This window comes from Leptidea sinapis, chromosome 4 (assembly GCF_905404315.1).
Source record: "Leptidea sinapis chromosome 4, ilLepSina1.1, whole genome shotgun sequence".
Classification (NCBI taxonomy): domain Eukaryota; kingdom Metazoa; phylum Arthropoda; class Insecta; order Lepidoptera; family Pieridae; genus Leptidea; species Leptidea sinapis.
In genome coordinates, this window is record NC_066268.1 from 11180314 (window position 1) to 11252402 (window position 72089).

The 72089-nt window shown below is 35.8% G+C and overlaps 2 protein-coding genes and 1 long non-coding RNA gene across 3 annotated transcripts in view; 1 reads left to right on the forward strand and 2 right to left on the reverse strand.

The window, feature by feature from the left end:
• LOC126980039 (uncharacterized) overlaps positions 1-6859 on the forward strand; it is an 8492-nt gene extending 1633 nt beyond the window's left edge. Inside the window, exon 2 of the long non-coding RNA XR_007732947.1 lies at positions 6564-6859. This is a non-coding gene — a long non-coding RNA (uncharacterized LOC126980039). The remainder of the gene's footprint in view (positions 1-6563) is intronic.
• A 6980-nt stretch (positions 6860-13839) lies between these two features.
• LOC126980035 (uncharacterized) lies at positions 13840-16747 on the reverse strand. The gene is made up of 3 exons (XM_050829665.1): positions 16461-16747; positions 15378-15505; positions 13840-14923 (listed from the first exon to the last, which is right to left on the reverse strand). Exons 2-3 carry the CDS (start codon positions 15501-15503, stop codon positions 13955-13957), a joined length of 1095 nt encoding a protein of 364 aa, XP_050685622.1. The 5' UTR covers positions 15504-15505; positions 16461-16747; the 3' UTR covers positions 13840-13954.
• An 11907-nt stretch (positions 16748-28654) lies between these two features.
• Positions 28655-49332, reverse strand: LOC126980064 (uncharacterized). The gene is made up of 14 exons (XM_050829684.1): positions 49269-49332; positions 39830-39946; positions 39411-39542; positions 38484-38562; positions 37532-37662; positions 36701-36858; positions 35445-35627; positions 34017-34174; positions 33419-33542; positions 31861-32024; positions 31324-31470; positions 30692-30833; positions 29415-29475; positions 28655-28669 (listed from the first exon to the last, which is right to left on the reverse strand). Exons 2-14 carry the CDS (start codon positions 39833-39835, stop codon positions 28655-28657), a joined length of 1500 nt encoding a protein of 499 aa, XP_050685641.1. The 5' UTR covers positions 39836-39946; positions 49269-49332.
• Between the last annotated feature and the right edge of the window lie 22757 nt (positions 49333-72089).

Sequence of the window (72089 nt, forward strand, 5' to 3'; positions counted from 1 at the left end):
TAATAACATGATGTCCTCTTTTCGTAACAAAATTATATTTTGCAAGCGACATTGTTGGACGATCGTTTTTCAATTTCTCTTTACATTCATTACGTTTTTAATCATCTCCACAGTGTTAAGTATCCGAGGATACAGAGGTTCATTAGATATCATGGAAACAGTATTAGGCTTAGCATCTTTTTTTTTAATATTCTTGCAATTACGTTGATAATTTTACTTCTTCTCATTTTTTACATAAGAGTTTAAGACTCGTAACATATGTCTCGATAAACCATCATAACTATAAATATATAAGAACTATAAAAATCCAACACATTTTTCATAGATAATAAAGCCTCGATAACAATATTAAGGAATATATTCAATAGATAACCACCGGCAACATAAGTTGTAGAGCTATGCAGAGTCCTAGTTTTCTTACGGCCGTTTTCAATAACCTATCCACATAAGGCATTGAACTATAAACTATATTGGATATAAGTATGGATAGAGAAGATCTTGTCACTAATCGGTGACAGCAATGTATCCGTAACTAGAGATATTTTATTGGAAACGGCCGTTAGTCTTTGTACTGTCTGTCTGAGTTGCACGTTACCGGAAGGTATATTTCATACTTAATCCCTTTTTGTACTTTATGAGATTAGAAAGTTCATATTTCCTGTAGGTTGAAAGAATAAGATAACTACGCAAATATTGAAAAACTTTAATTCTCTCTCTTTCTAATCGTGTGCGTAATAGTTTCAACCACTATTGAGTTCAGACAATTTGCCGCCACTTAAACCACTTCAAACATTAATCCAAAAAGTACTGGAAGAAAAACTAAGATGTAACTAGGGCGACTTTACACCGAATCTATTTTCTTTAATATAATTTATGGGTGGCAAGGAGTGCGAAAAAGTTTGGGTAATAATAGAATGAATTCCAGCAACCGAATAATCGTTGGCAACAAGCGCAGCTGTAAATTTAAATGACGACGTCATCAAACCGTTTTTCTTGTTATTTATTATTGCAATGTCTTTTGATCCATGACTGCCGCCGTGAGTGTAACCAAACGGTTTAGGCGAATGCTTGGCGACTGTAGTTCATTGTAATTTTGTAATGATATCAGATATAGACCTAATGATTTTAAAACTTCTTCCACGTACTACCAAGCTATGGAACGAACTTACTTGTGCGGTGTTACCAGGTAGATAGGATAGGTTAGAAACCTTCAAAGAAAAGAGCGTACCACCACATAAAAGGCCGGTAACGTTTGATTCTCTTTCTCCCTCTGGTGTTGCTAGAAAATGTGGTAAGCGGTTATAACTTTCCATCTGTCTACTCATTTGTCCACTTTTTTGAGTATTGCCAACAGCTTAAGCTAATCCTAAGTAGGAATGCGAATATGACTTTGTTTGTTACGCTTTCACGCTTAAAGTACTTAACTGTTGATTATTGTGCACATACTGTTTGAGGTACAGAAAAGGACACGACACAATTAAAAAGTATTAGCTCGATCCATTTGACCGCGTACAACGCAGAGCAGCTCGAATTTTGGGGGACCCAGTGCTCTGTGAATGGCTGGATCACTGGCGTTGCGTAGAGACATCGCTTCATTGTGTGTCTTCTAACGCATTTATCACGGGGAGTGTACCAAAGAGCTGTTTCATCTGATTCCGCCGAATTCCGCCGAATTCCAACTTCGCACGACACGCCACAAGTTAGGATATCATCCCCACCATCTGGATGTGTGGCGGTCCTCCACAGTGCGGTTTTCAAAGAGCTTTTTTCCACGTACTACAAAGCTGTGGAATGAATTTCCTCGTGGGGTATTTCCGGGACTGTACGACATGGGTACCATCAAAAAAAGCGCGTTCACCTTCCTTAAATGCCGGCAACGCTCTTGTGATTCCTCTGGTGTTGCAGGAGAATGTGGGCGCCGGTGATCATTATACACCAGGTGACCCGAGCCTACGCTCGTTTTTCCTCCTTTTCCATAAAAAAAAAACAAGAAAATAATCTTTCCGAGTGGCAAAACATTAGTTTGTATGATCGTCTGACATATCATTTCTCGGTTAACATGTTTGGGCAGTTTCACTTAACTTAGTTAGTAACATTTCTTAATTACGAACTACTGAACACTTTTAATATACACAAATTTAATTCAAAACTAAAATTGTAAGTACGTTACAAAGAAATTGAAGACAGAAAAAGTCTGGTTGCGATGAAGTTAGGATAGTCATTGAATGATACATTTTTATGAAAATAAGGGACAGGGCGAGCAGGTCGTTCAGCTTATGGTAATTGATACGCCCAACCCATTATAATGCAGTGCCGCTCAGGATTCTTGAAAAACCCAACAATTCTGAGCGGCACTAAGTTAAGTCTTATTTGCCCAGTAATTTCACTAGCTACGGCGCCCTTCAGACCAAAATAAAGTAATGTTTACACATTACTGCTTCACGGCAGAAATAGGCGCTGTTGTGGTACCCATAATCTAGCCAACTTCCTGTGCAAAGGAGCCTCCCACTGGTAAATCCTCCACTGGACTATAATACCATAGAATATTGGAATATAATATAATAATAATAAGTATAAATGCTGATAAGAATAAATACTGGAATATAATATAATACCAAAGAATATCCACTCCCAGTGGACATTCTTTGGTATTAATTTTTGAAGCTAAGTAAGACGTAACTACACCTTGATTCAGCTATGAACAAAACATTTATTATGAACAAAGCATAACAGTTTTCAAATAAAAAAATATATACGAAGATGTTCTATGAAAGTGTTTGAATTCTATTGTGCCGATACAATGAAGCTGAAATGGTTCGAGTAGACACTGGGGCGCACTTCATCTTAAATTTAGAACATAATACAGACAGTACAGATACCTTTTGTTTCATCCATGGTTCATTGAAGTCAATTTTTAGTTTTTCTTACCGTTAAGATAACCGTGGTTCCGGCAATAATTTGAGCTTTCAAAAACTCAGTACTCTAACACTTGGCTCACCGACAATTATTCTCAATATAATATACAGTTTCCAGCACATCCATTAATTTCCTTTAGCACCTTGCATGTCAAGTGTATACCTCCATTTTTCCCGCGCTTATATATGCAAGGCTGCTTTACATTCGGAAAACTTCAGAATTATCATTATAATGACACTGTTGTCAGCGATACTGTCAAATTTTTCTTATTCTTGGTTTATTCTCAAGTTCAAATTTATATCATGTTTATTTGCCAAGGGCCAAAGACTTTTAATAAATCTATCCACATTAGGCCACTATAGTGCCCATGGCCTCTAATGTGCGGGCACTGTTTATAGGAAAAAAAATACTGAAGTAGTTCACAAAGCGTTATAATAATACTTGACGCTGTAAGACAAAACTTAATTATATTGATATATCTTCTTCTCAGTCGTTTCCCTCACTGCTGAGGATCTTGACTCCTGATCTTGTCCACTAGCTATCGTCATTGGTTGCGTTCCGTTGCCTGATGTATTGCAACATTCATTGGCACCTCCAGCTCTTTGGAATTTTGGTCAGATATATAAGTAAATTTTAAAGAAATAGTTGTATTGGTCATCTGGTGCGGATGTCAGCCTCACTTTGAGAATATTTTCAGTAATTGATATTAAAATAAATTCAAAGGAAATCACCTCCACAACGACATACCGTCTTTCCGCCGTAGATGTGATAGACTACAATTAATTGAGCCATATCTGCTTATCGATACAAAGTCTTATTAAAGCAAGTTCAAATGGAATGGCGACATAAAATGAATTTATTTAAATTACTACGTAACTCTGAAATAACATATGCCCGAGCAAATATTATAAATCTCAAAATAATAGTTTCCCCGAAATTCTATTAATGCGTCCAGCAAATCGTGATATCATTACATTCTTCGTCTAAAATAACATCGTAGTGTCGCTCCTACCTACAGAACACGATATTTTAAACGTTATAAAAAAACAAAAACGGAAATATAATTTTCACTAGAATATTTGTAATTCTGCCAACATTCGACAGAAGCGATCTAAATGCATTAAGATGTGGACTTTATTTATAACTTCACATTACAATAATGTTCGTTATGAAATATATAATATACGCTTCTAGTTATAACTGTTGCTTTTTGATCTACAAAAACAGGTCAAGAGCTTGTCGGAGTTCGTGAGCCTGTTTTGATGCGTTCCAGATTACCTTTTTTTACTGCCCGTATGTGCCGCTCAGGATTATTCACTGAATTACGTTCATTAGCCCAATAATTGCTTGCACATCACCCTTCCGAAATCGGCAAGTGACTCCACGCAGCGATCTGTGCGTATTAAGAATGTGTGATGATGATGCAGACTATGAAAAATAAATTCACACAAAATGATTAAATGAATTTATCAAAGCCCAGTGTATGAAATGTTCAGCAAACTCCTATAGAATGGCTATGGAAAGTTGATTCATTGTCCTGTGAAAAAAAAAGAATTTCATTCATCCATTTCAGGTCGCAAGTAAAGGCTTTAGTGACAGCGTAAATATGTTACTTTTGCTTCCAAGTTAAGTTAGCCGACAATACAATGGGAATCAAATTACTTTTGTTTATTTATTTTTTGCATCACATCAAAGAACCATAGAAAACAATAAAATGACGGATTTTCCGGCTTTGAATGTACAAATATATGACCACAACTGACTAAAATATAGCTTTCAATTTAATTACCTATGCTTTGCTACAATCAGAAGAATTGTTGATGTTGTGGAAACACGAAGTGACCGCAGAAATATCTCACAGCCGATTTTTCATTATCACAATAATTTAAGATCAAGATTTTTTGTCAGACAAAGTTTCAATATGTCTCCGCTGTGCTCCAACTATACCGATACCGCAGGTGTAGTCGCAAAGTGTGGCAACTAATACTACGCCCAAGTGGGCGTACTCGAGCCCGTCTTGAACAATGTGTGACGTTGACGTGCCCCTTGTCTAATAAACTTTGCTAGTAATTGACACTAAAATGCCAGGTTGCGTAGTAACTTTGTAAAAATAATACCTACTACAAAAAATAAGAAAAACGCTGGGATCACATATCATCAGTTAGTATTTTGTATTTTATTAATTTCAATGTAAAATAACTCTGAGTCTACAAAATTTGAAAGATGCCGCCTTCGAGTGTCAAAATGCCACGCACACAAACATCTAATAGTTGCCGTAATAAAAAAGCTATTGTTCTCAGGTAGTGCGGTATCTACATAGTTGGAGTGCAGCGGAGACCAATCCATTTTAGATGTCAATCTTAATATAAATTAATTTAATAGGTGACGTTTGTTTCATACACGTGATTGCGATGGTTTGAAAAAAAGAGCTAAAAACATTCCAGAGATCGAATATTAAAATGCCAAATGAAGGAAGTTGATTAGAATTCATGATTGCGATTGAACATATAGTTCCTAATAATCCTTAATCTAAGGCAGCGTTATATCATATTTAGTGTAAGACAATTTTAATTACGAGATGTATCATATTAAAGGTCTACCCATGCCCTGTACAAAAATATTATTTTGTTGTTATTCAACTCATTGAGCACCAAATACTTGTTGAAAATGTTTCCAACGAGATGGGACATCAATTTAGTCTCTGTGACATTTTCTTAATAAATCATTTGAGGCACTCGCATTGAATCCGACATTCATCGTAGTCGATGTTAAAATAGCCGTGAACACAGAGACAAATGATGACAAGCTGTCAACTGGGCTGACATCTGTTTAATTAAACGAGACAATACATCAACACACCATTAAAGTAATTGTTTGTAACTTGTATTGAAGTTCCCAAACTTTTACAATACATTTACATACTTTCTTCTAATTATTCAGACTGATGTGATTTATAATAATATTAATAATAAATACTTTACACGCGCACACAAATTATCTAGATTCTAGTCCCAAATTAGGCATATTATGCATAATGTACCATAGTTGTTGGATAACGATATATTGTTTTCAATAATCGATCTTAAACATTTTTTGTTACCTTTTCTACGCCGGAGCTATTGAACCGATTTTGATGAAATTATCAAAAATCTGTGGTTCCCGCGGGATTTGTGTAAAACTGAAATTCATGTCGATGAGCTGTAGACATAGCTATTCCAATATGAGGTTTAGTTTGCCATAGCAAGCTTCCTCCAAATAAGATTAATATAATATGTTGGAAACGGAAGGGATAACGGGAACCGGAACTGGAATAGGACATGGATAATCTTCAATGCCAAACTTGCTTATTATTTTTAAAAACCCTATATCTACGCGGACGAAGTCGCGGGCATCATCCAGTAAATACATATAAACATCCATGACTCGGATGACCTGGAGTCGAAACCGGGATTTATTAAGTCAGGTCGCTAGTCACTGTATATACACAGTTTGTTTCATTTATGTATGGTAGTAAGTAGCAGAACGAGATGTTACAACAGATCTATTTTAGAAATTTTGCTTATCTACTCGAAAGACAACCCAAGTAAGCTTATCCCTAGTTTAATGATCAAAATTATCCAACTAATGACGTTTTGTAATTGTTACAGATTGCAAATGGGAACAAAATGAAGAGACCAAAAGGAATGGCTGATAATAATTAAGTTTAATTTAAGAAACTGTAGGCTTAAGATTAACATACCCAAGCATTTAAGAGATTACAATGCAATGCAATTAAAACCCATAAACATGTGACGGATCTGTAGCCGTGCTGGGCATTCCAATAATCCAACATACACAAATAATTTTAAAACGATGAAGACATCAACTGGACACAACCGCAGCGATGGTACATATTATTATAGTAATTCTTAAGAGCTTTTAATAAATCATTGTTTTGATTAAAGTCTTTTAATTTAATCTCTGATATCCCTCTTCTTACTAATATCTTCCCTTTTTTGGCGTGCGTCTGTGCAGAATGGGATGTCGCTATGCCAACTTAATGGCTGACAGGCAGTATTGAGATAAAACTTTAATTTGCGAATGCATCTACTAGTAAAATTAATAAAGCTACTAATTGAATTTAAAATTTTCCATGCTTTCAGCATTGCAATCAATAGAAGGTTCAGTTTAATATACGAAATTGTATAGTTTGTTTTCAAACAATATTTATATCCATTATTATTACGGACGCAACTTGTAGTGGCAGGATGATCCTTGATGATTTTTTTTTATAATCGTTTATAATATGCTCGCATTACATTTACTTTTTTGACTTACTCATGTAAAGCATTGATAATTTGACGTTTGAGTATTTTTGTCGCATTACTTTATATATATTGTAATTGAAATTATTTGTAAAACGATGAAAATGTAAATGTTGATTTATAAGAGGTGCAAAGAGTTTCTTGCCAGTTCTTCTCATTAGCTCAACCCTTTACGAAGTGGCGGTAAATTCAATAAGAAAAATAAGTTTTTGACATTTCTAGGTGTCATTCCGTGAATAAAGTGATTATCTTATCGGATAGATTTGAAAATATAAATACCGTCATATTTGCATACAAACGAGTTAGAAAACTTTCCAGAAGGCACTCTAGCCTTCAGGAGAATAAAAATACATTTTATTTTGTCAGACAAGACTAATGTGCGACTTTAATGAGATTTGTTGGCATTCGTCGCAATGATAAATTGGAAGTTTGTTTGATTTTCAGTTTGAAGTCGAGATTGGTATTCGAGAGATTAAACTTGGGTTATGCGAGGCCACGACGGCCGGCGCTAAACGCGAACAGAATTAGAAACAAACGTTGGCTCTTGTCCAAGCCAACTAGTAATTGATAATCACGCTTGGATTGAGAACGGAGTTGAATGAACATTGTTAGCAACTCGACGACACATTGAAAAGGTCAAAAATTTACGTTAATTGTAAGCAGGGCTATCCCAGAGACATTCTACGTTTAGTGCGTCATTCCTTACGGCCGTTCCTAATATACTATCTACAGATAGAGATAAATTCTTACCTTCTACTATCATTAGTAATTAGCTGTCAATAATCTGAAGCTGTCCCAATATACCCGATAAGTCATTCTTATCGCCTTATATTGGGACGCGTGAATTGCAATTTCCATACAAACTTCTATCGCTGGTAAGCTATACGTCGTCCCATTGACAGGAAGCGTGTACGGATAAGGTGAGTTACCTTTGATAAGTTTATTGGGATAGAAAAGTTAACGATAGTTACGATTGTTATCTCAAGTAAGAGACAGACTTAATATTGGGAACGGCCGTTAGAGTGTGTGTGTTAATTATCTATACTACTTTGTCCAAAATATAATTGGCGTATTTTATGTTAAAAAAATTAAAAAAAAAAGTTAAAAAATTAAATTGACTCCTAGTCTACTGAGTAAGGAGAGACAGCCTCGTAGTTCATTCCATCTGACCGCATACAAAGAGAGCGGCACGAATCGTCGACGATCAAGTCATCTCCGATAGGCTTGATTAGTGTGGCGTAGAGGTATGGGGCCTCTCAGAGAGGTGATTCAGGTAAATACCACATCACAACAAAATGCGAAATTCCACCCAAATTCAACACCTGCTCGTGTCGCAGGAAGATTTTGCCCCGCACTCACAACCTGTTGCCAGGGGCATTCATACCATATAGGCAATTAGCCAGTGTCTACGGTGCCTACGTAGATAAGAACCTAAATAAATGTAGCACTAGAAAACATTTTTAAAGATTTTTTTTATTTGGTTCCGTTATTCTTTGACAAAACTTTTATTATTATTAAAGAATTGTATTCAATAGTACCTATTGAGCATCCACTCATTAAACTAAAGTACCCAAAAAACTTCAAAATTTAGACCTCAAACCCGGTACTGTTTGTACAGTTATATCTACAGTACTTACCTTCTAGAAAACCAATGCACGCCCTTGCCTGTTGCAGTATTTCCGAATTGATAGGTTCTCCCAAGCGTAGAACATTCTCCCACCTTAGATTAAGGCAACATCAACGCATCTCTTGACCTCTGGTGTGATTTTTTTTAATTATTATTATTGAACCAACAGCACACAAAAATTAAACTAATAACAAAAATATTATGTGATGGCCGACTGCCAATTACAGGTTCACACTATTTATGGTATAACATTTAACGCTCTAATTAAACTATGATTAAAACAAAATAAAAAAATTAACTATTAAATATAAAGGTGTGTATGAGTGTATGTGTGTATGAGTGTATGTGCGTATGAGTGTACGTGCGTATGTCTTATGTCGTTTTCAACTCCTCGATTACAGTATACTTAAAATGATTACAAATTCAAAAAATTCAAATAGTTTATTTCTCAAAATAGGATAACCGCATCACTTTTTGAAGTCAAGAAAATATACAAATAATAGAATAATACAGTCCTACTGCTAAATTATTTTTACATTGCTTTAATCCCATGCACTTTTATCTGTTATATAATCTTTAATTGTATAATAAGCTTTTTTTAAAAGTTTCTGTTTAACAAATATTTTAAACTTTTTTAATTGTAGTTTGCAAATTTCTTCAGGGATTTTATTATAAAAACTGACACATTGTCCTCTGAATGATTTGTCTATTTTCGTTAGCCTTGTGTGAATCAGAGCAAGATTATGTTTATTTCTAGTGTTGCAGTTATAAATGTCACTGTTTTTTTTAAAACGATCTATATTTTTATGCACAAATATTAGGTTTTCAAATATGTATTGACATGGTACGGTTAATATGTTGATCTCCTTAAATTTATCTCTCAACAAATGTCTACTGGACAGATTGTAGATTGCTCGAACAGCTCTTTTCTGCAGCACAATCGTTTGAATATCACTAACGTGTCCCCACAGTAATATACCGTAATACATAACAGTATGGAAATAACTAAAATATACGACACGTGCCGTGTCTTCGTTTGTGAGCTGGCGAATTTTCCTTACAGCAAATGCTGCAGAACTAAGTCTATTCGCCAAACCAGCTATATGTGGACGCCATTGGAGTTTTGCGTCTAAAGTAATACCCAAAAAAACTGTGGTGTCTACAAGTTCCAAGTACTCCCCATTCACAAGTATATTTGAATTCACCTGACTGACATTTGGGGTTATGAATTTAATACATTTAGTTTTCTTACTATTCAAAAGCAAATTATTAGCATTGAACCAATGAACAATTTTGGACAAAGCATTGTTTACATCATCCAAGACTGATTCACGTCTTTTAATCTTAAATAAAAGGGATGTGTCATCAGCGAATAGAACAATTTCATGATTATCCTTAACAACATATGGCAAATCATTTATATAGATCAAGAATAGAAATGGACCAAGAATTGAACCCCTGTGGGACACCCATTTTTATGGTTGATCCAGGGGCGCGCTTTCCATTTATTTCAACAGTCTGAATTCTATTTTCTAAATAAGAACTAATAAGTGTCAGCGCATTGTTCCTGATGCCATAGTGTTGTAATTTCCTGATAAGAGTCTCGTGTTGGTCGCAATCGAATGCCTTAGATAGATAACAAAGAACACCAAGCGCATCCATTGAATCCTCCCAGGCATCATAGATATGATGAATGAAGCTCAACACCCGCATCAGTTGTTGAGCGACGTTTTCCTTTTTGAAAGAGCTTTTAGTATGGACGAATATATCTTGTTATCCTTATCTATCGTGTGGGTAGGAAATGTTTATTATAGCAGCTAAGGATACGGCAGACCACCGAATTCTGGGCATAAATAGAGTTAATTGGGACATTAAAAAGGGTGGTATGCCTTGTACGCTTATTCGGGATTCTAAATTGCATGAATGAAGATGTAAGTTCGATTCTAAAGATGTCGATTGTCGACAAGTTTTTCACGTGAGTCTCTTGTGAAGTAGATATAGCATATTATTATTACCTTTTACATCGTTAACGTCTATAAAATACTGCAATACTGAAGCATCAACAACAGTCACGTAGATTATATTCGATCGCAATTAGTACATTCGGTACAAGTTGACGAAGAAGAATCGGTACCGGATCTGTATATATCTGTAAATCAATATACGGGTTGTCCCAAAGTCATGAGACATGAAGGGAAAGTACCTTAAATATCGTAGATAGGGTATTTTACTGAAAGAAGACTTTATGTTATTTTTAAAGTTAGTAATTCTGCATTCAAAGATTTTCTAAAAATTACTTGCCTCGTCTGGGAATCGAACCGACTTAAATGTAAAAAAAACAACCCTACTTTTATGATATGTAGATATGAGAAAGTAGTTAATTAAGTGAATATTTTTTTAAATTAATTAATTAAATGCTCAAAATGTGATCCCTCCTGTCTTACACAAATCGCCAATCTTTTAATGAGTCCGCTGCCTTTTGATTTTCTTATTTCTTATATGGTGAATACTTGATATGATATGGCACAATTCTGTTTGTAACTCGCCCACATTCTCGAATCGCTTTTAAACTTAAAAAACTATGCTATAAAGTATTTTAATTATGAAGTGTGTACTTATTTACGAATAATCAATGCTATCTACGGGATGATAATATCTCTACTTTTCGAACGTCGTCAACGGCAATAAATAACTTTCTTCAAATTTGACTCTAACATTTTACGTTGCTCCTTTCTTTTAAAATACTATGTTACTCAAGAAGAGTTATTAGTTTTTAGCCATTCTTTCGATTGGCATCATAAAAGTAGGGGTATTTTTTTACATTTAAGTCGGTTCGAGTCCCAGACGAGGCAAGTATTTTTTTGAAAATCTTTAAATGCAGAATTACTAACTTTTAAAAATAACATAAAGTCTTCTTTCATTAAAATACGCTAACTACGATATTTAAGGTACTTTCCCATCATGTCCCATAACTTTGGGACATCCTGTATATACTAGTTGACCCAGCAAACGTTGATTTGCCACATAAAGTAATAAAAAAAATTTTGGGGTGTGAAAAATAGATGAAAACTGATGAGACGTACCAAATTTATCGTACTACAATAATCATTATATTATTAAATTGCCATCTTGCAACACTATTGCGTATCTGTGGATGGAATAGAATAATATTAAAATCGCTATAAAAAAATAGGTGTTGATCGTAGACCGTTAGACGTGTAGTAAAAGCATAGTAGTAGAGAGTGGAAACTTGAAGTTGTATGTATTTTTTAATGCTGAATCATAATAAAATAAAAATGAAAAAATTGTCTGTAAAATTTGGTGACCCTCATTATTTAGGAGTATGAAAAGTAGATGATGGCCGATTCTCAGACCTACTCGATATACGCACAAATTATCAAACATATTGGTTTAGCCGTTTCGGAGGAGTTTGTTAACAAACACCGGGACACGAAAATTTTATATAAAAGATATCATACACTTTTTTTAGTTAAGTTATTAAGTTAGGTAAGGTTCCGAATGATTATTACGTCTTTCAGCGTCAGGGCTTTAAGCCCTTGTTATTTCAGACCAGTTGTGATTTTCAAAAATTCACAAAAATTTTCATGCTATCTATAAATATATTTAAATGTTTTATTAAAAAATGGCTTTGTCGTAAAACCTATTATTCCACAGCTGAATATCAGTTGATCGGACAGACTGGGACTAGATTATGATTATCTTATAATAGCAATATCAATAACAATGACATTACAATATTGTATATTTTATTAAAAGAGCGCAATACAAGAATGCTGGGAGAGTTTCTTGCGCCGCTTCTTCTCTCTTAGAGAGCGCCATTTGTTTCCGAAGCGGTAGTAGTATCAAGTATATTAGAAATGACATCAAAAAGAAATCTAAAGGAATCAATTTTGAGACAATAAATGCCTTTTATCCAATAATTATTTGTTAAATTTGTGCCACAGTCACAATTATCAAATTTTTAATTAAATTTTCTTACACGGCCAAATTTTACGAAGGGCCTTATGACGCAAAGAGCAGATAAAGCTCTGAGATGCACCATAAAACAGTCAAACACGTATCCTAATGCGATGCGACTATTTATCACGACCCCGTCATTATGAGACAAAATTAATGGAATGGTTTATAATGTGTATACTGTAGACACCGTCATTCACTCCTTTCAAACTGAAACAAAGTAGACCATACAAATGCGCCACTATTTTGCGACAGAAATACATAGATATGTTTGTTTATAATCTAAGTCACTAGAGACAATAACTTCATTATTTTTAGTTTTTAATTTTGTTTTGCAAAGAGCGATTCTCTCCTAAGACAGATTATCTAAATCTACCAGGACGGTTTCATATGTGATTGTAAATGACTGTGTACTAATAAAGAAATTTTGATTTTTGTTTTGATGTAATGTATGGTGGCAGTCATAAACTTAGAATATACTAACGTATTGACGAACTGACAGCCTGTAATAAATGACAAATTCTGATTTGTTAATGTTTACGATTACAAGAGGCTGTAAACATTCAGTAAACGACTTGTCGGTAAAATCGGTTACAGTTACAATAAATTCGCGTATCTTTTCCATCTTGCTGTGTCTCTGTTAGAGACGTTCTTCTCTCTCTCGCACGCTTTGTTTGTCTTTATGCTAGTATATTGTAAATATATGGTGGCAATACTTCTCAAGTCACCCATTGAACCTAGATTGATTGATTTACAACTATAAAACTATTAGATTGGCAATATACAATTTTGAAGACTAAAAACATGAAATATGCATTCATGACTTTTATGACATAAAATCACTGCAGCTTTTCTTACTATATTATAATTACAACAAAAATTATGTAATTATCAAAAAAAATTTAATCTAAGCGAAAAAACGGCCAGCAACAAATATTCAAAAAGTTGGGTTTTAAATGAAATTAGAATTTATGTGTTATTAAAAAATGTTAATAATGATAAATTGAACAGGAAACATAACAATATCATTATGTTAATTTTACTTGATGTATCATTATTGGTTGTACCTACATTGTAATAATTATCCTAAACATCGGACTATTAGTGAGAAAGTAGAAGAAGTACTTAATCAGTCTTCTTTTAATTTCTTTTTTATGATTTTATCTTTCTCTTGGTCAGTTTGGCTCTCGCTTACATAGGTGTCGTTTGAAGCTATACTCAAAATATCAATATCCGTGTTTTTATTTGGATACACATCACTGTCTAAAGTCTTATCGTCTCTTGATTCCGTTGAGTGAATGCGTATCGGTTTTAGCTCGTGGTATTCATCAGATGATTTTCTTACTGTCTCGTCTGTTTCTCCATACCGTACATGGAAACCTTGCTTCATCCTCATCGTGGATGTTGGTTCATTCGATAATTCCTCTGATGCGATGTCATCAGCTTGTGAGCTCGTATGAGGAAGTTCATATCTCTCCATAAAATATTCATCCACACTATGCAAATGAACTGAATAATCGAGATCTTGTTTATTCAAATCGTTTTCTGGAGGTTCAGTGCTATTGATATTGTTCTCCAGTACGTTATTTTCAGGGCTTTCAATTTTAGCCAAAAGAGCCTCAGTCGCTTCTTCTTCTTCATTGAGGAGCAGCGCATAATTGAATGCTTCGGGGGTTTCAGATGATCTTCTACGACCAGTATCAAGTTTATTTATTAGTTGATCGTCATTCAAACCAACTACATTTAGCGATTCGGGTGCATTTAATAGCTCTTTTGCATTAAAAGCTTGTGTAACTTCATGTTCATGTTTAATTGTGGGATCAGTGATATTCAATGTAGCATTATTAGGCTCTGGCATATCTGTACCATTATCATACGATTGTCTATCATTCACAATAGTTACCCTGCGTCTATGATGGCCTGATGTGTCATCAGGCTTGTCATCGTGCCTTATAAATGATTTTTCAATGACATCTCTACTGTTAGGAAAATGATCTAGCAGATGTTCCCAATCTTTGAGACAGAGTGTCAAAATTTGAGACTGAAGCACAGTTACGTAGGTGTGAGAGTAAGGTAAGTTGTGTTCGAAGCCATTTATCTGAAATTCACATATTGTGTGTACAAACGAGCGTATGGGTCACCTCATTTTAGGTCTTCAAAGCCTATATCTCTTAAAGCTATGCTGGCCATTTAGATCGTCGAAAGTACTTTTTTTGATGGGACCCATGCCTTATCGATCAGTCCACACCGCCAAAAACAATTCATTCCAGTACGGATGTGCGCGAAAGAAAGTTATTTGAAAACTGTCTAGTGGACGAATACATCCACCTGGCAAGGAAGATGTGTTAGTTTTGTGGCGTGTGGTGTATTGGTGGAATTAAATGGTCTCTACCATTATATATTCCATACCATAACGAACCATAAATATCTTGTTATGTTCCTTTTTTAAAGACGTACAGGGGTTGGCTTAATAGCATTCAGACCATTAAAAAAACGAAGAACTCAACTCCCTTTCATGGCGATAGTTAAGAAAAATTAATAGAAAATCATACTGTTCCGAAAGTCTCTCCAGCGAAGTAAAGGCGAGTTGTTTCGCGATCCTCTGTCGACTCCAACACTCGGCCCGTGTGCACAATGTACAGACTGTCTGTTATCTCTTTCTCCTTCACCACGTACATTCCTTGAATAAAGAAATTGCATATTAGATGTAGTGATGTAAATCTAGTATTTTTATGAGATTTAATGGAAAATACATGGAGTTTAAAATTTAAAGTCAATCATTCTAAGCTATTAATTAATCTTATGCTGGTTTGCATCATATTAGCTGTTATAGTTAAGGTTTACTTCAAATTTAACGTCAGAATAACGCTAACTTTGAAAACTGTGGAATATGTTGCATAGTGCAAAGTGCATGGTGGTCTTTGGCATTGTTAAAGTTAAACAGTGAAATATCAAGTCAATATTGAACACTTATTTGAAACTTTTGACAGGTCGCTGTTTGGCTATTTAATATTAACAATAGCTTAACGGCCGTTTTCAATAAACTATCTATCCTTAGCTTAGCTTACTAAAGGTAAGACCAATCTATCCTTTTACGCTTAGGTACTTACATTTCAATAACCTATCGACATAAAGCATTAGACTTTAACTAAACTGGACAGATAACGTCTTGTCATTAAACGGTGACAGCAATGTATCCGTTACTAGAGATACGTTATTGAAAACGGCCGTAAACCGGCGAAGATTGGACGGTTATGGTTAAGTTATGACGTCATCTAAAAATAATTGCCAAATGGGGTGCAACTAACGTTTTGCTTATCCGATATAACATTTTTGTTAATGCTAAAGTTAGTTGTTGCAACCCAGCCTATTGAATTATTAACTAATATTAACATATGTGTCTCAATCTGTCAATCTCACAAAAATCAATTGTCTGTCATTAAAAACGTAGGTGTTACGTTCGACAAGCGTCTGACGTTTGAAATACATATCTGCATAGAAAATGAAAGTCTGCAGAAATGTTGCATGCCAAATCTATTTAAAAATTTTCGCAAACACAGCTCAAGCCAAGATGTGCTAAATCTACAAATTCTGTTATAATGACATGAGTCGCCTCACATCAAAGTCGTACAAACCTTTGACATGCGTATGTAACTGTAGACAGCCAACCAGTTGCCGCAAGAACTTTGGCTCGCAGCTTCTAAATATAGGATGCTTTAACAGAAATGATTTAAAATAGTCTTTATGTGTAACTGTTTAGACAATTAAGAGAGAATACAGCGTTACTACCGCTATTAAATTTATTCTTTATTTTAAAAATATTCTGTTCATCTAAGTACAATGTCTAGAAATGATTTTTTTATGGAAGAGCACTTACGGGTCACCTGATATTAAGTGATCACCTTCCCAAATTCTCCTGAAACATCCACAGGAACAGCAGAATCGCTGCCAAACTTTTTTAAGGTACCCGTATGTCGTATCATCCTAGAAACACCGCACAAGGATGGCATTTTTTAGTTGTGAGTGGAAGAAAGTTTGTGGCATACCACACTGTAGAGGAACGCCAGATATAATCCAATCAAATCAAATCAAAATTACTTTATTCATGTAGGTCACGGAAATGACACTTATAAATGTCAAAAAAAAATTTTTTATTGAATCTACTGCAACTTCGTAAAGGGTTGAGCTAATGAGAAGAAGTAGCAAGAAACTCATTGCCACTCTTTGAAGATACGAGACGATGGGATGATGGCCAAGTTTGTGTCGTGCCGGCGAAGGTGGACTTTAGCGGCACAATTCAAGTTAAATAGCTCTTAGGAACACACTTCGTAGCAAATGTATTAGAAGACACAATAAAACGACATCTCCACGCAACGTCAGGTGACCTCGCCGTTAACAGAGTACTGGATCCCCGACAATTCGAGCACCTATTATATATAGCATTGTACGGGTTCAAATGGTTCGAGCTGATACTGAGATGCACCAGGCCATAGACGCGAGTAATACTTCATCTACACAGCCTAAGATTATTCTTATTAGATCTAAGTCCATACTTGCTCTATGTAGAGTTCTAGAATGTGGGCATTGGAATTGGATTATCTACTTATCTTTGATGAACCAGGGTTATAATAGACTACACGATTAAAATTTATAAATAATTCAATAAGTAAGTCATAATAGATTTTTATTAAAGGTTAATTAAAAATTCAATTTCCTTTAAGGTTTAGCTATCAAAGAAAAAATAAGTATCACTTGATGGCATATGCTCGCTCAACCAACAAATTGAAGTAAATTTATGGATGGTAGGAATTTGTGGATCGATGACTGGGGTGTTTTTAGGTAGGCACAAAACTTAATGATCGGGTGTTCAATATAACTTTGGTTATAATATAACAGATCCATATACTAAGCCAACTTGAACACTAGTGCTATATTTATTTAGGTTTTCAACAAGGTAAGCATACTATACCAGTGGGAGGCTCCTTTGCACAGGATGCCAGCAAGATTATGGGCACTACAACGGCGCCTATTTCTGCCGTGAAGCAGTAATGTGTAAACATCACTGTGTTTCGGTCTGAAGGGCGCTAGTTAGTGAAATTACTGGGCAAATGAGACTTAACATCTTATGTCTAAAGGTGACGAGCGCAATTGTAGTGCCGCTCAGAATTTTTGAGTTTTTCAAGAATCCTGAGCGGCACTGCATTGTAATGGGCAGGGCGTATCAATTACCATCAGCTGAACGTCCTGCTCGTCTCGTCCCTTATTATCATAAAAAAAGGCACTGCCTAATTGCCTAACTGCCAAATGGTATGCACGCCCCTGATCGATGACCCAAAATGTCCACCATGGGTATTGTTGATAATATCTTATAAAATCTAGAATATTCAGGTGACATCGAGACCGTAGCGTAAATACAACTTAGAAATGGATATAATTTGGAATCACATAATATATATAAGTTGCATGCCCTGACGTCACTAACTCTTGTTATTATAAGGAGTAAAATATGTAACGCCTAACTATTTTTTAATAGCAAAGTGTTGCAAACTAAGATTGACTAAGATCCTATTTAAAATAAATAACAGTTCATGTTGCTGAATATACAAAAAATACAAACCTTTCCTGATAGTAATAAATAGCCTGAGATCATTTATACGTCCGATAGACAATGACAGCTGTGAAAACGTAGAAACGTTAGAAATAACCTCTATTATTCTATTTCAAATCACGAGTGTAAAACGTAGCTTGTAACGCAAACTAAACTAATATTCCTGGCCTGTTTTTATAGGTTATCTAACAGCAAAAGACTCTATCTAGACGTATAAATTATTATCTAAGTAAATTACTTACCCCAGTCAAATGATGCATATAAGCCTGGGACATGACTTCCAGTTTGATGGACATAGGTGCTTGTATCAGAAAGTGGGGTAGCTGGAATCCGCGGGACTCCCTCCATAAGTGCAGGCTGTATTTGTGGACAAACTTCACCAGGTTGGCAGACACGCGATTGTTCTTGAGGAATTCCTAAAAATTACTTGTTTTTTTATGGAATAGGAGAACAAACGAGCATACGGGTCACCTGTTGTGAAGTGATCACCGCCGCCCACAATCTCTTGCAACACCAGAGGAATCACGGGAGCGTAGCCGGCCTTTAAGGAAGGTGTACGCGCTTTTTTTGAAGGTACCCATGTCGTATCGTCCCGGAAACACCGCACAAGGAAGTTCATTCCACAGCTTTGTAGTACGTGGAAGAAAGCTCCTTGAATACCGCACTGTGGAGGACCGCCACACATCCAGATGGTGAGGATGATATCCTAACTTGTGGCGTGTCGTGCGAAGGTGGAATTCGGCGGCAGGAATCAGGTTAAACAGCTCTTCGGAACACTCCCCGTTATAAATGCGGTAGAAGACACACAATGAAGCGACGTCTCTACGCAACGCCAAGTGATCCAGCCGTTCACAGAGCACTGGGTCCCCGACAATTCCAGCTGCTATGCGTTGCACGTGGTCAAATGGATCGAGCAGATACTGGGGTGCGCCAGACCAGAGATGACAGCAATACTCCATTTGTGGCCGGACCTGAGCTTTGTAGAGCGCTGGTATGTGGGCCGGCTTGAAGTATTGCCGTGCTCTATTAATGAAGCCCAGTTTCTTTGAAGCCAATTTGGCTTTGTCCTCCAGATGACCACGAAATTGGCAATCGCTCGAGATTTCGAAACGTTGTCGAAGAGCGGTGATAGGACAAATGGGGTTTTTTTAGTGGTAAACGCGCAAACTTGAGTCTTCTGGGGGTTAAATTGGACAAGGCTCAATTTACCCCATTCCGTGACCTTATCAAGAGAGGACTCGAAAGAAGACACAAGTTTCTCCCGGCACTGGTCGACGATTTTTCGAGAGAGACCTGCATGGCCCATGCATACGGCATCACCAGTGCTGTCATCTGCATAGCAATGACTGTTGGAGGTGTCCAACATATCATTGATATGCAGAAGAAACAGCGTGGGAGATAGAACACAGCCTTGGGGCACTCCAGCATTCACGGACTTCGGGTTCGAGCAATATCCGTCGACAATGACCTGTATGCTGCGCCCAGTGAGGAAGATGGAGGTCCACTTGCACAAGCTCTCGGGAAGCCCAAATGATGGAAGTTTTGAGAGGAGCGCCTTTTGCCATACACGATCAAAGGCCATCGCTATATCCAGGCTAACTGCCAGGCCTTCACCCTTGCTTTCAATAGCCGCAGCCCATCTATGTGTTAGGTATACCAGAAGATCACCTGCCGACTGACCATGGCGAAACCCGTATTGTCGGTCGTTGATCAACTGGTGACCCTCTAGGTATACCAAGAGCTGACGGCTAATTATGCTCTCCATGATTTTGGAGAGCAGGGAGGTAATAGCAATAGGCCTGTAGTTTGCCGGATCCGAACTGTCTCCTTTTTTTGGATCGGATGGACAAGACTTTTTGAAGATAACACTCGCTTCATAAAACGAGCAAACTTTTGTGACTCCTCTGGTGTCGCCAGATTGCCTGGTCGGCACTACTTACAATTCGTGCGCAAACTAAATTGGATTCGTACTTTCAAAATAATATTCTAGAGCTTAGCAAAGAAAAGGAGAGTAGTAACTTCAATAATACCTAAGTACACAATATTTTTACCTCTAATTCGATAATCTTGCTGTAGTACGCGAAGGATCTGAACGAATAGTACTGTATTATGTTAGAGAACTCTCCGACGTATATCATGTAGACCATTGTGGATATTAACATTAATATCGACACGAAAATAACCTGATAAATAAATAGAGAAAGACAAATTTAATCTATTTATTAACTTTATTGGAGACAAAAACACATACAAAAGATTAAATACACATTCAAATTATATCTAATTATAATAATTACAATTGTTTGAACGTCCCACTGAGAACATAGATGTTACAGATAAAAGCGACGAAAAAGCGTTTAAGTTGGATTAGATCTGAATATTTTTTTAAGATTAGTTTTATAGGTAAAAAGGGAGGACTAAAACATATCAATGTAATTCAACGTGAGATTATATAGTGTACATACTCAGTGAATTGGCGCACGTTTACCAATATTGGTCCAAGTTTTAGAGACGTGGAATAAGTTTTGTTATCTAGTAGCTATAGATGGTACATGGAAATTAATCTTAGATAACAGCTGGGATGACTTAATCTCGCCATTACAAATTGTATAGAGCGTGACTGCGTCAATAATTAACGGGTATTATGGCGAAGAGTAAGCAGAAAATACGCCAACATGGTGTTTTTAGGCAAGTTTTGTAGTGAAAGTATAGCATTTTAAGCTATGAAGTAAGTAGCCTTAAGTCTTATTTGTAGATTGCTTATGCTTGCTGTTGCTTATAGTTAACACTGCAGAGCCATTTTGAACTACCACTTTTCTTTGGAGTTAAACAAGGTTTTTGGCATGGCGTGACGTATTTTTTTGGTACTTCTCTCAGAAAAGTTATTCTTATAGCTTGTACTTTTTTGTGTAGGTCCATTTATTCAGATTAGTAGTGAATAACGAGGATTGTAAGCATATAGACTGTTTTCCACCCAAGAATTTTGAAAATATTGGCTTTGTTGAATAGATGGCGGGCCGGCAGCCGTGAACTCATATCGCTCAAGGTCGCTGGCATTTATTGTCGCCTTATCTAATAGTTCATTATAAGAGCAGTACGCATACGATAATTAAGGGTTCTTACAATTTTTTTTAACCATTTCTAAATTTTGTAGATTGCATGTAACGGATTCCAGATTGAAAAAATATATAAATTAAAAAAAAAAAGAAAAGAAGCAAGTAAATGTGTCTTTCCACTTAAAGGGCTTAGTATTTCTTGTTATGAAACCTAGCATTCAGTACGCATTATTAAGTACTTTTTCTACATGCACATCAATTTACCAGTGGGAGGCTCAGGATGCCGGCCACATTATGGGCATCACAACGGTGCCTATTTCTGCCTTGAAGAAGTAATGTGTAAGCATTATTGTGTTTCGATCGGAAGGGCGCCGTAGCTGAGACTGGTAGCTGTCCAAGTTAAATTAGCTGCACGAATTTAACGCCGTCCACGTCGTCAATCTTTTTACAAGTTCCAAACCTAGCGCTCCGCCCAGACGTATGTATAAACAAGGAGACCGCTGAGTTACGCTACTGTTCCATTACTATAGTGCGACTGTAACATCTTGACACTTTGAAACTTTATTAAAATATAATGTTTTCAGAATACATCTTAATAATTATTTTAAGGAATAATTTTAATGATAACGTTAATTTAAACGTTAGTGCTAGTTCCATTTTATGACACGACGGTTCTCTTTCCGCACAGACTGTATCAACATATTTTAGGAACGTTATTTGTGTAACACATTGATATAAAATGTAAACATTTGATTTGATGTAAACGATATAGACTAAAAATACCTCATGTTGGGTTTTCGGTATAATATCTCCCACTCCATTTTGCGTGACCGTGCAGAGAACGAAGTACAGCGAGCAAACATATTTATTCGTGCATGTAGGTAAGCTTTCCTCTAAAACATGATATATACGTTTATTATTGTATTAAAGCGATTATTATTTTCATCGTATAATCGTCATACTGGCTAAATGTCATTGCTTGCGGAACCTTCATGTGCAGGAGGGGTTGAGATGTTTAGGTTAAGGGATACCTAGGGGACGAAGGCTAGTCTAAACACCAACATGTGGGTGCTGGTAGTTGTGACTGGTCATCCTGTTGTTGTAAATAAACCGTTGAGTTTCTTTTAAAGGTTCATGGCGCCTCTATTCGATATTTATATTCATGAAGCTTTTTGGTACCCGTGAATGAAATTTAAAACGTTTTATTAGCAATTTACTTTGTTATTCACTTCAATTGTTATACAAAATCTTTCGGTTAAAAAGACTGACCGTTGAGTTTCAGCATGATCTTCAAATGGTTTCTACTTTTGCCCAACATATAGTAAATTTAAAATTGTTTCAATCTTCTGCAGTTTATTATTCGACGTTATTATAAATGAAGATAAATTTCTTTCCACACTTTCGAGCAAACAAGCAGGAACCTACAAATTCCTGGATTTTTCCCCCAAAAACGAATGGAAAGCGATTCTATTGTTACTGTAACCGATATCAATTGAAAAGCCGTAGAAAATCAGCCACGCGTGGAAATCTGGATGTGTGGCGTTATTCCACAGTGCGGTTTTCAAGGAAATTTCTTCCACATACCACAAAGCTGTGGAATGAGCTTCCTTGTGCCATGTTTCCGGGACGTTGCGACTTGGATACTTTTACAAAAAGTGCGTAGACCTTCCTAAAGGCAGGTAACGCTCCTGTAATTCCTCTGGTGTTGCAAGAGAATGTGGGCGGCATTGATCACTTAACACCAGGTGAGACGTACGCTCATGTGTCCTCCATTTCCATAGAAAAAAATTGCTCGTTAGTATTTGGAATACTAAACTAGCTAACACATTGACTAATCAAAATTGCAGTCTATATGCTAGTATGGAACCTAGTAGTAGCTAGTATTTTTTAGTTTTTCACATCTTACAATTTAAATTCAAATATTTTTATTCAAAATAGGATTTAAAATCACTTATTGAACGTCAAAATCTACCACCCATTCAATGGAGACTGCTTCAGGCCTGAGAGGAACGGGCGCAAGAAACTCAGCTTTTTTTTAAATAAAAATATGGATTACAATGTAATATCGTACAATAAACATTTATAACTAAAGAGCCTGAGGGTGTTCGCTTCATTCCCAGTCTGTGGTATCATTAAGAAAATCGTTTATGCTGTAGTAAAATTTTCCACACCGACGTTTTATAATAATTCTTTTAAATTTCGAAACAAATTTGTTTTGTACATTTTCTAGGATCATATTGTAAAAGAAATGACCAAGTAAAACACTGCCCTGTATAAATACCACTGGACAGGCTGTTCCATATGTTTGACAGCAAATTTTTTGTGCCTATTTGAAGCGCCACTCGCAAGTGTCCAGAGTATTAGTTTTTACGTATTATACAAATGGCTGCGAGAGAAGTGTACAATACTCTGGAGTATTTTTGCATTTTGAATTAATTTCGGTCGTTTTCCGTGGTATTTATACTTCAGGAGTCAATGTAAAAAAACAAATTTTTTCTTGTAAATAGGTTTCCTATCGTTGTTTGTTTAGCTGAGGTTGTCATTAATGGTTTTATTACCGCAGACTCTCGCTACATGGCCAACAGCGCCAAAAAGGCCAATATCAAACAGGCACAAAAGCACTTTGACAACCGCCAGTCCAGTGGTATATAGTAGTGGTCAGTAAATTGAAACAAGTAACAAACCTTGATAAAACCAAGATGAGTTGGGTGTGGCATCTTCCTCCACTATACCGATTAAATGCCACATGCAAGTGGAGATGTGGATGAACAGGGTCATCCAGATGCACACTGACATGGTGGTGGTGATAATCAAGGCCATGGAGATGCTTTCGTGTCGCTTTTGTACGCATTTGTAAACCGTAACCTGTTAACGAATTATACTTAATTTTGATTTATAAAGGAAAGGCCAGAAAGTGGTATTATTCAAAAAACACTATTGCACTGAATGTGGAATGTACGTGTAGTTCTATTATTTTCAATAGTTACAATATATCTGCATCCACTTTTATATTTAGATCACTATATGCGTCTAGATACTGTGACAGCTGTGAAAACGTCGAAAAAATGAGGCTGACAGTTAACCTCTACTTTGAGCAATGCACGCACAAGTGACATACACATCGAATGTAAGACGTAGCTCGTCACGCACACTAAAATTTAAGCCTGGCCTGTTTTCATTGGTTGTCTAGCAGAAAGAGTCTCTATCTAGCATAAATCATCTATGCTTTAATATTTATACTGGCAATCCACTTTCATCCACATGACCTCAACAATCAAACAGCGAAACAAAAATCCCATAATACAAAATGAAGGAATGTGGTGGTGTTTCTTTTAATAAAAATAACTACATACTAAACCGCTTTGGCAAAGTCCAAAGGAATAAATATCGTTCGACTACCCACACTATCCGACAGCTTCAACTTATCCTAATATACCAGCAGTAGGTACTGTATTCTTATGTTTCGATTTTAAAAATAATTATATTGACACACTCTTACAGAAATTATCTTGGCCCAAACTTGGCAAAGCCTGTACTATGGGTACAAGACAACTATATATTTAAAACAATAGACATACATAAGAACATCCATGACTTGGAAACAAACATATATATATATATGTACCGGGATGCGAACCCAGGACCTCTAGACCTGTATTTTGATGGTAAGCTAGAAGTAATTACTTTTTACCCTTAAAAAAAGGTAAAAAATAAAAGGTTCTTCACTGCGTTGCTCTAGAAATACGTTGTTTTGATAACATACAGCTTACTTTACCAAATTTAACCTTTAAATATCATAAAAGGATTAAAATGATTTTGATTTGTAAAAATTTAAAGTTTATTTTTATCTAACGAGAAAATTAAATGGAATCATACTTCAGCTCTTTTAATACAATTAAATATGAAAAGCCGATATTTGTTATTTTAAGAAAAAGTCAGCACACCACTTTACGAGATATAGAATGTATAAAAGGAATTATTTGAAAGTAGCCTTAAGTCTAGAAAGGGGAAACTAAACGTACCATTCGAAGTAATCTATTCAGCCGCAAAAATGAGAATAACATCCATTTATTATTTACATGCTTTGCCACTAAACAGAAGGCTTCCAACGGCAGTACTGATAGAATATCAAACTTGAAATCGCTTTGGAAATATCTTAAAAAAAGAGGTATTAGAAAGATTTAAAGAAGAAGAAAAGACATAGACCAACGTAGATAGAAATGAAATCAAATTTATTTATTGCGTCGAATACAGTATACAGTATAGATCTTAAATTTATTCTAGTGTCTTCTAATCGTCTAATTTAAATTAGCATGCAAAAATATTACTTAAAATTAAAAAAATCCTTAACACTCACGGACTAGAAAAAAAGAAGGATTCCGCGCCGTGATATTAGCAAGTGAAGCGCCTTTATGCTAGTGTGTGTGCGGTTACGGGGTATACCAGTTACACAATTTTTTGTCCCTTAAATAATCATATATCCACAAATACTGATTTAGTATTGTTTTTACACTTTTTCACAACGCACGACGGCATTTTTAAAATGTTTTATTGCGACGCAAACTGATCTGTCACAGACGATGGCAAATCTCATAATGGCGGGCAATTGGCTTGTATTAGTGTAAGTGTGTGCGTGGGGCTATGTATTTACAGGTTTACCGGCTTGTTTTGGTGCCTCACTGTTATGTAAGGTGACACGGTGTCCTTATTTTTTTACTCGTCCGTGTTAACACTATAAAAATTTTGTCCATTAACAATTTAAACTTTTAGACTTACTTTCTCCTTAGTTTCTGAAGTAAAAATAGTTCATCTTCATGGTTTGCAGAAAGAGGGAGGTAGTACTCAAATATCAACTTGCAACAGAATGCTAGATCCAGAACATACAACGAAATCACAAGACTTATACGATTATCTTGGAAGCCAGCATTGTAGACGTCAGTGTAAATACATATCAGTGAGACAAGAATGAGGTAAATTTGAATCAGAAATTTCCACTTTACGATGTATCGAAAAACTCTTTGGCCGCATGTTAGAATTGCTGAATCGGCGCCATCTTTAATATCCGGTGTCAAGTCTTCTGTGGCATTTACAAAATCCTATCAACAAGAAATATTTTAACGTAATTATTAAACAATTAGTAGATTCTTTACTAATTAATTCTTAAATAGAGATTTAAAATTTACGATTTTAAAAATTGCTCAAAGTTTTTGGTTAACAACTTAAGAAGTTAACAGAAGGTATATATATACCTGCTCGTCCGAAGTTTAAGATTGGGATGGTGTAAGATTGTATCGTTTAGGTAATTTGTTGTTCTTAAGTGATATCTCTCACTTCTGGATGGAGCCACAACGTGCCAGTTGAACAAGACATACCAAGATTTACGGTAATTGTGTCACTTGGACGGTTGGCTCTGTTGGTAAGAGCGCTCGGACGGAACCCGAAAGGCGCTGTTCGAGTCCCGCATTGTTCATAAATTTTGGTACAAATTAAATTTGTATATTGTATCGTGTCGCGAAAAATTTTACAAAAATTGAAAGTCATGTGGATTTCATTGTACCTCGTTGTGATCGATGTAGTATTTAAGTAATTCCAAGATCTGTGGAAAGTCTTCCATGATCATGTGGAAGGTGGTGGCATTCATGTGCAGCAGATGAACCTGGCTGATGGAACATATCGTCATCGGCGATCGTATTGTATTCAAGTTTCTTAGATTACCAAACATGCTGAAATTAAATGTTATGTACAGTGTAAGAACTAGTTCGTAACCTTTTTTTATGAAAGAGAGACGAGCATACCATCTCACCAGTGGGAGGCTTCTTTGCACAGGATGCCGGCTAGATTATGGGTACCACAACGGCGCCTATTTCTGCTGTAAAGCAGTAGTACGTAAGCGGTATTGTGTTTCAGTCTGAAGAGCACCGTAGTAATAACGCTTAGGGCTATATAAGTTAAGGTAAGTTAGAGTCGGACTCACCCACCGATGATTTCGTTATTATTTTTTTTTATTCAAAATGTATACTTTTCAGATTTTTCCCTGTACGTAGTTAGTATAAAACGGTATTATTTGCCAAAAATTAACAGTTCTAATTCAACGGAAAATACCCTATAAATTTTGATTACCTTGAGTTTCGAAATATACGTTTTTCCAGCATAGACATATCTTTATTTTCGATAACTTAGAAGTTTAATTTTTTACATCTTCAAGAGACTATTGATCTAAGCATATCGTTTTAATTTTACTCGATACCTTGACGCGATCCCGACAGACAGACAGACGGATGGATGGACAACAAAGTGATTCTATAAGTTTTTCATTTTGAGGGTCTGCGATCCAGGTCTACGATCTGGTTGATCGCCGGAATACGTTGGATGAGGGCAGCGCAGGACCGATCGTCGTGGAGATCTTTGGGGGAGTCCTTTGTCCAGCAGTGGACGTCTTTCTGGCTGATGATGGTACGCATCATTTCGCCATTACAACTCACCTTCCTTTTCCTAGTCTCACATTCTCCACTTCGTCCTTATCGTATCTGATCTCCACAATACCTTGATCGACTAAGTAAAGATCTGATATGACGTCATCAGATGCGATGAATGTGGTGTCTTTTAGGAAATGACAGTTGCTCAATGCTCGCCCGATTAACCGCAGAAGGGCTACGTCGCATTGGTTTAATATTGGACACTGTAGAAATAATTTTCATAATGTTAAACATTACATTGGGAACTATTTTTTAGCAGTAACTAAATATCTTCTACACTTACAGGACATTATTTGTCTAAAGGTGCTGATAGACTTAAGCATTCAGTTGAAGAAGAAGATCGAGCACTCGGCGTTTTTATATTTGTCGAACTGAACAATGAACAGAGACAAATATTGCTACGAACATTTTTTAACTTTAGGGAACGCTCAAGTACCTATTTTTTATTTTTATTTTACCACTTATAATTATTGAAATCTATTTAATTCCCGTCCTCTGGTTGTGGTTCAGTAGACATATTGTTACAAGTAGCTCATGGTAACTGAAGTATGATACAAATGGTCTAGTTGATAACGTCAGCGTGTCTAATTTGGGAATCATAGTGTTCGCGCATTGTTAAATTTCACTCTGACAATTTTTCCCTAAGGCGCCAAAAGAAGTATAACTTCCAGATATTCTTCACGAACATGTTAGACAACGATGTGCTGCAGATACACATATTGGTTATATTAAAAGAATGATGGCAAACTATTCGGCGGATCGATGAGAAAATTGCCTGGCTCGGCGAAAAGCTCGTAGCAAAGCAAACGCTACCCAATTCGCCCCCAAAAGCTTGCTATTTTTTATGAGTTTCAAATTCGCTAGAATGCTTATTTAAAGTGAATGTCTAGTGTATGAGCACCTTAGAATATATTTTTCCTAATTCTTATCACCGCAGTGGCAGTAATTGTGAGTGGAATTTGAATCCATGTTTTGTTTTGCAAGAAATAGTTAATATATTGGATGTTTTAAGAATGACTTGATCTATTGATCACTTTACTCACACATTCTACTTATTCAATATATTTTTTAATTCAACTATAACTTTTGCGTGCTTTTTACTATACTGTATTTGTTTAAAGGGTCCATTATCAGTTGCAAAATCAAGGGAAACTTTGAGAGTTTTATTGGTCTTGATTGATTTAGCTTTGAGATGTTCAATTATTGCAACTTGGCCTTTATATGCACTAGTTATACATAATATTGACTTTATATATGAAAGATGTCTCCGGGTCAAAAATTATTATTTCATATTTTAACTCAAACAAGAGATAGCACTAATTTAAAATGTGTTTCATTTAAATGTGCGATACTCGGGTTAATCAAAGATATAACCTTAGCAAATGTCCGTCCATAAATATGCAATATTATGTCTGTCCGAAGTGTTATTTGATCACAAAGTTTCAAAACCTTTCTATAATCCAAGCCTGACATTTTTTCCCAGTTGAACTTGTAGTAATCTAGTATTTGCCTGAAATTTAAAACAACAAGAAATATTCACTTTATAATAATTATATTAAAAAGGTTAAAAGAAAAAAACGATGAAATTATGATGTGCTGTTGAAGATGATTGATGAAGTCATCAATTCTTTTATATCGCTATGAAAAATACAAACAACAAAATATTTTATGTCGTTTTATAATTTTCATATTTTTTTAATCGGAAAATTATTTTTCTTAAATTTTTCTACCCCCATATTTCTGCAAAAGAAATTGCGCACTTTTCCTGTTGTCATGACAAGAAGGCTCCAAGCAAATGTATAATAAAACTAATTAATTCCGGCGATTTAGATGGTAAAATATTGTTTAAATATGTAATTTTTGGACGTATATGCATGATTTATATCTTTATGTGTCTAGCAAGATTGATTTACATACTATTTAGGTACTGCATATAGGACCTGGACTATCAAAAGATAACCTTGACACTTTCTTCATCCGCCCATGTATACTAATGCTCTGAAGCTACTGAACCAATTTCCAAGTCACTAAAAGTACTTTTTCAAGTCAAAATGAAAAGTAGAAACGCCGGTACACATGTAGCCCTGTCACTATGCGAGTCCCCACGTGGGAGAAGACAAGTGAAACTATACCAATATGTTTCTGTATGTATGTATTTATCATATCTTTATCTCGTATGGGGAAAGCAGAGTATCTGAATTCTGAATCTCTGGAACCATAAGGCGTAGACACCTGAAATTTAGTAGGAATATTCCTTTCTCCGAGAAGAGTTCAGCTTTCTAAGAAGGGATTTTAAGAACAGAACGTCTGTCGGTAAATTGATATGATGTGAAATATGTTGGTTTGCAGCTATTCGCATAAAATAGCAAGGTGTTACATTTTTACTTCATATCCTTCAGCCTGAACTAAGTCGACAAGTATGTACCTATAATACATATAATGATGAGTATATATATCCAAGCCGACACAAGGCCGAACCACTAGTAATCAATAAACTACCTAGTCTGGCCGTAAATACTGGTACAATTAAAAGTAACCAAAAGAGAACATTTGAACTTGGAATCTTGTCATATTTATATGATTGTTCATTGAGTTTTCTCATTTTGTGAAACACACTGTAAAAGTAATAAATGTTATTTGCAATAGAAACTTTTTTTTCTTTGTTTCAGTATTTATGGCAAGACTAGGTTTATAATACTAATCCGAAAGAGCTCAATAAACTCAACTTTTTTGTCGCTGCGTTTAAATTTTCCCTTTTCATGAACCTCTCAATGTCTTTCATGTGCTGTTGGAATGAAGCTAGCGCCTTGTTCACATTTGCTCGCGTGCTTATCACGCGCACAGAGTAGTACGTGACAATCATTGTACCTGGAAATATTCGTCAAAGGTATACTACCACCACATGCTCTTCTACCGCCCTTGTGCTACCTTGATGTTGCGTAAACAAGTCGTTTGTTTGTGTGTCTTTTACCGTATCTATTGCAATAAATGTTCCAATGAGCAATACCACCTAAATACTGTTAAAGTTTCGTACCATAATCGTTGGCAATCTTCTTGGATTCAAATGAATGTGGATGTTCAAAAAGAACATGGGCAACGGTGGTGTACACCTTTAAGTGATACATATGCTTCATCATCGTCATAATAATTTCAGTCGAAAGACGCCCACTGCTGGACAAAGGCCTATCCTAAAGATCTCCACTTCGATCGGTCCTGCGCTGTTCTCATCCTTATACACGTGCTTCCTACACCACCATCATCACAACCCATTATATATTGCAACACCAAAGGAATCTCAGGAGCATTGTCGGCCTTTTTTGATTTTTGGTTAAATTTGTATAACTGATCGATTTCTTACCAATAATCATGCCCAACGTTAAAATTCTCATCTGAACAAAATTTGAGGGTTTGAATATGTTGTATCCCGTGGAAGTTGTCTGGTAAACCACCCAGAAATAAGTGGCTAAGTGCAAGTTCCACGAATTCTCTATGATGTTGAATCGGACTGAAAAAAAAAAAAACAATCCTAATCGCATGACGAAAAGTATATTGCAATTAATAGCAAAAATATAGATTCGGCCCAGCTCGTGATTGAATACAAACATTTGATGACTATGAATGTTTATTTCCGAGTCATGGATGTTTAGCTACATATACTCGTATATATATTTCAGTATGTTTATAGTATCCGGTATGTTATAAATATTATGTTATAGGTTTCGGTATGTATGTTGTTTTAATTATATCGTTATCTGGCACCCATAGTTGAGGCTATGATTATTTTGTGACCGGATAATTTGAGCAAAAGTGTTACAATTATTGAAACCAAATCCTCAAGGTTTAGTACTTCAAATTGAACAATCACTTAGTTGGTAATGACACAAAAACGACTTACACACATCTTGAAAGAGTTCCGTCCAAGATCCACCGTCATCGTCGTACGGTAAGAGATTATATTTGAGCTCTGGTTGCGTCCGGTACACCAGCTTTACAGAGTTTATTACCATCAAGCTCGTCATAACACTCAGGAGAGCTAGGAACGGTGGAATCGCGCGTAGCCTGGACATAAATTAACATGGTCTTTGCATACACAGATGTACGAATTACATAATATATTCAGAAATTACAGTTCTCTCTTTTCCTGATATAGTTCCCTGACTTGTTCTAACAGAATCAACCCTTTTATACAATCTCTTTTATTGAACTCTTCACCTGACTCCGTTTGAGACCACAACCAATGCACGCCAAGACTATTGTCAATACTATACACAGATATATTCATACATTCTATTATTCACTTATTTTTTTTTCATTTAACTATATCTTTTTACGAGCTTTACTATACCGTTTTTGTATATAGCGTCCATTATCATTTGCAAAATGAAAGGAATTTTTTAGGGTTTAGTATCGTGATGTTCAATTTTAGACTTTATATGCACGGTAATACAAAACGGGTCACCTGATGTTAAATTAACACCGCCGTCAATATTCTCTTGCAGGAATTACTGGAATGTTGCCGGCTTTTTACAAAGGTATACCTACACGCATTCTTGAAGGTATCCATTTCGTATCCTCCTGGACACGCACAGCACGCACAAGGCTGCTTGCTCATTCTACAGCTTGGGTGAATGTGGAAGAAAGTTCTTTGATAACCACACTGTGGAGGGACGCCACACATCCAGAAATGGTGGAGATTATATTGTAATTTTATAAATATTACTAGCTGACCCAGCAAACGTTGTATTGCCGATATTAAAATCCCGATACAAAAATAACTGTTGATCGTAGATGGGTGAAAATTTGAAGTTGTATGTATTTTTAATGCTGACTCATAATCAAACAAATTTAAAAAAAAATGTAAAATAAAATTTAAAAAAAATTTTGGACCACCCTTAACATTTAGGGGGATGAAAAATAGATTTTGTCCGATTCTTAGACCTACCCAATATGCACTCAAAATTTCATGAGAATCGGTCAAGCCGTTTCGAAGGAGTTAAACTACAAACACCACGACATGATAATTTTATATATTAGATTATGACATATACATTTAACGGCTTTATTGTATTACCCTTTTTAATAAATTCACCGATTCAAAGACATTAAGTGAAGAACTCTTGGTGAAGAATACCTGTACACTGCTAAGAAAATGTCAAGGTCAGTTGGACTGACACAAAAATTGCAAAGACTGTAAACCTTGGGGTTATCTCCCTGGCAATGAGACGAGCAAGCCACTGAGCTAACGGTGAGTGAACTCAAGATTCTTGAGAAGCTCAAAATTCTCAACGGCACAGCGATAGCGTTATGGTAAGTTGCTGTAGGCTAGTAGTTTCTCAAGCTACGGTGGCCTTCAAACCGAAACAGATAGGGCTTGCACTTATGTGCCTGGTACGTGTGGGCTAAGATACCTCCAATGGCTTAGTAAGAAAGTAATAAATAAAGGTGAAACATACACGAGCAGTACATCGTTGCGCACATATCCAGTAAGGCTGACCATAGCGCTGGGGATTCGGTAGAGCTGCAGCAGTCTGTTTGTGCTCAGGTACGTCATCGACAGGGGAATTGTATACTCGCCTTCTGGAAATGTCAAAAGATTTGCAACTAGATGATTTTTGAAAAAAGACGCGGTTTTTGTTGTTGAAAGTTAATTTGTGCAAATAGAATTCATGTTGTAGATGGATTACTTGTGACTGCTTGTGACTTATAGAAGTCGATCACATATATTACTTAAGAAATATTTTAAGAAGAAATTAAAGGCACAGCAAGGGTCATGATAGTTTCCCAATATGTACTTTAATAAGCCTGGGAACGTTGGTAATTTCTTAAGGCTTTAAATCATCAGACCCGTTAATTATGAGATTATCTTATTCGTAACCTGTCCCTCATTTCGGTTTTAACATAGTGCAAAAGTTTTCGCTTATTAAGTTGATTCTCTTAGTATTTGTGATAGCTTTTGTTATTGAGGCTCAAAAGAGCTAAAGTATGGTGAAAAAATATGGTGTTTTACTTGTGGCATATTTGTCTTCTGCGGATATTGTTGCACAGTCTTACCGGAAGATTCCTTCACTTGGTGTACCACGTACTCCAATGGAGCACACGCAATTAAGTCTACGACAAATGCGCCTTTTAAGTAATGCGCAGCAGTGCTGGCAGGGTGGTATACTAGCAGACCCTTCTCGTTATAGTAGCCCACCAGGATGCGTTGCAGTCTACAAACAATATTAATACGTTTAAAAGTGGCAAAGTTTTGTACTATCACTTAAATATAACTAGTAAGGCTGAATAATGACCCTTTACTGAACGTTTATCGTTTGCCATAAACTGTAAACTGTTTCGAATATTTGCGTTGCAAAGGAGAATGGGAATTTTGGGCCTGATGTTAACAAATTGAAATGTACTTAAATGAAATGGTACATTTTTCTGATGTAAAATAAAAAAAAACGAACTCATTTTGCGTTCTACAAATCGAAAAAACATTAAAATGTAATGGAATGAATATTTAATCGATTAAAATAACATCTCATTATAGTAGCCCACCAGGATACCTTGGAGTCTACAAATAATATTAATATGTTTTAATGTCGCAAATTTTGGTACTGTCACTTATATAAAAGTAGTAAGGCTGCTTAATGGCCCTTTACTGAAAGTTTATCATTTGCAATAAACAGTAAGCTGTTTTGAATATTTGCGTTACAAATGTATTAAATAGCTCCTTATCAAATGCTACTTCAACTATTAGCCTTTTAATAACTGCGAGAAATGGAACGAAGACAGAAATATTTTTACTACAAAAGGGGTCATCAACAAAGTAACACGTGTAGGCATAATATTCCCAAATTGTTTAAGGGTCTCTAAAATATAGGAATCAAATTGTATACCGGTTGCATTATTTCTAAGTATCTTTAGGGTCATACAATATTTTATCGTAAAAGTCATCAAAATTCTTTTACTGTTACAAAGTGATTCCTTAAAATGTATTTTTGTATAGACTTATGTTTTCAGAGGTGCAGCAATGTGAGCTTTTATCGGTAAATCTTTCTCAACAATCATTAGTGCCTATGATTCTGTGTGTCCGTTATACTGTCTTCTAGATAATGTAAATTCACTGTCTCCCAGACGGGTATGCATAGACTAGGAAGTACTATTTGCTTAGGTCCTGGTCATACTTGGGTGGATTCTTCCACTATCATGACACCTTTCAATCATACTTTTGTTCTTGTTACTCTTGACCTCCACAATGCATCATCATCATCGTATTAGATTTATAAATTTCACGTCAGTCAATCTACATTCATCATTATTTTCTCGTCTATTCATTTTTTATTTAACTCCAAATCGCACTCTTATTTTACTGTAATCGTGTTTATAATACGGATTCGTCAAATGAATAGTACTATGTAATGATTAAACTATGCGAAATTGATTTTACAATTAAATAATTAACGATTGTCTTTCATCAATTTTATAAGTAGTTCTTACATGTCAAAATACGCCGTGAAATCTAAAAGCTGTAATAAATAGGTGAGGGAAGTCCAGTGACATCCAAGATAGCTGTAAGTAGGAAAGAGCAGAGCAGACAAGAGAGCGCACACCGCGCGGAACCACTCGTAGCGAGCAAGGTAAGGACCGTCCGGGCGGATTGTGAACCGGGGGAAGATGTACCTGGAAAACCATGAATTTGTTTAGGAGAATAATTTAAAAGATAACAAAGGGGATAAGAATCATTATCAATATATATTAGACCACATTTTACGACCAAATAACAAATATAGATCAAATAAACAGTTTCTATTACACATGGGGCTTGTTTAGCAGGGCTGTGTTAGCTTAAGTCTTCAATTGATTAATAAAATAAATTATGGTGTAACAATCAAGTGGCACAGAACGAGTGTTGATGAAGTGCATAGTGTAAAAAATATTAATAATAATTTTAACAGTAACATAAAAAAAGAAATACACAACGAGCGTCTTGTCTTGTCTCCAGATCGAGAGTGGTATGATTTGAAAACCTTCAACACTCTTATTATTATTCTAGTATCAAAGGAGCATTTGCAGTGTTCAGCTTCAAATTTGTCTTCAATATTCATAAAAAGGGCGAAGTTTCTGTAACTCCATAGAAAAAGAACCGCGCGTTTCACCAGAAACGTTTTCCTCGTACGGCCGCTTTGAGCTGTTCACTGTATTCTCTAACCAATACGACTTAGTACTCCTCGTCCATACTCCCATTTCAAGGTCGGCAATGCATCTCTGGATCCTTGGTATTGCTGATGTCCATGGACGGTTGATTTCTTACTATTGATCAATCCGATTACCCATTCTAATATAAATAAACTGCTGCATTCTCCATTTGCTTGGAACAACTAAGTATCTCTGTAACTCGTACAGATATTAAAACGAAATTAGACATAAGTATTATAGCAACTAATTCAAACATAATTTTATTGCCCCCTTTTATACATATTTTGTATCTGCACCTGTAGATGAATGACCAACCTCTTCCTTCTTTGACTTAAATATCAAACTACTTCGTCAGTTCGTGTCATGTCCATTAAGAGTTTTAATAATAGCGTTTAAAGACAGTGCAGTTTGCCAGGTTTTATTTTACGATGACCACGCTGCTCTAGTTCGTTAACCTATCGGTGGTCGTTAATTTGTGTTTTACCCAGTGTGTTGGTGGGGCATCATTGATCTACATGTTAATCCACCCATTGCCGACAAAAAACGGAATAACAAACCTTAAAATTGAGAAAACTCCAAGTTTTGTAAAAGGGTGTAGAAAATCATGATCTTTTATGTGTTTCCGCGGGAGAGGGAATCTCTGCACGCACGGGGTCGGAGCTGGTGGTGTGTACCAGATGAAAGGTGGGAGCGGAAGTTGCAAGCTGGTGAATTCCTAGTAGAACATCAATAAAATTTAAAAAAATGTGTAGGAAATTGGAATCGTTGCTTTGAAATGTGTGTACTTAATCTGTTTAACCTTATTCCTGCCGTCGAATTCCATCTTCGCATGACTTCCGGGACGATACGACATGGGTACCTTCAAGAAAAGCGCGTATACCTTCCTTAAAGGCCGGCAACGCTCCTGTGATTCCTCTGGTATTGCAAGAGGTTGTAGGCGGCGTTGATCGCTTAACAACAGGTGACCCGTATGCTCATTTGTCCTCCTATTCCATAAAAAAAATCTAATTCTCTAGTTCTCATTATAATATGATCTGTTTTTTTTTATCACAATTTCTGAGTATTTAATTTTTAAAATATTACAAGAGCGGAAACAGTATAATAATTCTCAATTTAATTATTATCACAAAATTAAAAAAGTATTATTATGGCGTTAATAGACAAATATTTTTCTTTTCTTTGCCTTTTGTTATAACTATTGAAACTAGAACTCGAATGTAAGTCAATTTTATCATGATTTGGGTTGAAAAATTACTATAAGCGTAGCATTTATAAAGTTATTTTTGTACAAATTTTATAGAGTTATCAATCGATGTAGTTAAATCAGCTGAAGCATTTTTATTATTATCTATGTTGTACGTTAATAATGATTAAATAAATAATCTTACAGGCTGTTCTTTTGAGAAATCTAACGCGTCTTTTAGTTGTGGCGTCTCGATGAGATTCAGTAAATACTTTCTTGAAATTGAAAACACTTGAATGTGTGTCACAGCACGTATTGTGTAGAACGCTGGCACTCCTGGAATAAAAATAATCGGTCAGCGAACCGGATTAATGCGGCCATTTCTTGTTAAAACCAACATCACTGTGGGTCCGCTGAGAAACAAATTCTAAAACTTTAAAATTCTTTCAGAATGTGCGTTCTCAGACATTCATTTGAGAATTTCACATTCATTTCAATTTCACAAAATGACACGGCTTAGTTTTATATTTACTTATTTTTTTCAGCCATCATCGTCATCCTTCAAATCCCGCCTGCCTTTTTAACCAAGCGTTTATTAGCTTGGTTTGTAACGCAATTCTATGTGAAGGAATCATAAACTTGATTGTCGACCACTTCAAAAAATCGGATTAATTTGAAACTGCACACATATCAAGGACCGATGACGATGCAATACATTTAAAAGCACTGTCTACTTTGCACACTTATCAAGAACAAATGAATTAGTAATTTGAATAGTCTATCCCAAGCGGTTTTTTTATGTGCAACAACCGACATTGTACCTATTTGTGCAAAAGACCAATGCACGTGTGCAAAAGACAAACACTCGCATAAAAAAGTTGATTATGCGATCATACAAAACTGCCATCGCTTATGGCATAAAAACAAAAAATAAATGTATGGAAATAGCCTGTCAGTGTGGCTTTAGTCATTTTTCTGTCTGGGAAAGAAATACCGGTAAGCTGGTATGGTGATCTCGGCAAATTTTGAATAGATTTTTACTCATACTTCTCGCATCCTTTTTTTCGGCCATACTATTGGATAGGCAGCCATTTTTTGTTTAGTCCTTTCCGTGACAGTACTTTCAATATCAAAAACTATATGAAAATCGATCTTACTCAACAAACAGGAAACAACACCGAAATGATGCTTCGCAGTGATTTGAGCGACCACAGATCTGGTAACTGGACTCAGAACCTGAAAAAAAAATATTTTCCTTATAACGGTATTTTTCCATCAGCGGTTCATGAGCCCCACGCTAATTTAAAAGGTGATCCCTCGAGATTACATCAACAATGGTTTTTATTGGTCACCCAGAAATGCCGAGTTGAACCATATTAGGTTTAGGGAGTCATCATCACTACATATTATTATAAAACATTCATTGTATGTCTTCTACCGCATTTATCACGGGGAGTGTTCCTAAGAGCTGTTTCACCTGATTCCTGCCGCCGAATCGCACCTTCGCACGACACCCCGGAAGTTAGGATATCATCCCCACCATCTGGATGTGTGGCGGAATCCCAGCGGATACTCCATAGGGAGTCCCGCTTGCGCCTCTCTCTCCCCAAGAGAAGGTCGCCTTCGATGAAGGCTTAGAGGGCACTTGCCCAAAGCCAACCTCAGGTGGTGTTTTCAGGGTAGGCACTTAGGTTTTACGTGAGTCCCACATAACCAACGCAGACTTAGGCTGCGTTGGTATGCATGAGTATTCACCACCTGTCTCCCGTCGTTATCCCGGAGGGTAGCCCTTTTCCTTTGTCTGGGCGCAAAAAAAAATGTTTAGCAGTCCTCCACAGTGTGGTTTTCAAGGAGCTTTCTTCCACGTACTACAAAGCTATGGAATGAGCTTCCATGTGCGGTGTTTCCGGGACGATACGACATGGGTACCTTAAAAAAAGGCCGTAGACCTTCCTTAAAGGCCGGCAACACTGTGCGACAGATAACCAATATCTAAATAATCTACCTCGAGAATTTTGGCCGCCTGAGCCTCTATAGGTATGTTTACCTTAAGCCCACATTGATACACGCCTAATAATACTCACTTCGCACATTCCCTGCTTGATGACATATAGCTCGTTAGAGATATCTCCCGTGTTCAACAATATTTCATTCGGGCAAGCGTAGAACAGCTTCGCATTCGATGACAAATTCTTTAGATCCTCCTGTTTTAGGAACTGAAATTTCATCAAGTCAAAACACACAGTAATTGTTTGAACTATTAAAACCTAAATGTTAGTGAATTTAAACATACTACACATACCAGAAAATATATTTTTATTATTTTTCTCTTCTCTTTTTCTTAAAGAAAATTGTATTACGTTTGTAATTGTAAAACAGATTGATCAAAAAGTTTCGAAAATATATATTTTTATTATTATTTCCTGCGCCACCAAGTAAATTTAAGTTCCAGACTTTATTCATTTGATCATTTTACCTTTTCAAAAGTTATATTAAAACTGACCTTCATGAAAGGAACACACAGGATGTACTTGCTTCGCTGTCTGGCCACTATATCCTGATAGACATGCGGTGGAAGATCATGGAAGATTGAGCCCTTCTTCTCAGTCAGAGAATATGCCTGAAATGTGGTGTTATTGTACAATGTGTGTATTTTACCAGTTCCAGTTCTAATCGGCTGCTTTGCACAGGATGCCGACTAAACTATGGGTACCACAACGGCGCCTATTTCTGCCGTGAAGCAGTAATGTGTAAACATTACTGTGTTTCGGTCTGAAGGGCGCCGTAGCTAGTGAAATTACTGGGCAAATGAGACGTAACATCTTGACGTGTCAAGGTGATGAGCGCAATTGCGGTGCCGCTCAGAATTTTATTGTATCAAGAATCCTGAGCGGCACTGCATTGTAATGTACAGGGCGTATCAATTACTATAATTTGAGATAGAAAGAAAAAAATTCTAGTCTTAAGACAACTAAAAAAATACGCATTAAAATTTCGAAAATATTTTTTTAATGGAAATATATGTCTTGGACCAACGGTTGTATTCGCCTTTACCACTTTAGTCGCTAATTGAGCCTAATCACCTCATATAATATATAAATCCAGCCCCTGATGTTTGTTTCCAGTGAACTCCTAACCTAATGAATTGATTTAAATGGATATTACTTCATGTGCAGTGCACTTTGGGAGGTAGGATAGTTTTTATTTCGATTTGGGACCCATAATTTTTTTTATTTCCATTTTTTAGTATGGACATATTTTCTATTTAGTTCATATGCTCTAGAATTTAATGACGTACGGTTTGACAGTTCTGCTGTCAAACAATTTCATTATAACAACAAGGAGCATATTTTACGAAACAATTCTTGCTGGTATGAAATATTATTGACAATTCCATAAAATCAGTATTTTATTTATTACTAGCTGACCCGGCAAACGTTGTTTTGCCACATAAATTATTTTTAGAGTTACACCGTTTCTTGGACATTACAACATTACTTTATTTTTCTAAACCAAAAGATTTTTTCTAAAACAAACGTAGCCTAAGTTACTCCTTATTACAACAGCTACCTGCCAGTAAAAGTCCCGTCAAAATCGGTCCAGCCATTTCAGACATTAGCTGGAACAAACAGTCAGGCAGACAAGAATTCTAAAAAATGTTATTTTGGTGTATTTACCGTATATATATTCATATACATGTATTAAAAGGCGGTTATTTCAATATTACAAACATACACTCCAATTTTATTTATATGTATAGATGTACAGAACAACGTCTGTCGGATTAGCTAGTAACCTCATAAAAGTACTCAATGTTTTTGTTCATGCTTCAAATATAAATGTACAATATTATAATAAGTACCACTAATTCATTCGATTGTTATTTTTTTTATGTTATTAAGAGCTTGAAGTAGTGTTTCATTATTAGACCCGAACCCGCGAAAATTGTTTCATTGTGGTTCCATATTGTTAACGCCTGTCAAAGTCACTTGAACTTACATAGATACTCTGTGGTAATCTTTAGGATTGTATTGTGAAATGTTGTTACTCTTTGTTAAATTATATTCGTACCAACTGTCAAGATTAAAGTATCCAGGTCAATTAAAATACTTGTTTAAATTAGTTTATTGATCACATTATGTTCACGACGAAACATAAATTGGCGACTGAGTAGAAGTTTCAAGAAACAATTAATCTAAAAATTATCATATATTGAACACGTGTACGATTGGACAATTATCTTAAAGCTTAACAAGAGAAGAAACCGTTACATTACAAAAGAGGTTGACTTAGGATATAATTCTAATCCTTGAAATATACTGGAATATACAGAGATTGGTGATAAATTCAAGAAGCAGATGATAAAATCATTGAATACGGCCAAGCAGTGACGCAGCTAAAGCATCACCTTGCAGCATAGTTCATCACTCATCAGCTAAGTGCCTTGGTTATTTTCCTTGTAATCCTAAATATCAATATTTCAATTTATTATTCATCACATTTTGCATTGTTAAGTAGAAACCCAATGTTTAATTATCTTTTACGTATTCGCAAAATTAATGATAACTTTTTTGAAAGTACCTTCATCTTTGTTTAAATTATAAAATCTTTCAGATTTCTTTAATTTAACCTAATTCAAGCTGTAAATTAGTAACAAACGCTGAAAGTTAACTTTATTCATAAAAATAATTTATTATCTTGCCAGTTTTTACGCTATATTTAAAAGTTCTTGCCGAACAATTCCAGGCTAATTACACGGACCTAACAACGTCGGTTACCAGAGCTGGTGTCTGTGGTACGTACACTTTTGCTGAGCTGATAAGCACTTGTCCTGAATAACGCCGAGTGAGGAACGTGAGCTAATTTTTATTTTAAATTTTTATTAAATTATGATTTATTGCTTAACTACACTGGCCTTCAAAAGTAAGTATCACACTTTTAAAATTGGGATAACGTTTTAAGTTCACAAGATATACTTTCAAAATAAAAAGGACTCCAAAGAGAAATTAATTTTGTACATAAAAACTTTATAGTCGGTAACCTTCTTTTAAGAATTGGCTGAAAAAAAACTTCAAAAACAAAACCATTCCTTTTCAAAGTGGACGTTTCCGAATTACAATTTTACCATTCACATTATTCTTTCTGCTTTAAATTTTTTTCGAGATCGATGGGTCTTGTTTTAAAAATTTATGCTAAAAAGCACATAACATTTATTTATCATGCCTCTTTCAGTTGAAGAATGTGCTAGGATCATGGCTTTTCTGGAACTAGGCGTCAGTATGCGTCGCACTGCAAGAATGGTGGGTGTGACGGTACTTACGGTCCAGAAGGTAAAGCGAAGGTACGAAGAGACTGGACACCATCTGAGGAGACCTTGTAATGGCAGACCCAGGTGTACCAGTGCCCGAGAAGATCGTTATATTATTTCCACTGTGTTAAGAAATCGCCACCAAAATGCAGTTGAAGTCCAGCAACAGCTACTTCAGACCCGGAGGGACTACATTAGTGACAGTACAGTGAGAAGAAGACTTGCTGAAGCAAATTTGAAACCCCGAACACCAGCAAGTGGCCCAAAACTCGAGAGACAGCATCGAGTAGCGAGACTGCGATACGCCCGTGAACACATGCAGTGGGATGAAGAAGAATGGTCAAGAATTTTGTTTACAGATGAGTCTCGATTCTCCCTTTACACTTCTGATGGAAGGCGAAGTGTTTACAGGCGACCTATTGAGCGATACCTTTAAGCCTGCATCTCAGAAAGAGTCCAATACGGTGGAGGCAGTGTACATGTATGGGCTGGCATATCTTCAGAAGGTCGCACAGAGCTAGTAGCCATAGAAAATGGCACCCTCACTAGGCAAAGATATGCTCAATGAGTATGCAGGGCCGTATTTAGCAAATATGGGTGATGGATCGATGCTGATGCATGATAATGCCCGGCTACACACGGCTCATATCGTACAAGAGTATATTCAGGAGGTCGGTATGAGCGTGATGGCTTGGCCATCAAGAAGTCCTGATCTCAACCCGATTGAACACGCCTGGGTTGAGCTTGGGAGGCTAGTCAGAAATCGCAGACCACCACCTACTACCCTCAGGGCACTAAAGCAGGCCCTGGTAGAAGAATGGGAGGATATTCCCCAACATCGGCTCCGAAACCTAGTGTTCAGTATGCCAAACCGGCTCGAAGCTGTAATCAGAGCTCGAGGAGGCAATACCAGATATTAAAAATTAAATAACATGTAATACATTTTAGTTAATTTTTTTTACACTAAACTAAAAATGTCTATTTTCATTGTTTTATCTTTTTTAAGTTAAAAATGTTACTAATGTATAATTTTAGTTTCTAAGAATTAAACCCTATAAAATTTGCAACAAAACGTTTTTAATCTTAAATCTCTACCTTCTATAGTTAAGAAAAAAAAATTAATTTGAAAAGTGTGATACTTACTTTTGCAGGCCAGTGTATATTCTTAGTTTATAATTTTAAAGAAAAGTGCTAAAAATGGCAAGTAAAGGCAAAACTCAGAGTATAAATTCTGAGATGAAAATTTTGTGCACAAAACGAAGCTCAATTAAAGGTCAAATTACCAACTTTAAAAATTATTTAGATAAAATCACAAAGCAATCTACATTCACATCTTTTGAATTAACTGAGCTTTCTTTGAAGTTCAGTAGATTTGAAAGTCAGATAGAATTATTAAATTCAGAGAATTTGGATGCAGAAATTGATGAGCGAGAGCAAATCGAGCAAGAACTAATATTGTGTTCCGCTATGGCTAAGAGCTTAATTGAAAATCAAAATCAAATCAAATCAATAGAACAGGAACGAAATAAGCGCGAATCTTTATTTCAAGAAGCTCAATGCTCTATCGATCATGGTGACGTTGGCATAAAATTGCCCCAAATTGAAATAGCTAAGTTTGATGGATCATATTTTCACTGGCTTGCATTTCGCGATACATTTCGTTATTTGATTCATAGCAATCAACGTATTCCCACTATACAAAAATTTAATTATTTATGATCTTACCTGGAGGGAGAAGCTGCACGCATAGTTTCAAATATTGAGGTTTCATCAGCTAATTATCTTATTGCCTGGCAATTACTTAACGACCGCTATATTAATAAAAAACTATTGATATATCATCATTTGAAATCTCTTTTTAACATACAAATGCCAAATCGGGATTCTGACAGTTCTTTAAGATTTTTAGTTGATAACGTTACGAAGAACTTACGCGCTCTTTCTAACCTCGGACAGCCCACTGATCATTGGGATACTTTGATAATTTTTATGTTGACTTCTAAGCTTGACAATCATACATTAATAAAGTGGGAAGAGCGGTGTTTCCGGGACGATACGACATGGCTACCTTCAAAAAAAGCGCGTACACCTTCCTTAAAAGCCGACAACGCTCTTGTGATTCCTCTGGTGTTGCAAGAGAATGTAGGCGGCGGTGATCACGTAACACCAGGCGACCCGTACGCTCGTTTGTCCTCCTATTCCATAAAAAAAGAGCATCGGAATGGCTTTGATGACTTTCCTACATTAGAACAATTTAAGTGTTTTTTTACTGATCGTGCCCGTTCTCGAATCAATACATCGCAATAAATCCGATAGTAATATAAAATCAGTATGTGGGTAATAATAACAAACAGTATTCAAATATAAATCATTTCCGACAGTAAATGTAGTAAAAGGTACGGTATTTCAATGCATAATATGCAATCAAAATCAAAAAATATATGACTGTCCTATATTTAAATCAAAAACTATTAAGGCCAAGCTAGTCAATATTATAAAATATAAATTATGTTCTAATTGTTAAAGGCAAGGGCATCCTGTTGGTGTATGCCGCATGGGTCAGATGCAAAAAACGGCACTATACTTTACTGCATAGTGATTTTAACGAAACAAAGGTTAATTCCATCGAAATTGATACGTTTGATACATGTACTTCATCTATTTCTAATTTTACTAAAGAAAATACTAGTCAAAAAATTTTGCCTACTGCCCTAATTAAAATTTTGAATCCGGTGACTAAAGAGGTGATGCAAGTGCGCACCCTACTAGATTCAGGCAGTCAGTCATCATTCATTACGCAATTTATGCAACAAAAATTATCTCTAAAGGTAAATCCTACATCAATAAATGTTATTGGAATTGGTAATTGTCTCGCAAGCACAGTAAGCAAAAGCTGTGTCGTTCAATTACAGTCCCCATATTCAAATTATAAACACAAGGTCTCTTGTTTGGTATTAGATAATTTAACGGGAAAATTGCCAAGGTATTCCATTGATATAAAAAAATAAAATAATTATTGATGAACTGAATCATTATTTTATTAATCTCATAGTTCAAAAGTAATCCTTTCAAAGTGAATTTTAAACGTTATTCTCATGTCGAAAATATTATTCAAATTCTTTTTCTGAATTTGCAGCTCAGTAAGGCATCAAATTTTATTTTTACTCCTTCGTATGCACCTCAATTTGGCGGTATTCGGGAGGCCTGAGTTAAGTCCGCAAAATTTCATATAAAACGTGTAATTCTTATCTGGCGTTTGAGAAGATAACAACTTTGTTTGCACAAGTGGAATCACAGGACACTTAACAGGTGTCTGTTGTCCTCCTCACCCAACGATTTCCTGTTTTTTTTTTGTTTTTAATTGGAAGACCCCTAAATTAGCTTCACCTTCCTTGGAAAACAAAAATGAGAGCAGCCTCAACGTTTTTGGAAGAGGTGGCAGAGACAGTACATCTGTGAGCTTCAATTACGTACTAAGTGGAATGGAAATACTGCTAGTATCAAAATTGGTGATTTGGTCCTGATTAGCGATGACTCGGCGCCTCCATTATGCTAGATTGCTTGCCGAATAGCTAAATTATATCCAGGATCTGATAACATACCACGCGTAGCTGATGTAACCACTACAAAAGGATTCTATCGACGTCCCTTAGTTCGACTTTGCCCTCTTCTTCCAGATGTAACTAATTAGTTTAAGAACTGGCGTCTTCCACGGCGGGAAGTATGTTTACGCCTGTCAAAGTCACTTGAACTTACATAGATACTCTGTGGTAATCTTAAGGATTGTATTGTGAAATGTTGTTACTCTTTGTTATATTATATTCGTACCAACTGTCGAGATTAAAGTATCCAGGTCAATTAAAATAGAAGTTTAAATTAATTTATTGATCACATTATGTTCACGACGAAACACATATATGAGTATTCTTCTTGGGTTTCGTATCCATGAATTAATTTGTCCAAGAATAACGCCCTCAAGTTAATTATAATCAAAAATAACCAATCAATATTGTCAACATGTTATTTTTTAAAGTGATAACCCTCACTTCTGGGATTAATTACACAAGTGAAATGTAGATGAAGCCACAACCTGAGAGTTCAACAAGACACAGTCACTCGAACGGTTGGCTGTGTGGAAGAGCGCTCACATGGAACGCGAGAGGTCGAGACCCAATTTTGTTTTCAAATTTAATTTTTCAGGGCATGTTTTACATTCCCCTTAAACGTCCCCTATAATATTCCCTGAAAAGGTCATGAAACGTCGGGTTAAATAAAATAATAATAAATTATGGGTTTTCCCGCTGACCGAACCGGTAAATAGTACATGATACAATCACAATAAAGTTGATATGGCTAGTTAGTAAAAAAAATTGCCTTCAATAGTTACCTTATCGCTATGCCAGATGAGTTCAAGATATGATTTGAATCTGTCTCTCAACACCGGCTCCACGTCACTTCTTACTAAGAAACTCATCACATTTTCGATGAAGGCATCGTATTCCTCTCTGTTAGATTAAAAATATTGTTTCTTATATTACATAATACTTATACTACTTATTATTTAAAATTAAATTAAATTATATTAAAAGAGATATTTGATTGAAGAAAGTGCTGACGACCCGACAGCCTGGTGTTGAACTGTTGAACAATCTAGATATGTCAATGTGTGCGTGAGATAGTGGTATCTACTTTAATAATTAAAATAATGAGCTATTTTTTTATCACCTGTTGTTAAGTGATCTCCGCCGCCCACAATCTCTTGTAACACCAGAGGAATCGCAGGAGCGTTAACGGCCTTTAAGGTACGCGCTTTTTTTGAAGGTACCCATGTCGTATCGTCCCGGAAACACCGCATAAGGAAGCTCATTTCACAGCTTTGTAGTCCGAGGAAGAAAGCTCCTTGAAAACCGCATTGTGGAGGACCGCCACACATTCAGATGGTGAGGATGATATCCTAACTTGTGGAGTGTCCTCCGAAGATGGAATTCTGCGGAAGGAAACATGTTAAACAGCTCTTCGGAACACTTCCCGTGATAAATGCGGTAAAAGACACACAAAAAAGCGACGTCTCTACGCAACGCCAAGTTAAGTCCGACTTTTCAGTCAAAATCGGTTATACTAACAATATATTCGATTTCCTTTTCTTTCTCGCTGTATATCCGTTAGAAATTTGTTTGTCTATACGTTCGTCTATATCTAAAATCGAAATTTATTTATTTTTTATTCTATCCAACACAAAATTGATAGCGCAATCTGTTCATGCTGTGTTGGTTCCGCGCCAGAGCTCGTGTCCAAAAATTACTCTAATTTTCAATCTAAGTATCCATTTAACACTTGAAGTCGAATAAAAAAAATAATTGAATAAATTAATCAAATATTATTTTCCATATAACAACATATCTGGCAATTCAATGTTACTTTATACCAAAATTCTCGATATATACGATGCGGGACTCAAACTCCGAGCGCTTTTACCAACTGAGCCAACAGTCCGAGTGACGAATCGACCGTAAATCTTGTTCAATGCTCAGGTTGTGATTATGATTATTTTGTAGCTGTAGATTGTATCTCACATCCTACTTATATAAAGGGTTAAAGGGAAAGTCGTACAGAATATAAATAACTAGCTGACCCGGCACACGTTATTTTGCCATATAAATTGTATTGCTCTTGTGCTTGCTAGTTGATAAGAGATGGCGCTAGTTGTATTCATTAGTAACAATCACACTTCTTTTATATTTTGTATAATTCACACTATAGTTTTATAAATTATAGCCTATAAGTTATTCTGGTGTGTTAGCTATATTATTGTAAAGTTTCATCAAAATCTATTCAGTAGATTTTGCGTTAAAGAAGTTCAAACATACAAACCTTCACATTTACAATATTAGTAGGATATAGCTAAAGGACGGAATTCTTCACGTTATTTCTGATGGATTTGATTCTGTAATATGGTGTCCGAAACTTAACCGTTATGGAGATATTAAACTTCGAAGTTTTTTTAAAACCACATTTTTTTGCTTTCAAATCGCTTTTTTTAGTAATGGAGCTCTTGAGTTTTTTATGATAAAACATAAACTTAAAACTTAGAAAATAACTTTGCACAGGATGCCGACTAGATAATAGGTACCACTACGGCGCCTATTTCTGCCGTGAAGCAGTAATATGTAAGCACTCCTTTGTTTCGGTCTGAAGGGCGCCATAGGTATTGAAATTACTGGGCAAATGAGACTTCTTCTTAACATTTAACATCTTATGTCTCATGGTGACGAGCGCAGTTGTAGTGCAATTACAATGCACTGCGCATTGTAATGGGCAGGGCGTATCAATGACCATCAGCTGAACGTCCCTTATTTTAATAAAAAATAACTTATTATTAGCAGTTCAAAAGGCCTGATAAAGTTTAGAACTCAATAATTTTCTATTTATCTTTGAAGCGATACTTTTATAAAAACCGTATAGAAACTGTTGTGCAAGTTAAGTTTAAAAACTTCTTTAGCTAACCAAAAAAGTATAATAACAATTAACAATCATAAATTAGTAGAAAGTGGGTATTAGTGATACTCGTCAAGATGCGCTGATGATACCAGACTGATCACATCGTATTGGCTACCATGTAGTGGAGTAGAGTTACCTCATAGCCGTGGTCACCATGATGGTGGCGGAGTACACCGCCTCCATGTAGATATGCAGCACGATGCACAGCTCCAACACCAGCAGGATGTGGAATAGACCTTCGTAACCTCCCCACGGATAGTCCTCTATGTGCGCTGTTCAATATAACACAAATACCTTTATTTCTATCTCTATGTTTTTATATATATTCTTTTAATTATAGCTTTATTTCCTTATACATTTAGATATTTACTTAAAAAATGTATTTGTTAGTATGTGTTAGTATTTCACTATTTTAAATAAAAGTACCTATTTTGTTAGTATAATTAGTTATTATTTTCGAAACAAGGACCGCCTTTAGCTGTAAAAGCCTCCTCCATTGATTTCCACTCGTTCCTGTCTCGTGCCATTCTTGTCCAACACCTTTCCTGCTGTTTCTACTATGTCATCGCTCCATCTGTTATTAGGCCTGCCTCGATTTCGTTTCCTATTTATAGGGTACCAGTTCGTTGCTACTTTGGACCACCTTTCGTCTTTTGTTCTTTGTATATGTCCAGCCCATTTCCATTTTAAACGTAGAACAGATAAGGCTACACCTTTTGCTTTGGTTTTCTTTCTTATTGTGATATTTTTAATTTTATCTCTTGAAGTTATATGGGGCTAAGAATAAGTTCTTAGCCCCATATAACTTCTCTCAATTCCTCTCTGACAAACTTTAACTTTTTCTAAGTTTCTATAGGTTAGAGGCCATGTCTGACAAGCGTAAGTGAGGCATGGCATTAAACAGGTCTCCATAGCTTTTGTTTTAAGCTTCGTTGGCAAATTTGATTTGAAAATTTCCTTAATCGACCAGTATTTATTCCAAGTGCTTTAAGTTCTACGTTCTATTTCTTTCTCATTGCAAGATTTGAAAGACATAACATGCCCTAGAAAAATGAAATCAATGTAACTCATAGGTATCTGTTCTCTGTTAGTCATTATTTTTGTCTTGTCTTGATTTATTTCGAGGCCCACTTTCTTACTTTCTTGGCAGAGTGAGTTAATCATGAATTCCATTTCTATTGGATCTTCTATCAATATGTAGCATATTTTAAATTGTACAGCAATGATTATTTCTTAAAATGTTAAACTACGGTTGGGAGAGGGGCTCAAACTTGGTAGAACCTGTGCTAGTGCTAGTCTCCTCCGGGCCCTCCCCACTCTTAAGTTATTATATAATTGCAAAATACACCCAAATACAGTACACAATTGGACGTAATTCCAGAAAAACGTTCCAAACCACAATGTTATTAATACGTGACACAGTGATACTAATACGTAAAGTGAAAACCTTGTACTCCTTTTAAAAGAATGGATGAACGTAAAATTAAACACAGTTAAAGTTTATATGGAGAAGAAGTTCTTTTTTACAAAATGCTTAAAATACATTAAATTAATTATAATAAATATGACATATACTAGAGCATGAATGTATATAACATATACACACACATACATTAAAAAGAGGTATATAATATAGTGTACAATTCCCAACTAATGCACTCACGTATAGAAACAGCTGTTCACTGAGCGAAGACATTTATTCCAAAAAATACAACTAACCTATGTAACGGCTAAAAATATTTAAAGCGTGTTTAGAAAATACCGTCTTAATAATACAGCGCCATCTAGTTTCACACTCATGGTAACTCACTGTGTAGTTCACGCAGTGAAGTTTACATAATACTTAACATATAGACATATATAAAGACTCATTAACATCTTTATTCTATAGTTTCAACAGACACTTTTAGTTTGGTTTATTGTTTTTCTGTGTCGTAAAAACTTTCAATCAAATATTTGAACAAACAAAAACGTTTTTTTTTATATTACAATGTTGAGTGAAGTGAGTTAGCATTACGGCTTTTAAATGAAGAAATAATTGAAGTTATAAATATTACAAATACAATAATTCCGCGTCAAAAACACACAGAAAAACAATTTAAATAGGTAAATTAATAAAGAAAGTAGTGGGTTGCGGTAATAAACGATATAAATACTGATTAATTTCTTTTTTTACGAATGAGGAGGACAAATGAGCGTCGAAACATAGAAATCACAGGAGCGTCGCCAGTTCGCAGCCGTTTAAAAAGGTGTACGTGCTTGCTCAGTCCACAGCTTGGTTGAAAATTTTTTACGATAACAATAATAAGGGACGAGGCGAGCAGGACGTTGATCAGCTGATGATAATTGATACAACCTGCCCCGTACAATGCAGTGCCGCTAAGGATTCTTGAAAAACCCAAAAATTCTGAGCAGCACTACGATTTCGCTCATCACCTTGAGACATAAGATGTTAAGTCTCATTTGCCCAGTAATTTGACCAGCCACGGCGCCCTTCACACTGAAACACAGTAATGCTTACACAATACTGCTTCACGGCAGAAATATTGTGCGCCGTTGTGGTACCCATAACCTAGCCAGCATGCTGTGCAAACAAGCCTCCTACGTGGCAGAAAGTGGGGAATGGTAGGGACTTCTATCTCGTGATTTATAAAGGATTTGTAATTGATTTTCAAAAAAAATCAGGTTGCAAGAGATTACGAGAGGCATCACTTACCTCGTCATCTCGTCATTTTTCTCATTAAAAAATACTCTGTTTATCGCCAGATCCGTAATGATCATGTCGATGACAATCTCTTTGCCATCGAAATTAAAGTAATATCGATAATGCTTGTAAGAGTGCTTTCGCACCACATCCGATCCGAATCCGATCCGTAACCGTGAAAACACGGTCCGAAGCTTAGGTAGTTTACGCACTAGATCCGGCTTCCGTCATCCGATTTCTTTCCGTCAACCGTAGAAATAGTTCTACGGCTACTTCGGACCGTGTTTTCACGGATACGGATCGGAATCGGATCGGACGTAGTGCGATAGCGCTCTAAGTAGCTAATAGATCGTTTAAGAATTGACTCTTACTAGTAAAGGTCAACACCGATATAGCCCAGTAGAGACTGAATGTAAGGGTGCTTTCAATGATAGCACCATTTTTCGGGGGTTCCACGTACCAGTGCGGGACATGCGTTATGTTGTTCACGTAGCAGTGATCGAAACTGGAAAGAAAATTCAGTCAGTTTTAGAGCTCATGGCTTGATCTTATTTATTACGGATCGATATTCAGTCTCCTTAGAAATCTATAGACAAAGCAGTGGATAACTTTCCCATTACTAACACACAGTCACCACAGATTAAACTCTATATTTCAATTAAATTATTAAATCTAACATATTATGTTCGGAAATGGTAAAGCTCGTGAGAAGAACATACAAGAAACTCAAATATATATATATATTCTCTCGAAAATTTCATTGAGAACTTCATTTACTGCACTACGCCATAGCTATGTATTACATGTACCTAAATCATCTACTAACTATATATGTTGATATAACTAGATATTTTTAATACAACTGTTAACGCAATTAAAAAAAAAATGAAATTACTTTCGAATCTGTTGACTTACCTGTAAATACAAAGCGTGCCTATTATAAGAATATCTAGTCTTGCCATAAATACAGAAAAAAAGAAAAAAAAGATGTCTATTGCAAATAACATTTATTACTATTACAGAGTGTTAGTTTTATACATAAATATAAAACAATTAAAAATATGAAAAGCTTATTGGAAGTGGTCTCCATTAGCTGCTGCAATTCAGTACTTTAAACGTTGAGGTCAGTTATTAATAGAAGCACGCACTCTTTCCATGGGGAAATTCTCTTCACTGCCAATCGTACGGATTGTTTAAGCGTCACCAAATTATCATGGCGTTTAGAGCAAGCCGTACTCTCTAAAACTGACCATAAATCATAATCCATCGGATTAAGATTGGGACTAGACGAGGGCCACTCTTCAGCCCTGATGAGGTCGAAACGTTCGTTTCCAACCAAGACTGCGTAGACCGAGTTTTATGACCGGGCGCCGAGTCTTGCTTTTTAAGGGGTTTCACTACCGTTTCAAGAATGGTATCTTGATACACTTGTGCCGATGTTTTGATACCTTTTTCACAAAAGTATGGCTCAGTCACTCCTTCAAAGCTAATAAATACCCCACCAAACCATCACTGATTGACACAGTTGGATAATGCCCACGTTGCACTCTGTCGACTAATTGGGAGGCTTTCTTAGAGCTTTGAGCATAAATACGGTCATTTTGTTTGTTAAAATGTTGCACAATTGTAAAAAATTCTCATTCGTAAACAAAATTTTGGTTTGACCTCCCTTTGCGTACCAGTTTATCAGTTAAGAAATGACCAGTACTTCTCTGATAGGCTGCCAGTCTTAAGTCATCTTTTAAAATACGCGACACGCTTCTAGTTGCTATCTTCATTTCTCGAGATAGAATCTTTTGCTTTCGGACAGGAATTCTTCGAATTCTTTCCTTTACTACTTTAACCACCTTTTTTGTACGAACACTACGTGGACGGCCAGATCTTTTTCTGTCACAAACAGAGGAGGTCTCATTGTACCTATTAATAGCCCGTTACACAAACATTTTACTAATACCAAGCGTATGGAGAGTTCGAATTCAATCTTTTTAATTTCTTCTCTTTTTCTACTATTTTTAGATGGTCACTTTTAAGACCTATAACACTGGACGGCCAGATCTTTTTCTGTCACAAACAGAGGAGGTCTTATTGTACCTATTAATAGTCCGGTACACAAACATTTTACTAATACCAAGCGTATGGAGAGTTATAAAAATTGCTTTTGGCTCCATACCTACTTTGTGTAATGCAATCACAGCGATTCGTTTCTCTTTGTCACCCCACTCCATTTTAATATCGCAAAATATTGTACAATGTATTATCGCCAAAATGAATAATCATATAAAAATGACAAATTCCAAATCCAGATTCAAATGCAAAATTTTGTTTATTTTTAATTGTAACAGTATTTATGGCCAGACTAAGTATATTACATGTTCTACCTTATAATTTTCCTTCTTATTACTTATATTGTCTATTTGTGAGTATCTGTAATTAGCTCTAAGTTGTATTTTGTATTTTTTGTGTAAATAGCTTAATTAATAACTTAATTTGTAAGATGTGGCATCCAATATATTATAAAATCGTTTTCAAAGATAAACAGCGTTTTGTATGTCAAATATTTCATAAAAAGCAATAAAAATTAACTGGTCAGATACAAATTTTCGTGTATTGGATGCATTGTTAAGGCGAAGGGTAAGCAGAAAACACGCAAACAAGGTGTTTTTAGACAAGTTTTGTTGTGAAAATATAGCATTTGGAGCTATAAACACTATTTAATCCTGTTACACATACCCTTAAGTCTTACTTGTGCTGATGCTTGCTGTTCTTTATACTTAACACTCCAGAGCCTTTTTGAACCACCACTTTTCTTTGCAGTTAAACAAGTTTTTTGGCATAGCATGACGCATTTGTTTAGTACTACTCTCAGAAAAGTTATTCTTACAGGTTGTACTTTTTTGTGTGGGTACATTCATTCACATTAGTAATGAACAACGAGGAGTGTACGCATATTAACTGCTTGCAACTGTTAAAATGTTACGTTTTCCACGCAAGAATTTTGAAAATATTGACTTAGTTAGCTTTGTTGGCAGCCGTGAAATCATATCGCTCAAGGTCGCTGGCATTTAGTATCGCCTTAATGTAAGGATGCTTCGTATAATATGTATGTATGCTAATGAAATTAAAATGATAAGTCATAGTTATAGGCACATTAGATAGAAAAAGTGTATGTGTACGCACGCAAGAAGTTACAAGAGAGAGAAAGGCGGTAGCTGAATATGATACTTTGATACGATGATGAATTGATTTTGGTGCTGATTCAAATGTTTTAGCTGACCAACTAACGTCAGGTCAAAGAGTATGTTAATACTACATAATAAGAGGCGGGACTTCCTAAGTAAAAATTGAAATTCAGTTTAGTATAAAACGTGCAGTAATTTGACACAAGTGTGAAATAGTCGTAATTACAGTTCGGCGATGGGCCACGAAGTATAATCCGACTAAGTTTGAAAGCGAACAGTTGCTTATAACGTAGTGGATTTCAGCTATCTCCGTTTTTTACGAGATTATAGCCGTCACCTATCAATGACTGCACGTTTCATACAATCTAGTGAATCGCTTTTTTCTTAGAGAGTTTCGCTAGGCTGCGTCAGGTTATCGAGTTTGCGTGACGGTGTGCGCGCGCAACGTAAAAATTCATTCTGATAATTTGTGCCGAAAGAAGTATAACTTACAAGAAACACATAAAGCCGTGCTGCAGAGAAGCCAGAAGATAGCAGGCGATCATAAGGAGCAAGGAGTAGTTGAAAAAGCGCAGTACGCTGCTATGGTACACGTATTCTTCCTCCACTCCTTTCAGCATACGGAACACCTAATGTCACAGTAGTTTTCAATATGAATATATTTCATACACAGTAGGTAACGCTGAAAGACTTGAGCAAAAATTTGATTGAAAAATTACTTTATGATTTTGATTAAGCTTAATGTTAATACGACAGCCAGGTGTGAATTTTTAATTAACGTTCTAAAAGTAATAATATTGTTATGGGGCAGTGCGGCCGATATTAATACTATCTCTGTACTGCAGAAGAGGGCTATTCGCGAGATTTATTTATTTATTTAAGGACATCCAGTTACAGTAACACTAAAAGTAATCTTAAAATAAGTAAATGTCTAAATAAAATTGTAAGTGCACTGAATAAAGGTGCCACAACATGCAAATCAAGTAACAAAATATATCAAGTACATTAAGTTCCAAACTACATGAACTATTATTATCTACTACATTCAAAAATACTTACTATTAATATAGCCTAAGAATTATAACTAACTTAAATACTATTTAACAATATTCAAAAATTTCCGAACAGCAGTCTTAAATGCTAATGGGTGACGTGTTAAATATGTCTACAGATACATCGAGAGAGTTATATGTTTGGCTTAGTCTAGATATAGGAGAGTGTATTTTCAGATTAGTACGAGCTAACGGCAAACAGAAAACACCCAGGGGTTTATATGGTAATCGGTGAGGAACTCTAAAAGTGAAAGATTCAAGCAATATAGGGCAATCGACAAAACTTCGCAGTACTTTGAACAAGAATACCATATCTGATAATTGACGACGAACTGATAGGTTTTCCACTTTAAAATAATTCAGTCTTTCGACATATGATTTATGGAGTTTGTGTAGACCAACCGAATATGACAGGTGTCTCAAAATTCTTTTTTGAATTCGCTCAATGCGTAATTGGTGAACCTTATAGACTGGTGACCACACAACACTGCAGTATTCTAAGGTACTCCTCACAAAGGCGCTATAAATAATAATCTTAGTGAGCGAGTTTTTAAAATACAATTTCTTAATATGAAACCAAGAGTTCTAGAAGACTTAGCTACGATTTTGTCAATATGTGGGAGAAATGTCAGTTTATTATCGAAGACTACTCCTAAATCACGAATGCAATTTACCTCTTCCAATGCTGTTCCACAAAAGTGGTACCGGGATTCAATGATGTTATGTTTGCGTGTAAATTTTATATGGTGACATTTCGAGGTATTTAATAACATTCCATTCTCCGAACACCAACTCGACAAACTTGAAAGATCTTTCTGTAGCAGTTCAGTATCCTCAGAGGTTCTAATCACTCGGCAAAGCTTGAGGTCGTCAGCAAAGAGAAAAACTTTGCTATTACTGAACACAGATACTATGTCATTAATGAACACGTTAAATAGCCAAGGGCCTATGTGGGAGCCTTGTGGAACACCTGAGATTGATGTGAATGTATTTGATTTATAACCTTTCACTACCACGTATTGCTGTCTAGTCGATAAGTAAGAGGCAAACCAATTTAGGGCTGCTCCAAAGATACCATATTTTTCTAGTTTTTTAATTAGTAGTCCGTGGGGCACGGTGTCGAACGCCTTTGAGAAGTCTGTGTATACAGAATCTACTTGGTGGGATAAATCAACCGCGTCGACAAGATACTGAAGGTAGCTGACGAGGTTCGTATTGGAAGATCTTGCTTTAACAAAACCATGCTGTTCTAAACTGAGCAATTGTTTGAAATGTTTTTCTAAGTATGGACATATTAAAGCCTCGAAAATCTTAGCAAACACGGGTAAAATGGAGATGGGTCTATAATTCGATACCTCCACATGATTTCCATTCTTGTGTATTGGGACAACTTTAGCAGTTTTCCAAAGTGATGGGAAAATACCTGTTGCTAGGGATCTGTTAAATATGAGATAAAGTGGAAGACTTAGGACAGAACAGCAGCTTTTCACAAAATAAGATGGAATACCATCCGGCCCGGGGCCTTTGTAAGGGTCAAGTCTTTTTAAGTATAGAAACAATTTTGATTACCTAAATTGTTATTATGGTTATTACCAAAAGTTTCGTTACTCGTTGTTAAATTATACCCGGTTGAAGAACTGTAAACTGAGGAAAAATGTGATGCAAAAAGATTACAAATTTGAGTTCCATCTGAAGCAGTAACATCTTTGTATATCATGTTATGAGGGTAATGGTTAGACGTACCACGTTTCTTATTCAAGTAGGACCAGGAATATTTTGGGTTGCTACCGATACTCTCTTCAATATCTTGGATGTATTTGTTGTAGCAAGAGATGGTATATGTTTTGCATCTCTTGTTTAAAATGTTTAATTCTATTTCGTCCAGAGGGTTATGATATTTTCGGAAACGGTGTAGAACTTTTATCTTTTCTTTAGTCACTTTTATCAACGCTTTGGAAAACCAATGCGGATGGGTACTATTCCGAAGTTTTGTGTTTGGTACAAATTCATTTATTACATTATTTAATATACAATAGAAGCGACCAACCATTTCATCTACATCTCCACTATCCGAAAATTCACTCAACCAATTTACTTTATCAAGTTGGTCGATAATTTTCTGATAATCTGCTTTTAGGAAATTATATCTAACTTCCCCAAAATTAGCCCTAAGTTCCTTATATTTATCATTTAAGTAAACTGATATATCCAGGGGAACATGGTATGGGTCAATTTTAACTAGTGGATTATGTGATGCATTTACTTTGATGTTAGGCATATTACTTAAAACTAGGTCTAAAATTGTCAGCTGGTTATTGGTTATATTATTATTTATAGCCTAGGTCCTAAAGAATCATTAAGAGAAAAATTTAAAGAAATAAACATTTTGACTGTTGCTTCTCAATACATTTTTGATAATGTTTTGTATGTTCATAAGCAAATTGAGGAATTTTCTAGAAACTGTGACATTCATAATGTTAACACGAGGAACAAACATAAACTTGTTATGCCTACTACTCGGTTGGGTCGAGTTAGTAAGTCTTTTGTTGGGCGATGTATATGCTTCTACAATATGATCCCAGAAAATGTACAAAACAAATGTGTTACGAAATTTAAAAGAATTGTTGAAAAACGTTTGTGTGGGAAAGGTTATTATAGCATAAACGATTTTCTTAATGACACCACGGACTGGGATTAAAGTGAACACCCTCAGGCTCTTTAATTATAAATGTTTATTGTACGATATTACATTGTAATCCATATTTTATATAAAAAAAAGCCCGCTGAGTTTCTTGCGCCCATTCTTCTCCGGTCTGAGGCAGTCTCTTTTGAATGGGTGGTACATTTTGACGTTCAATAAGTGATTATAAATGCTATTTTGAATAAAATTATTTGAATTTGAATTTGAATATTTTTTAGTATCCGTTAAATTTAATACATAATTAAAACATATTCACATTACTACCTACTTCGCTATAATTATCATATTCAAAAACTGATGTAAATATTAAAATAAGAAATGGCAAATTATTTTAATTCTATTTTCAAATTCCTGTCAAATACAGTGACGGCAAAGAGATTTAAGTACATAGAACGGTCATTGGCAAATTTTTCATACAAATATAGTTAATACCATATGTCCTTAAGATTAATTACAGTTATTAAGATTAAGAGGAGTAAAATATTTCATCGTCAGCGATGTTAATAATACAAGTAAGCACACTAAACTCGACTTGTCAACTTTACCAGAACGAGCTATTATATGCCACTTTTAGAGATTCAGTAATAATTCAGTTATTGAAGTGTACCGCGACGCCCAATTCTGTTCGGTAAACATGAAGTAAACAGTTGAATAAATTATAAATTATGGTACATGATCCCGTTTCTGTGGAAACTGGGGACTTTGGGACTTCTGCTAAATAAAACGAGACAAGTAGGTAAGGCAGTCCTCTCTTAAGGTCTCTGCCCACTTCACCGTATCATACCGAGCGTATCAGGCAAATAAATATTATTTGTATTGAAAAGTATGACACTGTTCCCACTAGACCGTTCCATCACCGACCAACACCGTCGCGTGCCAATCCGTTGGTGTGTGGGCATAGTAGAGCGTATCGTGTTACTTTTCGTGCCTGATATGCTCCTAACACAGTCATGGTATGATACGGTGTAGTGCGCAGAGACCTTAAACCTAACACGGCGAAAAGGATTCTAAAGAGACCGAAATAGGTGGAACTCTGAATTGCAAGGTAGGGCTGGTAGATTCAGTAACATGTTCCAGACAAACTCTCTTAGTTTTTCTTAGTGGTTAAAGATCTGTGTGTGGTCTAGCGTTAGCATGATGCAAGATCACGCCATTTATATTGATAAATTTCGGCCATTTTTTCTTCAATCAACTTTTTGTTTCAATCTCATCGGGTTTTGGCAGTAGAGATCCGAATCGATTGCCTTCCGGCTATAAAGGCTAATAATGAACCATCTACACGGTTTCACCTGTGTTATTTATTACAAGTTGATCCAGGTTTTTCCATAGTTTGTGAAGACAGACTGACCTTCCACCACGGCTTTTTTTCGACGTTTTACGAGATTCGCTTATTCATCACATCATTTATCAATATCTCTATATTCAGTGAGCTCTGTGGCTTCCAAATATCGATAGATTTTGTGTGCCCTGATCTTGCTCTACTTTTTCAAAAGTGGCATCCATTTTATTACAACAGACCAACGACCCGTACGTCTTTTTCATCTTTGAAATCAAAAATTCCTGGATTGAAAACACTTCAACGTAATACTTGTTACTTATACTGACATTGAATTAGGTCCAAAACCGTTTCCACTTAAAAAGATTTCATGTTGTCTGGCACATTACATCGTCGAAAAGCAAACATTTCAACGCATTGCTTTGCCCGCAGACGATGTATTAGATGGCAGTGCCACTAGAACGAAGCTTTTACGTCGATTATGTGTGCACTAGGTATGTGTATATATGTATAATACCACTTTAGACTAGTAGATAATATTTATTTATTTATTCAAGGTCCACCAACACAGAATACACCAGACAATTCTTAAGATTGTAACATAAATTTCAAAAATCGTGTTCCTGCAATTACAGGTGAACACATCATGCACATTAACATACAAACAATTTAGTTGTTAATTATATAAAAGTAAATTGAAGTACTATAACGCTAACATGTTAAAACAATATAAAAAGATAAATTAATTCCACAAATCATTACAAGCTACAATACAGTCACTTCAATATAATCACTAAAATACTATATAGGTACAATATATTTTGTCAATGCGTTTTTTATTATTAATTAGGTAATAACATTTTAGTAATCAGAGTGTCAGGTTTCTCTTAAATTATGCTACTGTATCTCCAAAAACATCTATAGACCGCTTGTTTGAAATTATAGTGTTGTATTGACGCAACAGCCTATTCAGTGGGGAGTTAAATCCGAGATTAGGGTTTGCTCGATCAGGTATAAACGGTTTATATTTTTTTGAGGTGCTCTAGTTGGCATGTGAATATTTATCTTGCTCAATAGCTGCGGGCAATCCAACATTCCATTAATGATTTTATATAAAAATATCTGTTCATGGATTTGCCTACGATCCTCCAAGGATATCATTTTATAATTTGCTAGCCTGCTACTGTAGCTGTCGAGATGTTTCGTTTTTAGGCGAAAGCTAATAATTTTTAGATTTTTTTTTGGATACTCTCAACGCGTTGTATATATTTGTTATAATAAGGGTATTTGTTATAACAGAACAATACTCAAGGCAACTTCTCACCAGCGCATTATATAGTACAATCATTGTTTCAGAATTTTTAAATTCCTTGGTATTCCGCAGAACAAACCCGAGCAACTTAAAAGCCTTGGAAGTAATGTTTTTGATGTGTTGGTCAAATCTTTGGTTGCTATCCAAAATCACTCTAAGATCCCGAATCTGCTCAACTTGCTTAAGAGGTGTATCACTTATTTTGTACACTATATCTTTTACAGCTATTTAGCCTTTTTCTAGCAAATCTCAGATGAAAACATTTCTCATATAGATAAAGTCGATTTTCAAAAGCTTATTACGTAAAGTAATTGGTTATTTCTATCTTCTGTCAACATGCGTGTTGTAAGGTATTTTTGGCACTGTCAAATAAGTCCTCTTCCTTACAACCAGAAGTAAATAGTTAAGTAGTGTAAAAATGGCGCGAGCTGTCTTACTCGCACACTTGAACCCTGAGAAGGTATCCCAAAAAGTACGAATAAATCGTAGTATACCTTAACTAGTTTGTCAATGTGTTACGCATCCTATACAGCAACGAACTGAGAACGATTTAAAATTAATAAAATTAGCGGGCATGTATAGTAGTTATTTCTTTAAAATGTATAAACAAGTGAAACTTCTGTTACGCCGACGAACAAACAGAAGGACTTGAGTACCTTGTGTAAGCGAAGCAGTTTATTGAGTCCGGCAAAATGTCCGTCACCGATAAACTCTAATATCGGTATAGTCGCCATTACGTCCAACATAAACCACCAGCTTCGGGCCTGCTGCGATGACGTCTGCGCCAGGGTTATAGGAACACCTTATTGACATGTTTACAGTTAGTTAAATGAAAATAATTTAGTTCAATAAAGTAAAATGTTTTCCCAGTATAAAGCAACTAGGCGTGGTTTTTAATGGGATTCTCGATCACCAAAATAGGCTGCTGTCCAACAAGCGAATAATGATAGAAAATTGACCACTAAGCAGATATTTTCAGTTCCACGCCTTCGCTTAGCACCCTCGTTGCAATCTCACGCGTAATACATAGTGCATCATAGTTACCTACATCGAAAGTATTATAATTTTAACAAATAAATTGCATATTTATAATGTACAATATTTTTTTCGTTAGAAGACGCATTTTTATAGAAATTGTAACAGGACGTAATCGTTTTCCTAAAAAAAAAATTCAATAGCCTTGTCGACGCCAGATTTCTTATCGTCGACTGGATTAAATAAAATTTTATTATTATATCGAGTCATACACCTAAACCTATCAAACAATTACTCTAATAATACTCCATCCACTCTGTCAATCATACTTCATCTATCTGTCAAATACAACATTCATTCATTCGCTCTTCTACTTCAACTACTTGCACACGACACCTGAACTATACAAGAAACTATTTTATCTAATCCTGTTAAAGACAGACGAAATATACATCTTTAAGAAGATACCAATCTTTCTTTTGTTCAACGCGAACAAGCCTAACCAAAAACTAAGTGAAACTCAGATCAGAAATGGATTTTCAGACAATTTTTCTTCCTGCATAATTAGTTAATGTTAGTTGTCAATGTCGTTCGTTCATATAGATTAGACAGGTGGGCTGAACTGCGTCTCGGAGTAAATTTTGGGAAAATAAATGCAATTACATCATAAAAGTGCAAACGCTTACCATCCTCTACGTTGGCACCCGTGGAAAGGTAAACCATCATGTCAAGACAGAAGACACATGTCACCACGTAGTCGTAAAATCTGAACATTACGGGAACTTCACTCTTAAACACCAGGTAATACGGGTGAGTCTGACAAAAAATTATTACCAACTGTTATATTATCTTAACATGGTTATAAGGTGACGGGTTCAATTGAGACAGAAAGAGAGGAGATGTTTCGAAAAAAGAGATAAGGGCTGACTTTAAGCATTGCTTTGCTCATAAATATAGCTATATCGAAAAACGATATCAAAGAACCTTATCGAAGACAAAGAGTCATACATAGACTTCCAGTTTCTTCCAAGCGAATTTAGATATTTTGCATTCCAGATGACTGGAACTTGAGCCTTCTTGGGTTATTTTTGAACAAGGTTTGCTTAACCCATTCCGTGGCCTTCTTGAGACGATAGAAGATACATGCTTCTTTAGGCACATGTCCGAGAGATTTCCCGAGAGAGACTTACATGTCCGTTATATATTGCATCTTAAGTACTGTCGTCTGCAATCTGTCGTCTGTATTCAACAGAAGATATATTGTATTAGATAGCGATCAGCATTGGGGAACTTGAGCGTCCGATCTTTGGGTTCGATCAATATCCGTTGACACCGACCTGAATTCTTCACCCAGTGAGTAAGCTGGTGCTCCACTAGCACGAACTCTCAAGAAGCCCAAATGATGGAATATTTGTCTTTTTGATTCGCTATATCCAGACTATGACTAGGCCTTTTCCCTTGCCTTTTTATAGCCGCTGTCCACCTATGTGTAAATTTTCCGGAAAGGTAAATCTCTAAGAACTGTGTTTAAAAGAGCCTTGCAGCATGCTTACCAATAAATACATGGCAAACTCGCCACATCAGTGAGCTAAATTTCACTACGTATGTAAAATAAATAAATAAAAACCATAGCTCTCTATTTGATCAATGGATCTGACAGAGGTTCGCCATTACATGATGATATATAAAACAATAATAAACTCACAAAACAGATGATAAGAATAACAAACGCGACACTCGAATTCCAAACTGTTTGCAGTGATGAAATCGGCTGCAGTATGTAGGGAAACGTCAACCTGAGGCAAATAGCATCCGACTCTTCTGTCAGGGTTGCGTCTGCCCTCTGCAAAGATTCAAATGTCAACTCAGACTATTTTGCCTGTATTGACGAAGGTATCTTAGATTCTATGTATCTTATTAGTAGCAGTTGAACTAAATGTCTCTGTAGTGTTCGTCCAGGGCAATTAGTTTTACGTAAGCACTGCTAATATGCCACAAACAAGCGGTAATGCTCTTGTGTGGTATGGATCACAGATGCTAATGTAATGGACACACGAGATATTCCATCGTAACATACACATATACTTTTGAAGTGAAATTTATTTAGAATCGTTGTGATTTGAAACTCGACGAAACGAAAAAGCGAGACGATAGAGACACAAACAGGTAAATGATAGGATTCAGCCGGTGTGAGAATGAGACAGACACATAAATTCAAAAAGTGCGAGAAAATGAGATAGAAAGCATTATACAGTGTTTTGGTATCAGGCGATCATAGTTGAAGAAGAGATTGTCTTATGTATGACGCGAGTTACCTTAATATATTGTGACGTCATCCGCACGACGTATTTTTTTTTATGGAACAGGAGGACAAACGCGTGTACGGGTCACCTGTTGTTAAGTGATCACCGCCGCCCACAATCTCTTGCTACACCAGAGGAATCACAGGAGCGTTGCTGGACTGTAAGGAAGGTGCACGCGCTTTTTTTGAAGGTACCCAGGTCGTATCGTCCCGGAAACAGCGCAAGGAAGTTCATTCTACAGCTTTGTAGTACGTGGAAGAAAGCTCCATCAAAACCGCACTGTGGAGGACACACATCCAGATGGTGGGGATTATACTATATATTACTAGATAGACACTAGGAGAACATAAATATGGTAGCGGTGATAGTAATGTCTTTCATATCCATTGAAATTATGTGTCATCTCCACACATACATCTCCCATATTTATCACAGTATGATATTTAGATTAGTGAGGTGTTGCGATATTGGAATTCGGTGGCAGGATTCGGTTTAAACAGTTCTTCCGAACACTGTCAGAGATAAATGTTTTAGTTCAGAAGACACACGATTATATGATGAATTATGTACACATACGTTTCTCATGATGTATGAGCCAGCTATCTCCATCATAGCATCAGTCTTGGATAGAAGCGGGTCGCCCTTAGCATCCTTCGAATTTTTCAGGTGCATCAACTTCCGTTTGAAATGTAATATACTACTTTTGAACCTAGACAGAGAGACAATCGTAATGACGCTTATTAAATACAGACTGGTGAAAAGGAGGTTATTAATTAAAAACTGAAACTATATATATACTAATATAATATTATTTGAACTGCACAATATTCACATCAATTACGGCTTCAAAACATACGAAATTTTATAGGTTTTTTTTATGAAAATAAGGGACGAAATGAGCAGCACGTTCAGCTGATGGTAATTGATACGCCCTGCCCATTACAATGCGGTGCCGCTCAGTATTCATGAAAAATCCAAAAATTCTGAGCGGCACTACAATTGCGCTCGTCACCTTGAGGCGTAAGAATTTAAGTCTCCTTTGCCCAGTTATTTCAATAGCTACGGCGCTCTTCAGACCGAAACTCAGTAATGGTTACATATTACTGCTTCACGGCAGAAATAGGCGCCGTTGTGGTACCCATAATCTGACCGAAATCCTGTGCAAAGGAGCCTCCCAAGGTTTATGTATTTCTACACATTTCTCGAAACTATTACTTGGATTGTCGCTGTTTTTTTTTCATTTTAATAATTTAGGGAATAGTAAAAAAGGAGATGACTTATTTACGAGCTATACAAATGAGTTGAAGGGAAATTAGATCGAATCTAATAAACTGAAAATAAGGAAATAACAGTATTATTCCACTGCACGTCGGTGCCCACGAGGCCAGTGAATTTACGCTTTACGAAAATAAAAACTAAATGTGCGTAATAAAATGTAACGAGTTTATTGCACCTTGAACAATTTGATTATCAGATAAATTATATAAGTTTTACTCAATTTTTTGTTTTCATTTTATTTTAAAGGCTGCTGTGTTTTCGTTTTACAATGCAACAATGAGCAGTAGTGCTTTAATCTCGCTAAAGCCTTCAATATCCAGAACAAATATCTAAATAATATATGTTTAGTAAGTTAAATGGATTTAGTTACAATATAACCAACCTGACTGCTACGAATATGAGAAAGGGTTACAAATTTTTGGAATAGGAGGACAAACGAGTGTAAGATCAGAGGAATTACAAGCGTTGCTGATCTTTTATGTGAAGGACGCATTTTCTTTGTATTATTTTTATCATTATAAGTATTACTCATGCTCGACAACTAGCATTTCCGTTCCGGGAAACTCAGATCGCGCGGTATGTCTCAGATCGGCGTGATTATTTGCGCTCGCGCAGCGTTTAGTCAATGCGTTAACGTGTATTAATAGATTGCTTATAATTAGGATGATCTGAGTGAATGTATCTGAAAGCAATTGAAAATAGGCTATAAGACCATGCAAAATAAACCATCTTATAAACAAAATAAATATCACAACTTGGTGAGGGAATAGTGTGCCGTACGGCACTCTCGGTTTCGATGTATCTAAAAACGTTTTGACCCTACCTCTGGACCAGTGCTTTATAAAGCAATTGAATAATTATCTTGCTTTAATGGTGATTTTTTTAGTTTCTTCGATGCTGGTTACGTTTCGCGTTCCAGGTGATGCTCAAAATTGCAAGATTCTGATGCTAGGCGAGGTAATTAGAAGAGCATTTTCGAAGAGGTACGATACAGTATCTTAGTGGTTAACCTTGCGACCTTTTGTGTCTTCAGGATATGATCTGGACAGGATTCATTTTACCCTCTTCACGACGTTCATAATCAAGGTCTCGATATAAGTACTTGATTGAAGTCGAGACGATGTTTTATACAAAATATTGAAAAAAAACAACAAAAATTATAACTTACTTAGCGTATTCCGGTATCTTTGAGGCGTAATGCGTTCTAACTTTTTGAAAATGCTCCTGCAAAATGGTGAACAGAAACTAGTAAGAAACTAATCTAGTCAAAAAACAGAAAAAAGTTGAATTAAACAGTGTGTGTGTACTTATGTATGCACGCAAGGAGTTTTTTGATAGTTTTAAAGATTTCTTTGGCCTAAAAAAGCAAAAATCCTTAAAATTATTTATTCCTCGTGCTATTCTATGTTTGAAGAAAGGACAATATTGTAAAAATCTTGCAACAATGGCTTTGACAATTAATTACTAAATAAAGAATACGGCTGTACGGGCTTGAACCCGTTGCCTATCCTAATAGTAGACGAAGAAAAAAAAACAATTATTATCAACAATTATTATCAAACAATCATTAAATTTTACTGTTACCCTGTTACTTTTGTGTTACAGTGATGTGCGCGCATCTTAAAATTTCACTTTTATCATTTTTTCATAACGCACCTAGAGAAGTATAACGGGTTGGACTTAGTATCCCGTAGCACGAATTTGGATGTAAAAAGTATTGTATTTTATAGAGCTTTAGTCCACGATTATAATGATACCACTCTTATTACAAGGTAATGCACAGTTTTCAAGAAAATAACGAAAAAAAAATTCTAACGTAAAACAGGTAAATCATGTAAATAAATATCCTGTAGCACGAATTTGGATGTAAAAAATATTGTAGTTGATAGAGCTTTAGTCCACGATTATAATGATACCACTCTTATTACAAGGTAATCCACCATTTTCAAAAATATAACGAAAAAATTTCTAACGTAAAACAGGTAAATCACGTAAATAAACACTACATGAGGTTATGAGCGCTGACAGGCGCGGCGGGAGGCTAAAAACTGTCACATAATGATTTTGGTTCTTCGTAAAATATTAAGACAGGCAAAGGGTTCAGGCCCATACAGCCATACATTGTATGAAAAACAGTGATATGAAATGTAAAAAAAAGTCTGTGACCGATTGAACTATCTATCAGCCATCAACTAATCAGGGATTCCCGCCCTCGACTAATCAAGAACCTCAACCGTCAAGCAGTCGTGATTATTTTGAAGCCGATGAAACACCAATAATTGAAGAATTAAAAGAGATGTGGAATTTAATTAAGATATATCAGCGATTGGGTATGTGCGAGCAAGCTCTTGCCCTTGCTGAGAGCAAAGGAATGATTCCAAGGCAAAAAATTTGTAATTTTCAAAAAAAAAAACAATGACAATTGTTTATTCATCCAATCGGACTGTGGGCTCTTTTATATGCAGTAAAAAAGCATGCAGAGTCAAATCTAGTGTTAACCGAGGAAATGGTACTTGGTTTGACGGTATTCGAATAACATTACCACAAATATTTTATCAACTACAATTCATTAAAATTGGTTAGGTTAGGTTATGTTAGAACAGTTAAAACAACGCCAGTATTTTATCAACCACAATTCATTAAAATTGGTTAGGTTAGATTATGTTAGAACAGTTAAAACAACGCACGAGCCGCGCGTAGCGTGCCGCGGTAGCGGTGGGCGAGTGCCAGAACCAAATTGTAGGTGTTTCCCCTCATTAACAAATTAGGGAGGGGGGAGGGTAGACTTTTATTTTGGTTTTTCTTTAAAACTGTGTATTACGTTGTAATAAGAGTGGTAGCACTATAATCGTGGACCAAAGCTCTATCAACTACAATTCATTAAAATTGGTTAGGTTAAGTTATGTTAGAACAGTTAAAACATCGCACGAGCCGAGCGTAGCGTGCCGCGGTGGCGGCGATAGAGCTTTGGGGATTGATGAACATGATCAATAAACCCTTTTATAAATGTTTTCCTTTTATCTAAAAATAATTATTGATGAAGCCGTCGTATCTGTCATAGACTATTTCTTACATTTCATTTCACTGTTTTTCATACAATTTATGGCTGTGTGGGCCTAAACCCTTTGCATGTCCTTGGTTCTTCGTAAAATATACGAAGAACCAAAATAATTTCACGACAGTTTTTAGCCTCCCGCCGCGATGTCAGTAGTGTTTATTTACGTGATTAACCTGTTTTAGGTTAGAATTGTTTTCGTTATTTTCTTGAAAACGGTGCATTCCCTTGTAATAAGAGTGGTATCATTATAATCGTGTACTAAAGCTCTATCAACTATATTATTTTTTACGTCATAATTCGTCCTACGGGATACTAAGTTTTTACCAAGTATAACTTCAAAACGATTTTAGAAGTTCTAAAGTTACAAAACCAGGTAACATATAAAAAACAAATACAATACAAACATTGCAGAAACCCAATACAAGTGAACCCTCGCCGTATCTGTTGATAGTACTCCACAATTCCTTAACCCTCAACACGTGAGCCGTACAGAATGTGGCAGCCCTGATTTCAACATGGGCTCTAGTACAGGCCGATGGACAGCTTGCGTACTGGGACAGGATAGTTCCTCTGCTCATTCGCAAAATTGGTGTCAAGTCATCCTCCGCTGTTAACATCTGAAAACAATTTATGACTTCAATGGACGAGTACTAAAAAAAGGACCCCGCGCCGTGATATTATCAAGTGAAGCACTTTTATGCTAGTGTGTGTGCGGTGATGGGGGATACCATTAACACAATTTTTCTCCCATGATTAGTCATATATGGCCACGGTAACTTTTAACTCCAATTTTAAAAATTCTTATAATATAATGTTTAACATTTTTTCACAACGAACAACGGCATATTTTAAATATTTTATTCGACGCAAATTGATCTCTCACAGACGTTGGCAAATCTGTATTAATGTGTGTGCGTGGGGATTTGTATTTACACGTAAACCTGCTTGTTTTGGTGCTTCACTATGTTGTAAGGTGACACGGAATCCTTCTCTTTTTACACGTCCGTGTTGACTTCCTAAAATGTTACAAAATTCAAATATAGAAGTTATACTTCTTTAGGCGCGTTATGAAAAAATTATGAGAGTGAAATTTTAATATGCGCGCGCACCACTGTAACACAAAAGCTGAAAATAGGGTGAAGCTGGTCCCTAAAATTTTCTGAAGTTTGCGACATTAGTTATTTTTTTTTGGTTTCTTCCATTATTAGGACAGGCGAAGGGTTCAAGACCATACAGCCGTATTCGTAATTCAATAATTAATTGTCAAAGCCATTTTGCAAGATTTTTACAATATTGTTCTTTCTACAAACGTGGAACAAAAGGAGGAATAAATAATCTTAAGGATTTTTGCTTTATCACGCCAAAGAAGTATAACTTCTTGTGTGCATATATAAGTACACACACACTTCATTTTTATTCTAAAAAGGATATGACATCACTTATTTACATTACAAAACTACCACTCATTCCAAGAGAATGCCTCAGACCTGAAAAGAACGGTCGCAACAAACCCAGGGGGCTTTTTTTTCAAATAAATATGTTTCGAAAGTAATAGCGTACAATTAAACTTATTATTTAATGGCCTGAGGGCGGTCGCTCCATTCCCCATTTGTGGTATCATTAAGAAAATCATTTATGTTATAGTAACCTTTACCACACAAACGATTCTTAACAATTCTTTTGAATATCTTGTTGTAAAAGCATATACATCGCCCCACAAAAGACATTCTAACTCGACTTAGCCAAGTAGTAGGCATTATAAGTTTATGTCTGTTCCTGGTTTTAATATAATGGTTATGACAGTTTCTAGCAAATTCACTTATGTGCACACATACATTACATTAAGAAGAATATTGAGAAGCAACAGTCAAGATGTTAATTTCTTTAAATTTTGCTCTCAATGATTCTTTATGACCTAATCCTGCTTTAGAACCTAAACCTATCATGTTTTAGAACTATAATAGCACTAGCTGACCCGGCAAACGTTGTTTTGCCATATAAATTGTATTGATCTTTTCCTTGCTAGTTGATAAGAGATGGCGCTAGTTGTATTCATTAGTAACAATCACACTTCTTTTATATTTTGTATAATTCACACTATAGGTTTATAAATTATAGCCTATTTGTTATTCTGGTGTGTAAGCTATATTATTGTAAAGTTTCATCAAAATCTATTTAGTAGATTTTGCGTTAAAGAAGTTCAAACATACATCCAGACATACAAACTTTCACATTTATAATATTAGTAGGATATAATGTGATAGTCTTTGATTTTAAAATTACTAAATCTGCTAATTAGTTATTACCTCTATGTCTCCATAGGTAACGTATATAGTAGACGACTTCATTGTATTTCGTTTAATGATGGTGTCCCCAGGTATATAATGAATTGTCTCCATCTTCTTTGCCAGCTCCGATAGGACGTGAAATGAGAGGTCACGAAGAATTCGGCTCTGAAATTGTTTATAAATAAATCTGGGTTGTATACTAACTTTAGCAAAAACATGTTATCTTAACCAGTTCTAACTGGTTAAGCAAAAAATGAATTGCACCATTTGACAATTTTTAAATGGCGTCATAACTTTAACTGTTCATCGTAACCTTCCAATCTTCGTCGTTTAAGGGTATTGTTAATGTTAAATATATAATAGCGATCTGTCAAACGCTGAAAATTTAAATGTTCATTTAAAAGAGTGGCAATGAGTTTCTTACCACTTATTCTCACTAGCTCAACTCTTTACGAAGTAGCGGTAAACTCAATAATGAAAAATTTTTTTTTGACATACAGTGTCTGTGACACAAAGTGTCATTTCCGTGACCTACAAAAAATAAAGTGATTCTGATTTGATTTGATTTTGAACCTAAATACCTTTTGCGTGGCTCTGAAATATATTTCAGATGTTACAATGGTTGCGAGTGTCGGTGGGAATACAGGTAACAGTTGCGTCGCTGATACAGCTTTCTGTTTGTGCCAGTACATCTTGTAGAACGTCTCTACTTTGTTTCGAAGACTCAAAGGAACATGGGATTCCATCTGGGAAGAGATATTTTAAGTAGGGTTTAGTCATGTAACCTAAACATAAAACGAAAGAAAGATAGAAAGTTATTTGCAAACAGAT

Bases quoted from the DNA above. Each gene is read 5' to 3' on its own strand.
- LOC126980035 (XM_050829665.1), bottom strand. From the start codon at position 15,503: ATGTACGTGGTGAAGGAGAAAGAGATAACAGACAGTCTGTACATTGTG. The intron at 14,924-15,377 runs GTATGATTTTCT...TGTGAATTTCAG, and splicing joins CTGGAGAGACTTTCGGAACA to ATAAATGGCTTCGAACACAA.
- LOC126980064 (XM_050829684.1), bottom strand. The intron at 37,663-38,483 runs GTAAGATCGATT...TTTTTATTCCAG, and splicing joins TGTTGTTTCCTGTTTGTTGA to GAGTGCCAGCGTTCTACACA. The intron at 29,476-30,691 runs GTTGAGTTTATT...TTTAAATTTCAG, and splicing joins TTAAACGCAGCGACAAAAAA to GCAAATACTAGATTACTACA.